Below are 71,926 nucleotides of genomic sequence, written 5' to 3' on the forward strand. Positions count from 1 at the left end.
AAGTGCGGCTTGTACTCCGTGCGGCTTGTATTCATGAAATTACTTATATAACCAAAAAATTGTCTGCATACAATCCTACAGAAGAATGATGGCTAGAACCCTTATATGCACATAGTGCTGCTGCCTCACTTAAGGTTGATGGGGTAAAGTACAAAGAAAAAAAATGCAGGAAGCACAAGATCCTTTTTTGGTGATTTGTACCAGTTCAATCAAACTTCAGTAGGAATTATTACATTTGTTATTCTTGCCTGTTGTATTAGCAGAATGCAAATAAACGAGTAAACTATGAAGTAATATTTCTCAACCTAGATAGATTTGGTGAAGCTTCTACAGACACGATTAAACAGAACCAAGGTGGAAGATCTGTTATATAAAACTCTTGAAAACCATCAAACTGAATATGACATCTATTAACAGTAGGTCACTAAAAACACCAGGTCATTTAAAATTTGAAATATAGTAAACATTTTCAGCTTCCTCAAAATAAAACTCTGAAGTAGCCGTACTGTGAGTTTTGGATCAATAACTTACCTAGACAGTCTTTTTGTCTCTTTTATTTAGCAGGAACTTAATTGAATTTTTTTCTCTTTTGGGGCTGTTTTGAGAACTACTGTGTTTTGGACTTTGCAGAGGTCAGATGTTTGAGTTTGGAGTTAATGATCTGAATGTTGAACAGGTGATGCAGATACTTATGAGTAGACTAGAATACAGTAGTTTCACGAATACAAGCCGCACGGATTATAAGCCGCACCCCCGGTGCCTCAACAATGTTGCTGTCTTTGTCAATAGATAAGCCGCACCCCGAATATTAGCCGCACTTTCGTTCGTCGCGAGAATCCGTGCGCAGCTTTCACAAATTGGCCAATTAGCAACAGGATCGCGGCATAGCGGGCTTTACTGGCTCGGGGCGGGGCCAGGCAGGCTCGGCCCGCTCATGGTTGCCGATAGGGGTGGATGGCCCGGCTCGGCGCTACGGCTTGGCTGGGCCGGCCGGGCGGTGTTGCTGCCGCCGCCGCCGCCAGGCTCCCTGCTCCCGTCTGCACTGCCACTGCTGCGTTTGCTTGCCCTGCGGGCGGTGCTGCTGCCGCCGCCGCTGCCAGACTCCCTGGCTCCCTGCTCCCGTCTGCACCGCCGCTGCCACGTTGGCTCGCCCTGGCCGGCACTGCTGGCCGCCGCACCGCCGGGCTCCCGCACGCTGCTAGCCCTGGTTCCCCTGGGCTCCCGTGCACTGCCAGCCCTGCTTCTAGGGGGCTTTTCCCTGCCGCCGGGCAGCCCCGCGCCGCCGGGCTTCCTGCTTCTACTATCCTATCCTATGCAATGTGGCTCCCGTGCACTGCCAGCCCTGCTTCTAGGGGGCTTTTCCCTGCCGCCGGGCAGCCCCGCGCCGCCGGGCTTCCTGCTTCTACTATCCTATCCTATGCAATGTGGCTCCCGTGCACTGCCAGCCCTGCTTCTAGGGGGCTTTTCCCTGCCGCCGGGCAGCCCCGCGCCGCCGGGCTTCCTGCTTCTACTATCCTATCCTATGCAATGTGGCTCCCGTGCACTGCCAGCCCTGCTTCTAGGGGGCTTTTCCCTGCCGCCGGGCAGCCCCGCCCCGCTGGGCTTCCTGCTTCTACTATCCTATCCTATGCAATGTGGCTCCCGTGCACTGCCAGCCCTGCTTCTAGGGGGCTTTTCCCTGCCGCCGGGCAGCCCCGCGCTGCCGGGCTTCCTGCTTCTACTATCCTATCCTATGCAATGTGGCTCCCGTGCACTGCCAGCCCTGTTTCTAGGGGGCTTTTCCCCGCCGCCGGGCTTCCTGCTTCTGCTATCTTCCCCTATGCAGTCGGGCTCCCCTGCACTGCTAGCCCCAGTTCTCCCCGGCTTCCCCGCCCTGCTGGCCCGGGCTCTGCCGCCCTCCCTGCCCCGCCCTGCTGGCTCAGGCTCTGCCGCCCGCCCCCAACACTGCTGGCCCCGCCTCTGCCAGGCTTTCCCACCTCAGCCGGGGCCGCCCGGGCTCCAGCTTGGCTTGGGGCTGCCGTGGGCTCTCACTTCCGTGTTGGCAGCTTTTAGAATTTTGTTAATAGATTAGCCGCCCCGGAATATTGGCCGCACGTCCGGGTTTCCACCAAAATTTTGGTCAAATTGGTGCGGCTTGTATTCATGAAATTACTGTAACTGAAAAGGTCTCACTTGTATCTACTTTTTTTTTTTTTAATTGCTGAAGCTTCTGTTTTTGTAGGCACTTTTGTTAACCACTGGACTGAAATAAAGCTAGATGTGTGGTTGATACTTTGGAGAAATTGTAACAGTCTATAATTTTGTGTGTATATAAACAAGCTAAAATATCATTAATGATAGCATGTCAAAATATTTGCTGCTTAGTTGATTATTGGCAGAGATTGAAAGACAAGAGGCATGAGAAACAGTAGCCATTGCTAAAATCTTTTCTCATTAATCCTGTTTCAAATATACAAGAAGATCTTGGAGAACTCAGAAAAAAAGGCATCTGAAATAGTCTTTTTGAAACTTAGGGCAGGGCTAAATTGTTTTTTCTTATCTGATAGCTGGAACCTTAATCCCACTTCTCTGAGCTCAGGGACATCCTAATCTTCTGCCTCCGAAGGACCAAAATCACAAATAACAAATCATTTGCAGAGTATTTATCTAATACTACCACAGTATGCATGCCAGTCCTATGAAACAGGGTTTTTTGGTTTTTTTTGTTTCTTTTTAATGCTTCTTTTTCAATCTGACAGTTTACCTTTGAGCTTACACATTAATAAAATGCTTCCAAATAATGCATATTGTTATGGCTGATTTACTATACTGTATGCTGCAGGTATAATTCTAAAATGTTGACTGAAAACAACTGAAAATTAGGACACACATGTTTAAACAGTTACTAGGAAAAAAATAGTCTTTTGTGGAACAGTACTGTTCTAAACTTTCAGGTGAAAATCTCATTAAAAAAACATAGTTGCAATGTTTATAGAGCAAGAAGGTGGTATTTTCTGTACTTAGTGGATCTGGTCTGCATAAACACTGAAGGAGAACTTCAGCTGTGAAGAAAAGGTGTGTCCTGGGAAGCAGAAACTTACCTATATGTGCATGTAATACCAGATCTAGGAAAAACCCTTTAGTGTCATAACTGACCATAATAACTCTTAAATTTACATTTACCTTTCTTGCTTTAAAAAAGTCTCTTGTGGCTGGAGAATTGGGCAAATAATCTAGTAAAAAAACAATTTTTAGAAGGCTTCTTTCTTTACCTTGTGCTGACTTGACAATTCAGACCTTGAGAGTAATCATATAATTTTATTAGTTCAGTTAAATATACTACCAGAGAGAAAAGTCCTGTACTGCAACATCCAGTGTACTTCATCCTGAGGTGGCGTTCATACCACTGAGGTGTTTGATATAGCTAACTGTTGTAACCCTGTACCCAAGATGTATTAAGAATAGTATGTCCCTTAATTCCTGTTACCCCTGTAAAATCTATGGACTGACCCCTCTGTTATCCTATTGGTAGGAAGTCAAGTTTCCACTCCCCTTTCCTGACCCTAGAAAAGACCCCAGACTTTGGGAAACTTCCTCTTTGTCCCCTGGAAGCCATGAAGAAATAAACCAAAGAAAACCCTGGGAGAAAGAGCCTCTTTGTATCTTTTATCCTGTTGGTGGTTATCCATCCCAAGCTTGCCTTGCTACAGAATTGCCAGGAAGCAGGGAAACCTCAGAATGAGGTAACAGCTAACAAGTTAGAATTCATCTTAATCCTGTATCAATAGGGCCAGAAGGTTTTCCCTTGTTAATGATAAGCAACTAACAAACAACTCTGACACGTGTGAATCAAGCCGAAGTACGTATTTAGCACAATATCTTTTTCATATATGTGGGATAGCTGTTCAATGGTGGGAGGCTGGTGATTCAGTGTTGAGAGTATGCATCAAGAATACCTTCTGAATAATTCCAAACCTGGATGAAATGCTGTAATAATGTGCTCTGTAGCTGGAAGCAGAAATGAATGTTAGAATTATTTAGTATGTTGTATTCTGAAGTTAATTCTGCTGATATGATTTTCATAACAAAAGGGGTAGGTTATTATTACTGCTTATCTTACCCCATTTCCCATTACTTATATAAAAGTCCTATGTCCCTCAATTTTCTAATATAAATTTAGTTAATGGTTTTGTTACACTCTCTAGTACATTGTGGACAGCTTACTTTGTCTTTATTAATAGGTTCTTCTGTTATGAAGGAAAAAAGACGGCATCGATCTCACAAGTTTCTGTGTCTCAGGGTTGGAAAACCTATGAGAAAAACATTTGTTTCTCAAGCAAGTGCAACAATGCAACAGTATGCACAAAGGGACAAAAAACATGAGTACTGGTTTGCTGTTCCACAAGAAAGGTAAGAAATAGGTAAACTCTAAAAATCAGCAATTGACAGCTTTTTATTTTTTCTGCACCATTCAAAATTTTGCGGTGACTGTATCTCTCTAAACAATCACAAAAAAGGATCAGTGTTGAGAATGTTGTTGATTGGCTTGTATTGTATTTGCCATTGGAGTACCTAATTTCCTTACTGGCATTTTACTGTTTTACTTGAGTTACTTGTAAGTTTGGCAAGTAGTTTCTCATTATATTATTTAGGCTTTTGTTTGTAGCAAGTAAATAATGAAAGAGTCAAGTGCTATCTGGTGAAGTTAAGTTCTGCAGCAAAATTTTTGTCATTATCTGTGCTTCCCATGATTTGGAAACTTCCTAAAACTCCTCTCTGAGTTCAGAAGAGCTAACTGGAGTTCTTTTGTCTTGTCTTTGTGTATGGAACATAAAACCTTTCCATCAATCAACTTAAGCATGTCTGCTGGAAAAATACTTAAATTTGTTGTACTCATTTGAAGACATGAGATGTTCATGCTCACTCACTGGTACAACCTTGTATTCTGAAATTATCTTTGCTGCTAGAAAACTGATTTCTTTTCAACCCAAAAGTGGTTTTTAGGGGTGTTACATCCTTGTCAAAGAATTGGGGGAAAAGAAACAAACAAAAAACTATCACTTATCATCTGGTAAAAATACCTACCCACAATGCTCAAGTCACTTTTCCATCTTTTCTTTTGAGCTGAATGGCCTAGAATGTCCAGTTGGGGCACTGCAGTTGAGGACAGATATGGATCAATTGGAGAGAGTCCAGAGGAAAACAGCCAAGAGTATTTAATGCCTAGAAAGTGTAACATAGAAAGAAAATTAGAAGTAAGTGGGGTTCTTTAATTTAAAGGAGAAAAGGTTGATTACGGACATAAAATTATTTTATACCAAAGCTGGATGCAACAAGAAATAGTTTGTTGTGTTTTTTTTAATGTCCACTGTGGATGGAAATGTGTAATGGACTGAAATTGCATCAAAGTATTATACTTACCCAAGAGGTAGAATTGAGTCTATGGTAGTGCTTCACTAACCTACTTTTAAACATCACCCCTGCTACCTCTTAGGTGGTAGAGAGAACGCAAAGTTTTGAGTCAAAGGTCTGTCCCACTAATTCTGCTGCTGTTAATCATGTCTGGGCCAGGAGTTCTCTTGTGGTTACAGTCAACTCAAATCTGCTTGTTGAAGTAGTATTGTATTTAATTTGAAAACAGATAAATGTTTCATATATAGCAATGGTGTCTGGATTAGTTGATTAAAATTATTCCTGTCTCTGGTACATTTTCTAATGCAGCAAGCACTTTCCTTCAGCATAAAGCAGAATTGATCACCTCTTTTGAAATAAATGGTTCTTATTTTGCAGTCTGTACTGATCTCCTTGGAAATTATTTTGTCTGTGAAGGGTCTCTCTAACTGAATGGGGCAGTATACTGTCAATATCAGTTCTTTATTCATTCAATGTGTGTACTGTGTCTTTTGTAAAGAAACAGCTATGTCCTCATGGTGGGGTGTTCATTTTCTCGTTTTGGTGTTAGCCTTGCTGAGTGCTAGTCTGCACGAGTGAAAATACTTAGTGCCAGTATCCAGTGATATTTGTCACCTAATAGTAAGAAAGAGAGAAAAGTAGCTATCTGACAAACCAGCTTTATTTCAATGTTCTTAGTCTCAAAGGAGTGAAAAGGAGTGCCTTAGAGTTCCTTAAGCATCAAGTTTCATGTACTTCTTTTAACTGCTATAATTATACATGACTCGAAGTTCTTGAAAAGTTAAAATCAGGACTTAAAACAAACTTTCATACTTGTGTAAAAACTTAAAATTTGATGCCTCATTCAGTGCATGGTGAGTCTGCTACTTCTTTCTTGGACTTCTGTGATAGAATTTACCTAACCTTATACATCCAGAATGTTTTATTCTTTCCTATTGCCAGAGAGAGATTTGCCCCTCCATTTTTTCCCCCCTTTATGATTGTTATTCACAAACCTCAATCTTAACAAGGGTGACTTTAGATAACCAACCCTGTTCAGAGAATGTTACTACATACCTGTGTGCAGCATTCTTTTAGGTGGAGGCACATGAAAATATAACTACACTTTTGAGAGACTTTGCATAGTCTGTAGTTTATAGTTTTATGATTTATATATATATTTGCACATGCTTTCAGCTATATTTTCTCACATCTGTAGTACTTCCCACAGTTTGTATAATTCAGATTATGTCTTGGAGGTACTCAGCTGCTCTTTGGGAGTGGGGAAAACAGACATGCAGACATTTTTTAAATTCTTACTTTGTTTGGTTTTATGTAACTCTTTCTAAGTAAGATAAAGTCTTAGTATTTTATTTTGGGAGTTACTTCAATTTTAAACAGAGCTATCCAATGGGACAGAAGTGGTTGAAAGACTGTATTTGTATATGAAATCACAGCTAATCCACTGCCAAATTGTTTCCTTATTTTTTTCCATAGTCACCTTCATGTATTTAAAAATTTAAAAAAACCAAAAAGAAACCTAGCTAGTTTGTTTCAAATGTGTCTCTAATATCTAGTAAAATACTAAATTGTATTTTTATTTTAACCTTAAATACTTAATATTATTAAACATGACCATAAAGATCACAAACTTACCTTATTTTTCTTTTCTTTGTCATAACTTGACTTTTCTAGGACAGATCACTTGTATATCTTCTTTATCCAGTGGAGTCCAGAAATATATGCAGAAGATACTGGGGAGTCTCTTCGGGAACCTGGATTTATAGTGGTAAAAAAGAAAGAAGAGCCTGAAACTAGTGAAGAATCAAGTACTGAAGATGCTGCTAAAGAATGGGAGGTAAGGAAGAACAGTATCAAAGATTTTTTTTAATAATTCATAAGAATATATTAAAATGTTATTAAATATTTTCCAAGAGGAAAAACAAAGCACTTTATTAGTCTGATTATCATGATCATGGCTGTTCAATTTATGCCATCCTGATGCTTTGCTCTAACATCAGATCAGGGCAACATTTCACAATTTCAAATCATTTTTATGTGGAGCAAATTGTAACTTAAAACTCTTAGGGAAAGGAATGTGAGTGCAGCAACAAAGTTGGAATTTTGGTGAAGCAGACTTAAGTTTCAGTCTCATAAACTAACAGTTATCTTACATTTATTATTCCTGTATCTAGAGTATTCAGTATTAATTGGTAAGACTCTAAAAAAGGGATGGGACAACAAAAGCAGAAAAGAACAGCTATTAATGAAATGTCTTTTTCAATAATTTAGTAATTAATTTTTCAGTTGTAACTTATTCATGCATTAAAATGCTGTTGAGTGTATCTTAGAAATATATTGTAACTGGAACATCTCTTCTTTTTTAATAAGTGCCTCTCTCTCATGTGAATCTGTGTCCACTGTGTTTCTATGGACACATCTTTACACGTCTACGTGGTTTTGTTTTGTAGTGTACATGCAGTTAAAGCACTTCTAGTCTTGTACATTCAAGTGTTGGTCAAGTTTGATGATTCTTGTCATATATATATTGTAGAAGTATCCCATCAGCACTGTTTAAATTGAGTCTTTGGACAGCAATTGCAATCTGTGACTGTAAGATTTATTTTGTTTTTCTTCCCCCTACCCTGCAGTAGAACATGTTGAAATTAAGGAAGTCTACACTGTTTTATATAGAGCATAAAAGAAATTTTAAAGAACTGCAATAGTTGAACTACAGGTAGTTATCTGCTTAGCTCCAAAATGTAGAACCATAAACTCTGAATTCAGAGTTGAAATGTAGCTAGTTGATGTATTAGGCCATGGTTGCAAAACATTCCCTGCAACTGAGTGATATTGTATGAAGGATTTGTGCTTTGAGACATTGAAATTAGCATAATAAAAATATGTCTCTAACTTTTGTGTTTTCAGCATGTGTATTGCTTGAGTTTTTACCAGCAGTGTATTTTGGTGTTAACTCTTGCTCAAAGCCTTTATAAGTATTTGGAGTTTTAAAATTTGGCCTTTTGTAACATGGGGATCAGTGGATAGTGATCTATATTATGGTTTAAAGCACAGTATAGCTCTCTTTTAGTGAGGTCTTCAGTAATTAAGCGCCTTAATACAACCATGGAATAATTTCCACACAATATAATTATTGTTTTTTTCATGATGGAATGTGGTAGATTTTAGAAGCTATTTCTCAAAGTAGTTGAGGCAGTACATTTTTTGCAAGTATTAATATCTGTAAGTTATTTACCACAGAATGAGGCCACACCTTAAGCCTGTATTTAGGTCTTTTCTGGAAGCAGTTATAGGAAACATTTTGAAAATATTATTTCTTTGTGTTATGTGAAATTGTCAAACTTGGTTCTTTTAATATTATCAAATAATAATTTTCTGGATTTACATGTTAATGTGATTAGTGAGATGGATAAGGTTATTAAAAAATGTTATGCAAGTACAAGAAATATGCTAATATGGTCTTTTGTGCATTTTATTTGAGTAGTGTGACTTTCTATGACTGACTTTTAGCACAAATCTGAAAGCTCGTAAAAACTTTCTAATCAGAAATGTTTGACAGTACTGGATGGTTTGAGATGTCATTACACAAAACTGTATTCTAGTAGCTTTTAACATGTATGCTAGAAAATATGAGTAAATGCCAGGAATTGTAGCCCTTGTTACGCTGTTGTACTCATTATTTCCACTGAATTTCAGTCATTATTTTCAAGCAATATACTTCCTTCAATGCAACAAGCTTTTCTTCTGTCAGTTTTTGCTCCAGGTGCAGTCAAAAATAGCAGGTGAACAGTGTAATTGAAGAATTTTTCTTGGTATTTGGCTGAAAAACAGGCTACCTTTTTCAGATCACAAAGGTGGGAGAACTCTGGGTGGAAGGGAAGTGGAAATGCATGACAGGGTACTATTGATCTACCAAAGGATGAAGGTAGTGGAGTACCTTTCTTTTCCAAAACATGTTCTTCCTGCTGTCATTGTACAGTATCTTAAAGCTAGAAGAACAGGGAAGAAGATTCATGGGTAACTCAGGTGTGGTGCTCTGAAACAGCTTTTGTTTCTTTGCTAGTTCTGTTAATACATTCAGGTGTAGCTTTTCATCAATAGACATCAATAGAGAAACCCTAAGTTTGTTTAGTGGGAAAGAAAGGATGGGAAGAAGTAATATGCAAAGGCAAAGATCAGTAACATGAAACAAGTAGTAGGTGTTGGCTTATTAAGTTTGAGTGAATAGGGCCAAACTCTTACTCAATCTTCAGATTTTGTTTGCTTGCTTCTGCCTTGATGAAATACTGCATTGTACATAGTGTCAGAAAAAAGTCCAGCAAATCCTTTAGCTTTCTCTTTTTATGTGTTGAACCTTTGATAGATAACTGACTTACTAGAAATAACTGTGAATCTACTGCTGCCTAACCATACTGTCAGTAAAGGTGACTGATTCACAGGGTTTGAAACAATGAGGCACCTTGTAGCTGCTGTTGCTGATGTTGTTGCTTAGTATCAGTCTTCAGAGAGGCCCCTGCCTGTGTCACTTGCAAAGTTTTTCTAAAAAGGATACTTTTTCACTTGAGATCATGCTAAAGACTTGTCTCTGGTATCTGCCAGAAATGAATAGGCAATAACTTTATTTAATATGCTATCTAAGAAATGAAACTGTGATGCTAAATTCTCAGTTGTTATCCCCACCCTTTTTTCTCAAGTATTTCTTTTATATTGTACTTTAGTGAATGGGTTGACACCAAGGAAGAGGGTGTTTTGAATTGTGTGGGTTTGTTGGGATTTTTTGTTGGTTTGCTTTTGGTTTGCTTTGGCTGTGTTTTGGGGTTGTTTTGGTGCTGTTTTTTTTTTTTTTTACCGTCTGTACTGAGCTACAAGATATATTTATCAAGGTATTTTTTACTTGATCTATCTAAGTTCAAGTGCTAATGGTTTTCTGTATCTGTTAGCACAAATGATGTATACTGTTGTGTTAATAAACAAATTTGTTCTCCAAAGCATAGTCTATACTTGCATCTAAACATGGCAACTTGACAGCAAGCCTTCTGTTGTGCAGTGTCTCAGAAGCAATTTCCATTGGTACTTATGGTCTAATCTTGTTTCCTTTTTAAGTTCAAGTGTGTATAGTAGGTTCCTATTTAAACCTGAAATCTGTTAAGTAAACACATGAATTGCTCAGCATTAGAGTAATTCTTGTTTAAAGCCTTGATTCTTTCTTTTCCTTCCCTGACATTTGATCTCATTGCCATTATTCAAGATTGAGTCATACTTAATGTCCATATAAATCTAAACACTCATTCGCAAGATATTTGAAAACAGGAAATTTCTTGTCTTAGGACCCACAAACTGGTCTTAAAGTAGTTGGAAGCTTATCAGTTTCATTTTTTTTCATTAACTTGTCCATTGTAGAGGAAATATAAAAAATTAGTTTGATTTAAAACTGTTTAGAAGTTAATTTCCAAAATTAAGCTTGTGTTGATAGATAATTGCAGATATTTTTTCCTAGACATGGTAGGTCATGTTTTGGACTTGCATTTCATAGTAATTACCTTTGGTTTTGCATGTTGAATATCTATAGAAAACATGGATACAATGCTTCTGAAAAGCAGTAACTCATTTGTCCAACTGAATTTCAGTTAGAACTTAAACTGTGGTTTGAAAATGCCTACTAAATAAAACCATTAATTGCAGTTGAAGTTCTGTCTTCTTGAAATGTTATTTGACTTGGACACTCAGCAATCCAACATTCTCTGGAAGCTGTAACTTCTGGAGTGTCTCAGAATTCTGTGTATTTATGGAAATGTAGAAGTCTCAAACAGTTATTGTCTCCTGGTTAGATAAGCACCTATGTCAAATATCCCAATCTTGAAACCTTTTTCAGTCGTTAATTTCTTTATTGGATCTGGACTGGAACCTACATTTCTATATTAAAGTGAATATTGCAGTTTTAGAATGCACTGCTGTCTTAAGTTTTTGTATTCTTAATCATGTTGCTTCTATAAATTTACTTCCATTCTCTACTTCAGTGCTTGGATGCTGGTGCAACATCTGCTTGTTGTGTCTTACATTTTAAAATGTGATATGAACATAATGCAGTATGACAAGCTGGATAATACTGGATCAGCAGAGAGAGGAGGAAGCCTGAAACTTGTGGGCTTCTTGAATGAAACATTGCACAGGATGTGTAGAGATGTACCATGCTAACAGTCTTCAGAATGAGTATTTTTTCCAGTATGTTTCTGGAAAGGCTGTCTCTATGATAATGAATTGGATATACAAACTAGATGGTTATTTGGTTTTCACATTGTGTATTGTCAGCTAAGAGATTGGATGTGTCACTATGCGTGTGTTGCTGTGGATTACCACAGAATGTTTAATAGGCTTTGCTCTTGTACTGGAGGATGAGTGTCTTCAGCTCTAGCAGTCGTGCTGTAGTAGAAATGTTTATGTTAATTTGTTGTGGTTGGAGAAAAAGACTTGGATGTCTATTTACATAATCCAGTGCTCTTTGCAGAGATTGTAACTTTCATTCTAGCTTTTCCAATTAACTTGAGAGTTATTGTACTCTCTCAACTTCATGCATTAGGGTATTTCTTGTTTTGCTGTACTACTTAATCTATTTTGAATCTATTATCACTGCTTAATCTATTTCAAATGTATTTATAACTTGTAAGTGGAAATTCAGAGGTTTTGATGACTTGGATCTGTCCTGTAGTGGGAATCATGAATGTGAATCATGCAATTGTAATTGATGGCTATTACATGTATCTAATAGAGGAAACTGGGATTGCCCCTCTGCTAAGAGTTAAAGCACAGCCATTCAGCTAAAAAGCTTGTGCTTTTGAGATTCTTAATGGCTTTCAGCATACCTTTGGAAATCCTCAGGAAAACTTTGTGATGGAAAAATACTTCTTTTTTTTCCCCCCTCCCTTTCCCTGAGTTGTTGACAGGAAACAAAGGATGATTTCTCAAATTAGACTTCCTTTCTTATGGAAACTTTCTCAGCCAACTAGGAAGTTGTGCCAGTCCATGTTGTATTGTCACTACAGGAGATAGCTTTTTGCAGTGTTGGAGTGTTTTGTGTACCTGTAAAGGGAAAAGGGATCAAACCTTATTTAGCTATAATCCCATGTTAGCTTTACCTGCAACAATTTTTACTAAGACACACTTGTTCTAGAAGACAGAATAGTAATTTTGTTGAGAAGCTAGTACCTGATTTTTATTTTTTTTTTATTTTAACTTCATTTTAACTTCATTACTCCTGAACTTGACATTTATTCATGTGGAATCAACAGCAAGTTGTAAATAAACTGAGTAATTATGCCCCGCTGCCTGTCCTGTTATCCCTCTAGGCTAACCTCTGTCTCTTAAGAGGGATGGAGCACAGGAAATATGTTGTCTACTGATGTAACCTCAGTCAAAAAGCAGGAATATTAAATGTAGGGATTGTAGAATTCAGTGTCACGACTTTTCTGTTGCTGTGGTTGTATCAGGACATTGTTAGTGACTATGTGAAATGAAATAGTTCCGTCGTATCCAGCTGCAAAAACCTTTTCCCACACTGGTGTCCAGTCTTTCTACTGAAGGTGAGGGTTACTGTGCTAACTGCCTTGTTTCAGTGTTATGTAGTCTTGTTATGTGATAGCTTGAAATCTGGTATGGCAAAAGGTGTAAACCAGGTAATTGATTTGGAGTGGAAATAAGACATTCTGTAAGTTGTACCTTTATTTGTTGTCGCTCTCCTTTTTCTCTGCTGCTACTACAGTATTTTTTGAGGTGATTAATTTATTAGAAGAAACAACATTGTGAGGCAAAATTACTGAAAGGATTATGCACGTCGATTGTGTAGAGATCTGTATCTTGGTTGTAAATGGACAGTGACAATAACAGTATTATCATTCAGTGTAATTAGATACATTTTCTGTTGCTCCATTGTCTATTTCAGAAATAGGTGGATGCTCTTAAGTGTTTGCTGCTGCTCTGCACAGATGTCCTGTGTGAGCTGATGCTCCTCACTAGAACCTTTTATTAAGAACGCTGATGGCAATGCCTACATTAATGGCAACAAGATAAGAGATTCTGATCCCAGTTAACAGATCAGTGCTGTAATCCCCAGATGCATGAAAAAATAAAAGGGTAATTTATTAATCTTTAACTAAGTGTTGCTACTGGGGTCACATTTCTCGTGTGGGCTTCTTTCTGTGGCTGGGGTGGAGGTGTGTCATGAGTGACAAGTTTTGCAACTTTCCTGAGTGTGCTGTGTGTTGGTGCTGCTCAGATTCTCCCTCTCTCCCTTTGCAGCAGATGCTCCCAGCTGAAGGCAGCTGCCAGCTCATAGAGGCTGCTGCTGCTGCAGGACTGAGCAGCAAAACACGGTCAGGGCATCTCATAATGTTACTTGTGCATTCATTCCCATTAAACTGTGCAGCTGTAATTAAGTGAGGAAAGTGAGTTGTCAGATCGAACAGAATTTTATATTGCTCTGTTTTCTTTTGAGCAAATATTCAAAATCCTTTTGAGAAGCTCTGTGAGAAGTAATTTTTATTCAGAGAGAAACTTGAAACTTCTAAGTGAATTGTTAGACTTGTTTGAGATTAAATGTTGCGGGACAAAAAAGGATTCATCAGATCCTTTTCTTCCTTCCTAGCTTTGGAGAAACAACATATTGGTTTTTGTTAGTGACGAATTTTTTTTTTTTTTCCTGAAGAGCAGGGAAAGGATAAGGAGGCTGATAAAGTAGGCTGTGATCACTAGCTTTTGCTTTCTGCCTTAAAGGTTTTGTTTCCAGAGAAAGTTTGAAATACTTTTGCTGCATATTCTCCATTCCTGTAAGATTCCCCAGACTTGGCAGAGAAGGGAGTGATGTCTATAGCTTGTATTATATTTTTATATTGATAGTAATTGTCATTTTGAAACAGTTTTAAGGGTGTCTTGTTTTTGTTCTTGTTTTAACCCTCAGTGTTAGTTATCTTATTATTTGAAAATAAAACCCAACAAAAAAACTTAAGCACATAGATAGACATATGAGTTATTATTGTAATTATACACCATTTGACTATAGATTTAGTCAAATCATTGTTACATATTTGAATTAAATCCCAGCTTCAATATTCCAATGATAAAAATGTTTTTACTTGCTGCCTTAATAGTTCTGATAAGTTAGAAGATTTTTACTTTCAGAGATACCAGCTCCCAAAAAGGTTTTACTGAAAAGAAAAAATATTTTATCCATCAGAATGTTAGACACTAGTGGAAGGTGAAGTGTTCTAATGCATAGTTTGCAGTAAAATACATGTTTTGATCCTGGTGTTCTCTGCTTGGTTGTCTTGGCTTTTAGATCATCACACGAGAGCCTGAGTGAATGATGATTTCATGTTCTGGTGCTGCCCTTTACACTTTCATTAAACTGTGTGGGAGTTTACTGCTTTCAGACAGAACTTGGAGCATGGGTGGTGTGGAGATTTTTTTGGTGGTTGTTTGTTTTAGGGGATGTTGAGGGCAGAAAGGGAGGTATTTCATTTTGGGTATGTGTTAGAAGGACAGACTGTAAGTGCTACTACAAGAAGATTCTTACAGGGTTGTCATGCTTTTTTCTATTGCACATTCCTGTTTAAATAAACATCTTTCCTTAAAGGAAAAATAATCATGATTCCAAAAATGCTTTCTTACTGGGACTAGCATTTAACCCATACAGCAAGTTTAGCTTATGGACAAAAGGATTAATTTTCTTCTCATAGCTTACAAACAGAAAAGGCTGCACTGCTAACAGTTTCCAAATGCTTTAAACCACCACCCCCCCGCCCCCACTCCCCCTTTGTTTTAAATAATATTTTAAATCTTCACTGAGCACTCTTCTGTTTCTCGACTCTAAAAAATGACTGACAGGGTTTATGTAAGGTTGGGAGCATAAGGAAAGCAAATTATTAGTTCAATATTGATGCAAACATTTTACCATTAGAAATTGTTTATGAACAATTACCTTGTAACAGAATACTGAAAGCAGTTCTTGGAGATTATTTTTGTGTTCTTCAACATTGTGCATGAACAATTAAGTTCTGTATCTTTAAATATTTTCGCTTTTTAACAAAGTAGTGCTCTGCAGCCGCCCTTGAGCACAGGAAGCCTTCCTCCTTTGTATCGTCATCATTTGCGATACATCCCCCTGGTGAACACTCGCTCATTTGCTCCCTGCCTTGTCAGTCAAATGTGAGCGTCCAGCAAACTATCCTGTCACGGCATTGTGGGGCTCTGCCTGTGCCTGGAACTGCCAGCAGGTACAGAGAATGCTTTCAAACAGCCTTCAACCCTGGTTTTTGTTTCATTTCTTTTTTTAGTCTCATTTTATTTTTAGAAGGGAAATGTCTCGTCTCTGGTATGGGAAGAAGGGAAGAAAGCACCAGCCAGTTAATCGTAAATGCACTCTGGTAATTGTCAGTGTAGTATGTTCATGTTTGTTATTGCGGTCTTTAAATGTTGTGGTGCAGAGACAGTTTCTGGAAGTTTAAATTTTGAATGTGTAAACAGAATGCTAAGTCACAAATTTTCATTATATTTGGAACATAACCTAATTACTGGTATTCCATTGGTATTAGATAAGAGAAACTACTTTGAGCATTAAGGGGTTCAGCAGTTTTAAAGTGGATTGTTTTCCTTTCTTTTTCTTTGGAGTAATGCATTTTTTTAACAAAATTATGTTTTATAGCAAAGTACCAAGAACACGAATTTGCATTGGGCATACAATTAGAGAAGTGTAAATTTCCTGACCTACCATTACATTCTCAGAAGTCAGTCAGCTGTATAAAGGTTGAAAATACTTCTAAATTTGTGGACATGAGTTTACTGTAGTCCCCATTCTCATGTTTATAGTGAAGGGGAGAAAGCAAAAGCACTGGCTTTGCAGTTTATTAGATTTATGAAAGGAACTGGGGTTTTTTTCAGTGATGTTTTCCCCAAACAGGCTTTTTGTTGTACTATTTAATATGCAGTAGTATCTTAAGGAAAAAGTTTTCAGTGGGACTTGCAAAACATCTTGGGGATAGGGGAGAAATGATCTTGACAATATACTGTATTTTTACCCACTGGTAAATTTGGAAGGTAGTTTTCATTTAGACTCTCCTTATGACAGGATAGTCTAATTCTTAATTACATCTTACTGGGTTTTCAAGCAGACCTCTTTCAAGATGCTGTTGAGTTGGTGTTTTATTTTTTGTTTATTAGCAGGTTTTTATTCTTTATCTTTTTTATATTGTGGACTTTTTTTATTTTTAGCCAGGATACTTGCAAAATATGAAATTGACTTGTTGCAACAAATGGTTCTATAAAATATGTGATCCTAAATAGTGACACATTTTTGAAGTAATAGGGTCTTAACTTTCCTCTGTGGTAGTGGAGTAGAATGGAGACATAATACCTGAATGAACTGAGAAGTTATTCTAGCATACCCTGTAGCAGTGTAAAAACTATCTGAAGTTCAGTTTACAAAGAATGTATTTTTTAACATGTATTTAGATAGATAAATAGGTATAACTTGCACAGATATTTAAAAAAGTAGCAGTATCCTTTGTTATAATATTTTCCCTTAAGACCAATACTGAGCTTTAGCTGGAGTCTAACTATGTTATAAAAACAATACTTACTTAGCTTTTAAGGACAGTTTGAACTAAAGAAGACTCCGTGAGAATAAGGATCAACTTTGCTGTGAGAAAGGCAGAGAACAGATTATTTTAACATGTAAAAAGTCAAATTAGAAAAAGAAGGTACAGGAGTATCTACGGATAGGGATATTTTTTAAATGTTGCTATGTCGGTAAGACAAGCTCTATTCTTGAAGTTGGATTTTTTTTTTCTTCAATGAGTGTTCATAAACCTAATATGCAAGTGTAATCTTTTTACAGAAAGGAAGGAGTATTGGTATAATTATTTCTATTATGCAAGAGCAGTGGAAAGAACATTAAGGAAACTGCCAGCGTATAAAGTGTACAGGTTTCTGACTGAATCTTATTAATGTTTGTTCTCAATATGAAGGAAGACTCATGTGACATGAAATAACAATTGCTGGGCTAAATTAAGTGATACAATAAAACAAAAATGCTAGATTGAAGCAACTAAGTAGTCCTAGATTATTTACATGAAAGGCCTTTGTTACTTTCCTGGTGATGCTGTTAATTTGAAAGGGTTTGATACTTTCCTAGGGTAAGAAATCAAAACTTTAGTGACTAATTGGTGTGTTATGCTCTCCCTTTAAAAGGCCAGGAATGTCAGCCTCCCACGTTTTAGTAAATGTTTGGTATTTACTGTCTCTATTTTATGGCAATACAAGAGATGCCAGTAAGTTTCTAGAATGTCAAAAATGCAGGCAGTGGTTCTTCCTATTAAAGCATTTAAGACAAAAGACATCAGACAATGCAAGGGAACAAAAGGTGGATTGCCCTCTTTGGGAATGCCTGTCTGTGCTTTGCAGAGCTTGGATAGGCAGCATAGCCAAAGGGCACAAAACCAATGAAAACTGATCTTGATTTTTATATTCTCAAGTTATTAGCATGCAAAGAGAATTAAAATGTTTGTTTTAATAGTTTGAATTGTTTGAGACTTGCACAGCTTCTGACATTTTGAGTTACTGGTTAACTTTGTGATAAGCTAATGATAGGGACTTGCATGTGATAGATGAAAATTTAGTACTTCTCTGTGGATATCAGAATTGCAAGGTTGCATCAATTCAGTAATACTACTGAAATATTTTTAAAATCAGTTTTCCATATTAAATTTTTAGATTAATAAAGTGAACTAATTATACATTTTCAGTAATAAAAAAGCAGAGTGAAATCCAGTACTTTCTTATACAGATAACTTAGCTTAGAACCTTTCAGTGATGACAGATATTTGCCATACTGGTTGTCCCAGGTAATTTGTGAGTTTACACATCCTGTTTGTGCTTTTACCATGACCAGAACAAGTCCAGAGGAGGGCCAGTAAATTGATGTTTTGGTATCAGCTGGACACCTCTGCTATAAGAGAATTGGGACTGTTCATCCTGGAGGAGAGAAGGCTCTGGGCCGATCTTAAGAGCCTACAGGGGCTCAGCTCTCAGAGCCTACAGCTCTCATGTAAGAGAGCTGGAGGGGCACTTTTCACAAGGGCATGTTGTGATAGGACAAAGGGGAATGGCCTTAATCTGTAGGAGAAAAGGTCTAGATTAGATACTATGAAGAAATTCTTCACTATGAGGGTGGTGAGGCACTGGAGTAGATTTCTCAGAGAATTTGTGGAATTTCCATTCCTGGAAGTGTTCAAGGCCAGGCTGGATGAGGCTTTGAGTAACTTGGTATACTGGAAGGTTCCCTGCCCGTGATTGAGGGGGGTGGGAGGAGGAGTTGGAGCTGTAAGGTCTGCTCCAGCCTGAACTATTCAAAGATTATAGTTCTTCCATTTAATTACTTGGTGTTATATTGTTTGCATTTTTAATAGTTATGAAATGTTAATCTACTTCAACAAAGTCAGAGTAGCAGAGGAGTTTGCAAAAATGTTGATTATAAGTTAAAAAAGCAAATTAGTAGTAAATGCTTATATTTTTTCCTGTATGTTTTTAATGATCTGTGGAATCTGAAGTTGATCCTTAATTGGCTTCTTTTTCTGCTTAAAGCAAGAGACAAACATTTTCATACTAGGTTGTTACTCATTTACTTCTAAGCCTGCTTAATGCTTTCTTGTCATACACCTGAGAGGATCTTTTCAGGGCGGTATCAGAGCCGAGATGTAACCTTGCTTAGTCTGCCTTCTCCTGTAATGGTAGCTTGAGTTCAAGCACCAGGTGCTGTGGTTTCAGCTGAACCTCTGTTTTTTCTGCTTGCTGAAACTTCCTTAAATAGTTTTGCAAGGGAACTGGGTTTTATTGGTCATGTTGCTACAGATCTTTTTTATTTGGACAAAAGGAGTAAAGTTGTCTGGCCTGCCTCTTTAAGAAAGTGATTTTCTTAAATCTAATTCTTAATTCTTTGCACGAACATCCTAAACTGTTTAATATTTTGCATGTTAAGTTTAGTTATCTTGCTGGCATTATCATATCTCTCATATGAGTGTTTTCTCATAGCTTGAAAAAAATAGCTTGTTGTTAAGGTCTACAGACTGTAACACTTCGTGTGCTTCAGGCTTTGATTGCATTCTTTTCAAGTTCATTTATTCTGGCTGTTGCAGATACTTCAGTTTATCTTCAGTTTATGTTAATTACAGCTTGGTACAGTTGCTATGGGCTTAGAGCACTTTGAGGCAGACATTTAACAGCTCATTCTGCAAAGCTGTGGGGACAATATTGGTCACAGGGAGAATGCTGCTGTCATGTGGCCTACTCAACGTTTCTGTCCCTGGTGTGCACAACAGTTTGGAGAAGGACAGCTTTAAAAATACTGAGAGAAAGAACCATGGTGACAGCCAAACCAGGGGTCTGCTGTCATTCTGTGGTCCTTCTCTGCATAAAATGACCAGCTGTCATCCCTTCCCATTCTTGTCAACAGTAGAGTGACAGGGAGCAGAATTGACTGAAAACCACACAAAACAGAAAATTAATGGCTTTGCAGCCACATCCTTTGAAAATGAATCAAATTAAATTATTCTTAAGGTTTGAGGTTTTTTAAAACGATACCTTACAACTGTTTATCTGGTGTGATTCACCCCATGAATTAAAGCATTTTTGTGATTTAATCAATATGTCCCAAATAATCATATTTGATGTGATGGAGCAGGCTGCTTCTTCAATATAGTCTTCTCTCCAACAGTCTAATATTTCCGGGAGGAAACTAAAAATAAAGTTAGTATTTTCTCTGAAAGTATTTATAGTAGCATTCAGTTTGCATAGGTATCTTTTTATTAGAAGATATTCTAAAATAACTTTGTAAGTGGCCTAATAAAACTGCATTGGGTTTTTTTCTTCAATTAAATATCCTGAAATATTTTTGAATCTCAAGAATTAACGTTCATGAAGTTTGAAGTTCTTCTGAGTTTTCACCTATGTATTAAGATTCAAAATAAAACTGTTCAGTTTGTGTTCTTTCTTAATACTTGTTTTTTCTTTCATATTCTGTGTTGGTAATGAGGTTATAGATAACTTATGTTTGAAAGCCGTTTCTGCCGTTAAATTTTATCTGTTGTTAACTTCCAGAAGCACTGTTCAGCTCTGATAAGACCGTCCCATTCTCAAAGGAGACAGTTTCAGCTGCTTGTTAGCTCTGAACGTTTAGCTGTGTTTGTTTTGAAGGCAGCAGTGAAAGCTCCTCCCTGTTAGCAAACAGGCATGGGGGGGCAGTGCAGGGAGGGAGGAGAAGCGGGGAGAATGACACTTGTGGCTTTGTTTAACTGAGCAATCCCTCACTGGTGTAAAAACCTCTTTTTGCATCTGCCTATAGCAGGATGATATGACCAGTGGCTGAAAGGGCTGATCAAACATTAAAAAAATTTAACTACATTTTCATGTGTGTTGTTGAAGGACAAGAAATGTTCCATATTTGGAATTTTGTCTTCAGTTTCATTCATTACAAGTGGCCATCATAGCTTAAAAAAGTTAGGTACTTTTGGCATATCTTTAAAAAAACTGAGTTTAGAAGCATGAGTTTCTCCAAAAGGAGAATGCCTGGCTTCTCAATTGTTTGAATCATTAGTATGCAAACTCTCAACTTATTAAATACTCAAACTGTTGGGTGTTTTGCTAAGTGGTTAACTCACATATACATGGTGTGAAGAGTCAAAGGTTAAAGAGTCATGCCATGAGTCATACAATTCATCCCATATTTTTTCACCAATGCTGCCAATGTGAGTAGAGTGGGTAGTATTAGATCTCTAAGGATGTATTCTGTGTCTTTTCAAACTTAGAATCACAGAATAAGCAGAGTTGGAAAGGACCCATGAGGATCATTGAGTCCAGCTCCCAGCCCTGCATAGCATCATCCCTAAAAGTCACACCATGTGCCTGAGAACATTGTCCAAACACTTCTTGAACTCTGTCAGGCTTGGTCCTGTGACCACTTCCTTGGGGAGCTTGTTGCAGTGTCCAAACACCTTCTCATATCACCTTTTTCCAATATCCAACCTAAACCTCTCCTGACACAGCTTCAGGCCATTCCTTTGGGTTATGTCACTGCTCACCACCGAGCAGGGATCAGTGCCTGCCCCTCCTCTTCCCCTCATGTGGAAGCTGTAACTGCAGTGATGTCTCTCCTCAATGTCCTTTTCTCCAGGCTGAACAGACCAAGTGACCTCAGCCTCTCCTCACTTTGCTTCCCCTCAAGACCCTTCAGCATCTTTGTTGCTCTCCCTTGGACACTCTCTAATAGTTTTCTCTCTGTCTTTTCTTGTGGCACCCAAAGCTGCGCCCAGCACTGGAGATGAGTCCACCCCAGCTCAGCGCAGAGCAGGACAATCCCTGCCTTGCCTGACTGTGCCTGATGCCCCCAGGACAGGGCTGGCCCTCCTGGCTGCCAGGGCACTACTGACTTGTATCCAGCTTTCCATGGACCAGGATCCCCAGGGCTCTTTCCATGGCACTGCTCTCCAGCATCTCATTCCCTAGTCTGTACCTACATCCTGGGTTGTTGCATCCCAGGAGCAGAATCCAGCTCTGTCCTTTGTTGAACTGAATGTGGTTGGTGATTGCCCAGTCCTTTGATTTGCTGAGGTCACTCTGCTGGACCTCCCTGCCTTCAAGAGATTCAGCAGCTTCTCCCAGTGCTATACCATCTGCAGTAGACAGTTTCAAGTCCCTAAGCAGAACCCTTTTTGCCCTGAAGTACACTAACAATCCAGGCTACGTTACTTGTTTTGCTCTATTCCAACCAGTGCCCAGATTAACCTTAAGAGGTTTAGCTGTTTTTATCTTTTCTTACATTCTTTTTAAAGCAGAAAACAACTAGAGAGAACAGTGTCATTCAGGAACATTTCCTGATCCTCAAAAAATTAGCTTTGGTTATCCAGGAAACTGGATGCTAATATGGCATAGTGAAGAGAGCATAGTAAATAAAGCACATAGCAAACCTCATATTGGTAGACCTTCACCTAATTACTTTAATGGAAGAATTTTATTACAAAAAAGCATTTTGTACTGAAAACTACAGTCCAGTATCATGAATAGGAGTCTGCATCTACTTTTTATTAATGAAATGTCTTGATTTCTAGGTATTTCTCATACTCTATGGAAGGCTATGTTCTATGTTTGAGAATCAAAGCTCAATGTAGAATGTGGTAGAAGTAGGTCCTGGAATGATCGAAAAACAGCTGATGGGGGAAGGGGGTAGGGCAGGAGATGGAAGAAAACACTGGTTTATTTTACTTGGTGAAGTAGACTAGAAGATTAATAGGGCTGCAAGGAAGGAACATGAGGAAATCTTGATGGAAGAGGAAACAACATAAGCAAACTATGAATTGAACCAACCTATAACAAAGAATTAACTTCTAATGTTACTACTAACATTTCAAAATAGTGCTTTTGAGCCTAGCAGTGACAAAATGCTGTTTGTTTGCAAGTTGTATCTCAATTCCTGAATGAAGTTGAAGGTAGTTGCTAATAAGCTTAGACATATCTGACTTCAAGATTGTATAGCTCATTTAATCGAGGAGTACATAGTCTTGTCCACTGCAAAGCAAGAATAAAGCATGTTGACCTAAGCCACGGACGTTATGTAGAGGGCCAGGTGCAGCATCTGGAAGGCTGAAGTATCTTAACATAATCATTTGAAGTCTAGTTCAGTGATGAGTGGATAAACTTGAGACCATGTCTCATGGTTTACTCACAGAGCTTAGTACAAACTGTATATTTAGTATGGACTGTGTACTTAAAATAAACTCTGGGTTTGAGAGTGTGGGTTCTTTTCATTTTCCTGTGGCTAGTTTGACATTCTATGACATGCTATTTATGATGTTAGTCATTGCATACCAATGGTCTGCCATTATGCAGGCTTTTGTTCTCAAAAGAAATGGAATGCGACAGTGTGCAACAGGTTCAGCATGCCAAGAAGCTATTACATTGTATACACTTGGGTAGGTATTCATGTCTCTCTCAAGCAAGAAAAATAAGGCTTTGCCATGGCCTACGAAAAGGTTGATCTCTGAGTTAAAAAGCTGATAAGCAATTCACAGATGCAAGATGATAAGTATGCATTTGAGAGGTTGAAGACAAAATTGCAGTGCCCATAAAGCTGTCTACATTTCCACTATGTGAAACAACTATATAATGGTGTCAGGGATTTTGAGATTTTTTTTCTCTAGAATCTCCTTGAGTTACACATTTACGGCCTATTGTAGTTTACCTACTGCCTCACATGTGGTAGGGTGTATCTTAAAGAAGCAATAAGGCTAGGGGTCACATTACTACTTTTCAGGATCATGTTCATAAGTTGCTGTTGTGAACAGTGTAAATTTGCAATTGAAGTGTCATAGCAAATAGAAGGGTAAAACTGCGCTATCACATGTTTGAGTGGAATACTGTTAAAGCTTTATATATAGCTATTTGGCACAAGCCAGTAATACAATTTACAACAATATTTGTGATCTGTTTTAAGAGAACAGTAGAAAAATAATGGCAATAAATCGAGTGCTAGTAATTACAGATTATTCAGTAATAAAGCTGGATGTCACAAGTATTCCTTTTTCCTTGCCTTGCAGTTGCATGGGGTAGAGTGAACCATCGCTGCTCAAGAGCCAGTCATGCATGACTGTGGGCTCTGTACTCAGGACAGTGGCGAGTATCTGGCCAAACTCCTTGTAGTAGGGACAGGTAGATGGGGAGCTGCTGGACTTGTGGTTGTCTTCCTTTGCACTGTGGTAGGCTCTAGAAGTTTTTAATATGCTCTTACTACATGGGACATCCATTTAATCTCTCCACCAGCTGTTTTAAGATGCTTTCATACCAATGATGATTTTGAGTTGTTCTCAAAATCACATTATTTGCTCTAGTTACATCAAAATGACTGTTGTAGTCCTTTAGCCAGCTTGTTGCACCAGAGCAGCATGTTCTAGAGCTTTCTGACTAAAGACTTTCTGGCTGTACACCTCCTGCCAAAGTGGAGATGCCATTTGAAGTGAATGTGTTGACAGATGAGCAACTCCAGAAACTTTGGAGGGGAATAGAAAGTCCAGGATAAAGAAATTGTTGGGTGGTATTGGGATGTTATTAAACTGTAGTCCTGCTTAGATTGTCTTTATCTTCACTGCCAGACACAAGAGTTAGAGCTTACTGAGAAGCCTGAGATTTGCTTCTAGTCTTCATCTAGGAAAGCAAACCAGGTTCACAGGATTCATTAATCTGAGTGTAAAGAATGTTTGAGAGGACCTTGGGCTGAAGAGTTTGGGTTAAGGCATGTAACTCAGATTGACTTTTCATTTAGCATCCTGATACTGGAAACTTCATGCACTCCTATATCAGTTCTTTATTCATCCTAGATCAGTGAGATATCTGACTGCTAGTGCCCGTAGTGTTTATTTTGTAATCTTGCTGTGTTTACTCATATGTCTAAAATCACCTACATGTGCACTGTCCTTTGCAGAAACAAAAACATCTTTTGGCCCTTCTTGTTTGTCATTGCGCATTTTCCCTTCATCACTCTCTCCAGTTTTTTCTTTCATACCTTTTTTACTTTTCTTCAACTGTCAGTGGAATTATTGTCTTCCTGTCTCCATATTCAGGTAGTGTCAGTGGCTGAGTATCACCGCAGGATCGATGCTCTAAATAGCGAAGAACTGCGCACACTCTGCAGACGTCTCCAGGTGCCCTCTTCAGTAGTTTAAACCCCATCTCCAGATACTAAAACATCTTTCTTTGTAGTGTCTTGGATCAGGGCAAGTCCTGCACTCAGTGGGTTTGTCTTGTCTACAGCACTACAAGGATCCAGCAGAAAATTCCTTTGTTCTGGATGTATTTAATTGTGCGATTCTATGATGGAATCAGTAATTTTATGATGGAATTACTACTTCCACCTTTTTCACATGGGAATTTTCTGTTAGAATTTGAAAATTTGTTCTCAGTACTGCTTGACTTGCAGTGTTGTGTTTTAACTTCTACTTTAGACTGGTGTGTTGTGTTAGAAGCTTCCCTAAAAAGAATGCAAAACAGGTGAAGAATCCAAAACCTTGTTGCATGGGTGTTTAATTTTATATAGGAATCTTTCATCGAGAATCTCACAGTACCTGGCAAGTATGATGCTTCACAACTTCTTTGAAATAGGTAAGTATTTTTGCCATTATAAAAGCAGGTAACTGAGGCAGTTCAACATGGCAAAGGTCATACACATACACACAAAACAGTGCATTGAGATCAGTTTGGATTTTTGAAGGTCTATGGATATGGATTGAAACTGATATTTGCATTCTCTTTAGGTGTGTTCCATAGTTTTGTGAGAGTTATTATATTGTTAGCTGCTGTGTACATAATACACGCCTTACTGGTGGAAAAAATAGCTTGGATTTCCTTAGAAGCATTGAGTATTTTGTTTTTCTCTAGTACTTGGCTGCTGAAAATTAAAATTTTTTTTCTGGATTTTTTTTTTTGTATTTGATCTTGCTTTTTTAAATACATTACTTAATTACTTAAGCAAACATTTTCTTAGCTCTGATACTTCTGTTTGTTTAATAATCAGTAATTAATCACTTTAAAATGTTTTGTAAGTAGTACAATTACATAGATCAATAATGAGCATGAACCTTGAACTCAAAAGCTGCACTGTTACAGGAAGGTCAGAAATCTTGCTCAAAAAACCAAAAAAATTATTCCTGCTTGAGAACAGAACTATTCTGTTTTTGGCAAGTGGTGGTGGAGAATCCATGTATTAATATTCTGGAAGTGTAGGAGCTCTTTCCAAATACCTTTAACCTGGTATGCTCAAACTCAAGGTTTAGGCTGACTATAAGAATCTGATGTGATAGGCTGCAGCCTGTAAACTCTGCTCTGAGACCGCTTGAGAGTTGGGCTCTCAAATGTGGTGTAGACTGTGTGACATTTACCAATCATGGAAGTCCCTGGAATCTGATTTATCAATCAGTCTGCACTCTCCAACTTTGGTGGGAAATAAATATGAACATTTTGAAGCTAGACTGCTTTCTCTCAGATTCCTTTGAACAGATACTGTTTGACTGCTTCTACAAAGCAGTTTTCTTCCTAGAAGAAAACTGCTTTACATTAATAATAATAAGAAAGAAAAAATCCATCCAAAAAAATACCCCAATCCCCAAAACCTCTGAACCAAGAAACTCAATTCCCCCACACCACTTGAATCCAAATTATTCAGACCATATATATATCAATATATCAAGACCATCATGTTTTGCATGGTGGTCTTTAATCAGAATTAAAGAATAACAAGGGAAAAAACTTTCTGCTCTACAGTTGAACAATGCTGAACTTCTTTGGATCTGAAGCAGTAATATGATGGAAGAAAAGCATTTAAGGCAGAAAATACTTGGACTATGAAATAACACTTTAGAGATAGCACTCTGTAAAGTAACATGAAGGCCATCTCTTTTGTACATGAAAAAGATATTTATGTGGAAAATTGCATTTTTTGTTGTGATACGGAAATTAGTGCTTAGTCTACGTTGGAAGTTCTTGTTACCTTCCATCGAAAAAAGAAAAGCTTCAGCTTTTTTCTTGCTTGATATTCAGTTTAAGCACATCTTTTCTTGGGTTTAGAATTAATTCTGTGATTGAGTTGCTGTATGAATATACTTTGATATGTTGACTTTTAAAACCTATTTTTAAATAACAAGAGTTTGTGATAAGAACTTTTTTTGTAGTTCTTGAGGGAGATGAAAGAGATATCCTTTTTTTTGCTCAGGTGGCTGTATTTTTTTAAATAGTCCTGTCTGTATTTCAGAATTTTCTTTGATTTGGCTTTTTTTTTAATTAACTAAGGAAGTTCACAAAAGCTTAGTGAAGTTTATTATGGTGATGTTGTGAAATATTGCAGTTGTATCCTGTATGTTTAGAGTGTGACGGTTGTGGCAAACTGGATTTGGTGGGTATTTTCTTGAAATTTTCAGGATTCGGATTTTCATTTGGACAGTCTGACTTTTAGTGAAACTTGGTTTAGGCTGATAAATTTTTCAGGTGCACTTAATCTTGTTAAGATTTCCTTTTTCTCTCAACACTTTAGTAAGTCTTGTTGCAGTGGCTTATCTTACTAACTTCCTCACTTTGTCCTGCTGCTCTGTCAGATTTTACTGTTCCTAGTGAGTTTTAAATATCCCTGCATCTGGATTTATAGATGGAAATCTGTTTGGATCACAGCTATTCTAGTTATCAAGACATGGCACTTTAACTTGGAAGTGCCAGTGAGTGTTGACTGGGGTAAGAAGCTGTTGTGAGTTACATCTGATGAGGAATTTTGTGGCTTCTGCCATCTCCACTCAATAGGGTAGATATGTAGGTCAGGTATTTTAAATTACTACAGGACCCTTCTGCATAGAGCACCTTTGCCAGACCTCAGTGCTCACTGTGCAAATTAAGTGTTATTGCTGCTTTCCCACCCTACCCTCTCAATTCTTTCTTCTTTGATTCCTGTGAGTACTCCAACAGATCAGCTTATGGAGAAGCACTATTCCTAAGGCTCCATTCAAATGGCTTGTTCAAAATATATGGCAGCAGTCTTCTCAGATGTCTACCGTATATCTAAAAAATTTCTTAAGTACTTTAAAAGAGTATTGATTCAGAAGCTATTGAGAAATGTTAGTTTTGAAATTTTAATTCCTTTTCTTTTTAATTTTTTTAAATTACACTTAGAATTCTGTCACTATTAAAATGCAAGAACTTCTAAAGGTATCTTCTGAAAAGCATTTGAAGCCCTGCAGCTGTGTATGAGAACTGCATACACAGTTGTTTTTTTAGCATAAAACCATAGCTTTCTTCTGAGTAGGTGTCTCTGTAAGTTACTGTTACATAGTTGTGCATCAGTTTGCTATCAGAAGTCTCGGTCAGATCAAATCTGTTGGATTTCTAAACTTCCAGAGGATTTGCTTAATTGATAACTGCATGATTTTAAACCTGTGAATTTTTATCTTGTTTGCTAATAGGATGGCATATACTTATTTTCTTGCTATTCTTTTTGTAGATAACAACAAGAGAAGATACCAATTCAAAACAGGCAACAAATATCAAAACAGACCTGGAGCCTGAAGCATTCCGGCCAAATCTTAGTGATCCAAGTGAATTACTACAACCAGAACAAATTGAAAAGGTATGGACTCAGATATAGCATTTTTCATAATTGCACATTAGTTTACCACAAATGCTATGACTGTAGTGTAAACCACACTAGTAAGAAGACTTTTCGTGATACTAAATAGAAGAAAATAAACTGCATATATTAGAAAAGATTAAGACCACAGAGTCCAGCTGTTACCTCAGCACTGCCAAGTCCACACTAAACCCTTTCCCTAAGTGCCACATCTTATGCCTCCTTTAACTATTTCAACAAGGATGGTAACTCAGCCACTTCCCTGGGTACCCTGTTCCAATGCTAGACAGCTCTTTCACTGAAGAAATTGTTCCTAAGATCCAATCCAGACCTCCAGTGGCTCAACTTGAGGAGACATTTTCTCTTGTCCTGTTTTGGGATAAAAGACTGACTGTTACAACCTACTTTCAGGTAGTTGTCGAGTGATGAGTTCCCTCAGAGCCTCATTTTCCCCAGGCTTAACCCCAGCTCCCTCAGTCCTCTCCAGACCCTTCATGAGCTTCACTGCCCTTCTTTGGACACACACCAGCATCTCAATGTTTTTCTTTTAGAGAGGGGTCCAGAACAGCACACAGAACTCAAGGTGTGGCCTCATCAGTGCTGAGTACAGGGGAACAAGTCATGATTCCATTCTTGGCCACCTGGGCATGCGCTATGTCATGTGCAGCTGTCAAGCAGCGCCCTTAGGTCCTTTTCCTCTTTCCAGCTGCTGTTCTCCCTGTAGTGCTACAGGGGCTTTTTGTGACACAAGTGCAGGACCTGGCACTTAGCCTTATTGAACCTTGTACTGTTGGCCGTGGCCCATCAATCCAGCCTGTCCAGATCCCTCTGCAGAGCCTACATACCCTGCAGCAGATCAACACTTTTGCCCAGCTTGTTGTAATCTGCAAACAGACTGAGAATGCACTGCATGCCCTCATCCAGTTCATTAGTAAAGAAATTAAACAGGACTGGCCCTAGTACTGAGCCCTGGGGAAGACCACAAGTGACTGGCCACAAAGTGGATTTAACTCCATTCACCACCACTCTCTGGGCCTGATCATCCTGCCAGTTTTTTACCCAGGAAGCAGTGCACCTGTCCAAGCCATGAGCAGCCAGTTTCTCCAGGAGAGTGCCGTGGAAAATGGTGTCAAAGGCTTTACTGAAGTCCAGGTGGACAATATTCACAGCCTATCCCTCATCCACTGAGCAGGTCACCTTGTCATAGAGAAAATCAAGTTTGCCAGTCAGGACCTGCCTCTCATGAGCCCACCCTGGATGGGCCTGATGCCCTGGTTTTCTTGCACATTCTATGAGGTGGCACTCAAGGTCATCTGTGTCATGATTTTCCCAGGCACTGAGGTCTGACAGGTCTGTAGTTCCTGGGATTCTTCCTACAGCCCATCTTGTAAATGGACATGACATTTGCTAACCAGGTTGTCCTCGGTTGCCATGGAATACTGGTAAACAATGGGAAGTGGCTCAGTGAGCATATCTGCCAGCTCTGTCTATTTCTTTGGGTGGATCCCATCTAACACCATATACATGTGTGTCTCAGTGTTGAAGCAGAGCGCGATTCGTAGATAAAATACTGCTTTTTTAAAATTCTAATTTTGAATAGAATACACTATGTATTCAGGCAGACTCTTGTCTGTCTTAGCCCTGCTTTCATTCTTTCTTGAAAACATTAGTGAAAACACTGCAGTTCTTGCTGTCCAGTCCAAAGTGATTTCATTACAAATGTGTTAATTGAAGTTTTGAATTAAAAAGCACAAGAATAGGGCTACAAGCAGCATTTACCCTTCAGCTTGTTACCTGCTGACTTGTGTGATCTACTTACTCAATACTAAGACATTGATGGGACATGAAATATTGTTATGCAAGAATAATTATATGGATAAACCTTTTAGAGACCTTTACAAACCCATGTTCTTTATTTGAGAAATCATTCTTCTGTAGGTCAGTAGAGGAAGGAAAAGAAATCTGCTTGAGTGACCAAAAGTAGAAAATATATGTGTGAAACTTCAGGTTTAGTTCTTAAGTTTTAAGGCCACATAAAAATGGTTGAGCAGAACATAATCTGCTTTCATTTACATGCAATGCATTCTTAAATGTAAAACATATATTGAATAAAGGGTTGTAATTTTCTTGTTAATAGCTCACAAAGTCTCTTCCACCACGGACTATTGGCTATCCATGGACTCTTGTCTACAGTACTGCAAAGCATGGCATGAGCTTGAAGACCTTGTATCGGACAATGATGGGATTAGACACACCTGTGCTCTTGGTTATCAAAGACAGTGATGGACAGGTAGGAAAATATTTCTGTGACAATAGGGGACCCATAAAAAAGTGTTTGAGGAGTATAAAGGAATAGCTGATGCTTCAATCTATCATGGAGATAAAATTGTATGTATCAAGCAAATTAAAATTTTCTATATCAAGCAAATTTTCTCCTTAGAAATGTGTTTCATTCTTAAGCAGTTGTCCAACATACTACATGTCTAGCAAATATTTTAATGATATAAGTTAGCTGTTGTACTGCAAGAGTCTGCTAATACCCAATTAATTTAATTTAAATTTTTTTATACACTTAAGGCATGAGAAATACAGTCTCTTATTTATACTGGAAGGTCTTGTTGAGTTGGAATGTTGTTAGCTATGGCTAGTGCTTCTTGGTATATTCTGTGGCTGCAGCCAACATCTTTCAAGAACTGTACTACCTTTGTTGCATTATTAACTTGTTCTTTGAGCCTCTGTAGTTGTGCTTGGTTTTTCTTTGACTGGGTTATGAATTTCAGGAAGTGGCTCACATCTCACCATTTGAATAGCAAACATCCTCTCTTGAATAATCTAGTAACAGGTGAATGCTGCAGGCAGTGTGAAACTTCTTGATTCTTGATTTTTCTGCAACTTCTGTGTTTGCTTGTGGAAGAATGTTACTGCTGTCATGAAAAATTGCCAGAACCACCATACAAAAAACACCACTGTAGCATTCGGGTCACTTCCTCTCCCAGTTTGGTAACCACAGTTTTTGTTTTCAGGAAGTGTGGTCTCATTCAGGGGGTCTGAAAACAATAAATGAAGGGTGTCTTTTCTTATTCATGTCACAACATGATTTTTTCATTATTTCCTACCCCAGGGGTCCCTTAAAAAGAAAAATTCTCTCTAAGTCTCCACTAGTAGTACACTCTTTCCCAGAAGTTCTTTAAAAATATTTTTTCTTTATTTACCTTTTCATATTGAAGACAAAAACTATTGAAAAGACTTGAGATGTCTCAGCATAGTTCTCAGTCTCATAAATGTACTTAGGTGACTTCTCTAATTCGCTTATTAGCTTCTCAAGATAAATTAGTAAGATATACCTGATTTCTAGTACCTGATTATCTGTCCCAGAAAAAAGTGTTCTTTTCCTCATGGGACTGTCTTGCTATCACTATGAAGTACTGACTGTTGCTGAAGGAATTAATTCATATACTTTCTGTGTATGAGCATCTTGGCTTGAATGTTCAAAAAGTGTCATGGTTACCATGTCAAAACATGGAGTTCATAGATCTTATTTTATTTTTTTGTGAAACAAACCTCGGTCAATCTCGGCTTACAGCCTTATACCTGGAAATATGTATGAAAGCGTGCCTTGGAATTCTGGGTCAAATAGTCACTGAACTGAGTTTTGAGGCATATGCCAAATCTTACCTAGGTTCCATACAAGAGTGGGGGAAGTCTATTCAGTGAGCAACGTATGTGGAAGGAGTTGTTCAGATGAGTTTCATATGCTCAGTCTTTCACCAGTGTAGTGGGAGTGGTGTGTTCAGTAGCTCTGTCACATGTTATTGATGAAAAATGTCTGCATTTGACAGCAGAAAATTAATTTGCTCTCTCTGTTCAAAAACACATGGAAATTCAGGAGAGTCTTTCTCCTCTTCATGCAAGGATCTACAATCATGAAAAATAAGACAATGGTAACCAACTATGCTCTTTGATAATTAGTATGGGTAATTCATTTATTTGTGAAGCTACTAATTTTTTTTTAAGAGATTAATTTTTTTTAATGTCTTGTATCTACTTGGCAGATAGTCCTTTAAAACTGCTTTCCATGACTGAAAAAGACTCTAAGTACTTTATAGGATGATGTGTCCAGGAATAGTTCACTAGCAGTATGCTGAGATAAATATTGTATATGCCCTCCAAAAATGTGTTTTAAGAGACCAGGTGGTTATTCATACATTACATTCAAAGATCACTGCTTGTTTTCTAAGATTCTAATTCAGTGAAGATCCTAAATGGGGTTCAGCCATTTTGAAAAATGACAGAATTATGACCAGGTAGTTTCTTGATTTTTGCTGAGCATACCTTCTCAGTCCTCTTTGGTATTCATTGTTCTGCTCACTTTGTATCTTCAATGTTTATGAAATATACTGGAATTGTCATACCCTTGGTTGAGGCTTTTCTTTTAAACTAAAAATAATTTCTTTCTTGGACTGCTTCCCCTGAGATATGTTTCTTTGTTGTCCATGTTTATGAAGACTGCTTTTTTATTACATTGATAATAGGATGAGTAAGGAGCAAGTGTGCTTGTAATGTTTCATAATGTTCCATGAAAGGCTGCTAAGCCTCACCCTACTGAATTTTTGTTCAAAAACATTTTCCAATCTCACTTTCTTTTTCAGATCAATTAATAATTTTATTTAAATGGCTGTTGAAAAAAAAACACCTAAAAACAAAATAAACAAAAAAAACCAAGCAAAATCACTGAACTTTTGCAAACTTTAATTTTGTAAAAGCTGAGCATTGCCTAGTTGGAATCTGAAATCTAAAACCACCTAAATTGCCTACTCCAGTCAATTCTAGGAGATCCTTTAATAAAGGTGTCCATGAAATCTATAGGTGCCTCATTACATTTGTTACGAATTGTCTAGCTACTGGTATGTGCTTCTGTTAGTGAACCCTGACAACCGTTTAAAAAGAAATTGGTACTTGTTTCCTGAACATGAGTCACTAAATAAGTGGTGGTCTAGAAATGTGATTAATGCACTTAACCGCCTCAAGGACTGTCTAGTTTTATAAAAAGTGATTCTTCAAATTGCATGCACTGCAGAAGTGTGAGACATGGAACCTAGGACACAGGAATTTTAGTTATTCACCTTAACAACTAGCCACAAAAGTCAGATCTCATGGAAAAATCCTAGGGATATTGCTTCTCGAGAACTAAAATAGCTGTTGGGAAGCAGATTGCACTTTTTTTCAAAAGCTTGACTGGACAAAACTGAGTCAACCTAATAGCTTCAGAATCAGTCCTCCATTGAGTAGGGAATTACATGGGAGATTGTCTGAGGTTCTCAATACCTTAATTTATTCCATGATTAGAAATAAAGCTTCAAAGACTCTAAGGTAAAACATGTAAGGTTTTCTACATTGTTGGAATGTGCTAGTTTTGTGTTTTACTGGATATACAGATAACATCCCTGAGAGGATCCAAGACAAACACTGGAGTAAGTGTTGTGTGAAAAGTTTACACCTGTGTAGAGGCTGAGCTGATATAGTTAAAGTTTGACAAAACTGTTTGTTACTTTAACTGAAGGTTAATTCCTCTCAAGGAATGTCTGTTGTTAATGGAATCTTACATTTACTTTTATCTTTTTTTACTTGTATTTATTTACTAGAGGTAGTGTCAGCCCTAAGGATATTTATCTGAAAGCATGTCATGGATACCTAAATGTAGCTTAGCCACCAGAACTGCTGCAGAGTTATTCAAAGAATGACTTGAGCCCTTAAAAGAAGTTAGGATACAATGACTCAAGTAGTTAGAGGACTAAGGAATAATTACAAGGGTTCCCATTGCTTGAAAATATACATATAATTATTTATATATGGAATATTTTGTATTTCATCAGCCCATTTTGTTATATTAATTGATGAAACTGAATTTGAATTAAGTATGAATTTTTATGCTAAAAAATGCTTTTTTTAAGTTCACTTACCTGCGTATGCTAAGTACAGTCTAAGGTCACAAAATGTTTGACAGAGAAAAGTTAACAGCCAGTTTGCTGAAGTCTAGTCTACAGACCCAGATGCTTGAAATAACAAAAAGGAAAAAGTGTCTTATTTATCCTTTTAGAGTTTACATGTGCAAAGACAGTATAAAATAGGCATAAATTACTGCAGCAATTATAAATTCTTTCTGATTCACCTTTAAATTCTAACCTTAACCGTAACATGTAGTGGAACTACAGGAAGTAAAGATCAGCTGAACATTAAATATTGTGTTAAAGTTCAAATTCATGAGTCAGTCTAATGAGTGATGGGCTAAAAAAAGAAAAATGTAAAAACCTGTTGGTATTGGTAACATTAGGGACTCATCTCAAGCCTTGAATTAAAAATATAGAGAGAGGAAAAAAAGCATCTTCTGGAAACACGCAGGAGAACACAATTGATTTATTTTCACCTGATTTCCCCAATAGCAAATATATAGTAGTTTCTTTCTGTCTTAAGATTGAGACTGTGGAATAATAAAGAAATATCTTCCTGGTGTTGGATCCTAGATGTTGATTGAAATAAATACCTCTGCAAAAAAAGTTTGGGTCAGTTTTCCTGTGAACTCGCATTAAAACAAGGGTACACAAACATGCATCTGAGTTCATGGATTTTCAAGTCTTCAGAATGAATTTTCTCTCTAACAGTTTGTCTGAAACTGATACAGGTATCAGAAAAGTGAGCACCTTTAGCTGACTCAGAAACTTCATTTCAACCCCTTGTCAAGTGAGTTTAAAATTTGTTCCAGAGAATCAGAATTTTAGATTATAAGCATTGGTCACGTATATGTTTAAAGGTAATTTCCACTGTTGCAGAGGAACCATTTTGCATGAGTAAGGTAACTTGTCAGTATAGTGACATTCTGTTCTTAAGAAAGGTAATATAAAGAAATAAAGTAGTAGTAACATGAGGAAGTTTCTGTAAGTACTATGACTAAAGAAAGTTTGGTATATAAGTCCAATTTCTTGTCTGCTCTCTACAGTGGAGTCAAAGCAATGACTTCTCAAACGTACAGTACTCCCTGCATCAAATTGTCTGCTGTTGTCCATACTTTTAAAAAATTTATAAGAATTTATTGCAAGAGAATAATTCTTGAATTCAACAAAATGTGAGCACATGCTGGCTCATGTCCAGCTTTTCATTCATAAGAAACCCTAAGCTGTTCTCTTCAGGGCTGCTCTCATTGAGTTCATCTCAAAGTCTGTACTTAAGTTGGAGATTTCCCTGACCCAGGTGCAGGACCTTGCACTTGTGTTTGCTGAACTTCATGAGGTTAACACATGCCAAGTTTGTCCTGTGGCCTGGATGGTGTCCTGTCCTTCTGTTAAAACCTGTTTCTTTTGTAAGACAATGTAACCAGTGCTTACCTGGTATCTGGACTGGAATTAATACATCGCATGGAAGATTTCTCAGCTTCAGCTAGGAACTTGCTGAAAATAGCCTAGTGAAGTGGAATAGGAACTATACATTGTTTTTGAGAATTTTCTGAGTTTAGTTTTTATCCATTAGGTTTTTTTTTTATTCTTACGGTGCTCACTTATTATTGAGGAAGAGTGCTCTTACTTTCTATTGTACCACAAAGCACAATACCATATCTCAGTGCACTCAGAACCGTGGTAAGTGAAATTCAAATTGAAAGTATTTACAACCTGATTTATTGGTTACTGTCATTACAGATCCTTGAATTCTCTGTAGTTTCTCTGAAGTTTTTCTTGCTCTGATGTATTTTTGCTACAGGTTTTTGGTGCACTAGCATCTGAACCATTTAAAGTAAGCGATGGCTTCTATGGCACTGGGGAGACCTTTATGTTCACTTTTTCTCCAGATTTTGAGGTAAGTAGTAATGACTTTGTATGCTTTTGCTCCCTTCCCCACCACCACCCCAAGTGCATGATCTTAAAATACTTAAGGAATAAACTTGACTGTAAATCTGAAAAATGTTACAAGTTGGCCCAAAGAAAGTAATCACATTAATTTTTAAGTGCATGGTGAATCAGTAGTGTTTGCATGCTGAACAACACATTCAATCTGACTCTTTAACTGTACTGAAGATTTTTTATGAGTGTCTGTCTGAAAATACACAAATTACATCCTTTTTAGGGACATATCATCTAATCTAAGCGTATTTTCTTGGTATTTTTCATTGTGTAGGCGTTTTGGTGCTCAAAGATGACCTGGTTTGAATGGTCTTACTTTAATTAGTGTAAAACCTCAGAGAATTTTTGTCTGCAGCTATCTGTTTCCTGAATTTTCTGTGTCAACTTCATTAAACTGGCCTCTAGCCACCCACAGACTGTCTTTACTGATGGTTGGTTTCCCTCCTGCCCAAATGAAAAGTTCAGATATTTTTACTTGCTAGTCTACTTTGTTTGTTTGTTTTTCTTAGGTTTTTAAATGGACAGGAGACAACATGTTCTTCATTAAAGGAGACATGGACTCTCTTGCTTTTGGTGGAGGAGGGTAAGTCACGATTAGAATTGTTAAAAATATTTGTCTGGATACCTTTGAAAATAAAAATTGGAGTTGACTTCAGTTTGGTAGTTCAGGACTCAGCAGTTACCAGCCAAAAAACTTAAGTATGTCTGGTGTTTAGCTTCCAATGCTGACAAAACTTAGACAGGAGGTTTGTCTTCCCCATAGTGTGACAAAAGGTTTCAACCCTGCAAGTTTATGATGCCTTCCATGTTTGACTTGCATGTGTGTCTTCCTGTATTCAAAAGATATGATTGTGGAAAGATGGAAATTAAGTATATTTGGAAGAGATCTGAATTGAAAGTGAATCATCCCAAAAAATGCCAAGGTCTCAAGAAATCATGTATCATCTTTTTTAGGTTTTTTATACAGGTTCATATGCTTCTGGAATGTTTTCCTTATTTCTTATCAGCATTCTCTTTAGTTATATATATTTGTTGTCTCTTTAATAAAAATGGAAGAGACTGAAAACCGAGGAATTCTAGTTAGCTTATTTCAGAATATCTGCAAAAGGGATATTCCCAAATCAATAATAAATAGTAATAAAAAAAAATACTTGTAGCGTAAATTTATTAGCAGCAATGAGGTACCTGTGTTAAAAAGTAGTTCTTTGATTCCTTTTCAATGCTTACTCCCTCAGTCTTTTTCTTTAATACGTTGTCTGTCTTGCAGAGGAGAGTTTGCTCTTTGGCTTGATGGTGATCTCTACCATGGAAGAAGTCATTCATGTAAAACATTTGGGAATCACACACTTTCTAAGCGAGAAGACTTCACTATTCAAGACATAGAAATATGGGCTTTTGAATAAGTATTTCACTATTTCTACAGGTTATTGTCCCAAACCTGACATGAATCAGTGCAGCTTAAAAATCCCTAGGAGCAATATAATGTATTTTACTTATCTGGGTTTTTTTGGGGTTTTTTTCTAATTTTTCAGTGTGGCCATTAGTTATTATTTTTAAATAGAAGTTTTTTCATGCTCTTGCATCTGTAATATACTGTCATACTTTTTCTAAGCTATAGACTCTTTTACAAAATATTGACCTTGTGGACTAAAAATTAACATTAGTTACTTTGCGCCTTGTGGCCTGCAAAATTTTCTTATCCGTATTATGATTGCCTCCCAGGTTTCCCACACACACCTTTCCTGCAATCCTGCTAGGGGGCTGCTTCATTGAATATAGCTTCTTATTTTTGTATTCAAATTATGTCTATGAATGAAGTTGCCCTCTGTGAACCTCTAAGAAAGCTGCGTGTGGGTATTTGGCAGCAGCACTGCAGAGATCCAGACCAATGATGGGTTATTCCAGTGGTGCCACAAATGGGTGAGAAACTGAGCATTCCTTCTTAACACATCCCAGTACACACATGGTGAAGTTAGAAGATATTCAAAGTCAACAGTGCCACTTGTCTTGTTTCTTGTTCATGTGTAGAAAAAAGTCAGTTAATATGTGTTGTAGCTGCATGCTGATTGTATTTAAAGAGTGTTTTTGCACATGCTGTTAATGATCCGCAGGTTTGGGACAAATACTGACAATATTGAGCTAAGTGGCAAAGACTACAAAATAGCAAGTGAATGTAAGAATATGATAGTTCCAAAAACTTAAAAGGCTAAAGCAAGCAAAACTCAGTGAACAATTTGTAGCTATAGTAGGGCATTAAAAGTACAGAAACAGATGCATCTTTCTTCAACATAAAGTGTCAGATATATACTGTTATACTGTTGTAGCCGTGTAGCACATCAGCTCCAAGAATATAGCTTATTCCTGTCCAAAGAAAAGAATTATTTGTGATGTTTTTGAGTGGGTCTATGTTGTAAATTTACAATTAGCACCAGCTCTGATTAAAATGACATCATGTATCATAGGTAGACAATATTGTAATTCAGTAGAGTTGTGGAATATGCAAACTTACTGTCATGTGACCTCAAAAAATAAATGACAGGCTAGAATACAGTTCCAGTAGCTCTTGTCCACTTTTGTAGAAAACTTGATAAGCCATTGTGGCAATAACAGCTCAACAAAACTGTTTGTTTCAAAGCTTTTATTCTATGTTCTGCAAAAAAAACAAAGCAAAACAAAAAAAGAACAAAAAAATTGCTGTTAAGTGTGACAGTGACTGACTTTGTGCTGAAATTTCAGCTATTTCAGACAAACATTGTATATTTTCTTGTAAATTAATGTTTAAAGTAGTTTTGTTATTATAGAAAAGTGTTGATTGACGGGTTGCTTATAGCACTTTAAATTATTCTAGAAATGGAATAAAAGCCAAAAGGGTTGGCTTACATAGATGTAGTTGTATATTTCAAAATATTTACATTTCTGGAAAGTTAAAAAAAAAAAAAAAACTTATTTGAAGACAGCTTACTGCTATGGTAACAAGAAAGGGCAGATGTTTCATCTATAATATGCTAATGCTCAATATGAATAGAAAAACAGGGCTTTGTTTCCTGTCTCTATGTATATCTCTTTATCCTTATTAGAACTTAGTACAATGTGTAGAGTAAATGTTTACAAAATAAGGAACTGTAAATAAATTGAAATGGCTTTTCTCCCCTTTGGTCTTCCACAGCAGTATTATTGTCTTTGTGGAGTTACAACTGATTATTACAACAACAACAAAAAAATCCTGTAATGGATTTCAAGTACTATAAGCTCACAGTGATGTATAGCAAATAAATCTAAATATATGTAAAAATAACCTTGAGTTGGAATTTATTTAGAAGGTGGAATTCATGTAGAAGCACAAATATTTTTTGCTGTTCATTTAACAACTGAATATAGGATGCATTTTCTCGTCTTTTTTGGCATTTCTGAGTCTTTTTAAAGCCCAGTAGGAAGCAATGGGTATGAAATATGTTGCCTTCAACCACTTTGAAGAGGGAGAGGGTAAAGGTCTCAGATCATCCTTGCTGACAAAACCATTAATTCAACTGCATAGTCCCTATCCTAAGCTCATGTTGCAAATAAATCACATTTTGGTTTTTTTAGAGGGTGGTGTGAAGAATTTTGCAAAGCATTATAGTTTGAAGAATTACAGTAGTTTCACGAATACAAGCCGCACGGATTATAAGACGCACCCCCGGTGCCTCGACAATGTTGCTGTCTTTGTCAATAGATAAGCCGCACCCCGAATATTAGCCGCACTTTCGTTCGTCGCGAGAATCCGTGCGCAGCTTTCACAAATTGGCCAATTAGTAACAGGATCGCGGCATAGCGGGCTTTACTGGCTCGGGGCGGGGCCAGGCAGGCTCGGCCCGCTCATGGTTGCCGACGGGGCCGGGTGGCCCAGCTCAGCGCCACGGCTCGGCGGGGCTGGCCGGGTGGTGCTGCCGCCGCCGCCGGGCTCGCTGGCCCCCCTCTCCCGTCAGCACCGCCCCGCTGCCGCGTTCGCTCGCCCGGCTGGCAGGGCTGCCGCCGCCGGGCTCGCCGTCCGCCCCGCTGCCGCTTTCGCTCGCCCCGCGCCGCGCCTCGCGAGCGCCGCGCCCGCCCCGCGCCGCGCCCGCCCGGCGGCGCTTTCGCGGCTCGCGGTTCGCGGCTCGCGGTTCGCGGCTCGCGGTTCGCGGCTCGCGGTTCGCGGCTCGCGGCTCGCGGCTCGCGGCTCGCGGTTCGCGGCTCGCGGCTCGCGGCTCGCGGCTCGCGGTTCGCGGCTCGCGGCTCGCGGTTCGCGGCTCGCGGCTCGCGGCTCGCGGTTCGCGGCTCGCGGCTCGCGGCTCGCGGCTCGCGGTTCGCGGCTCGCGGCTCGCGGTTCGCGGCTCGCGGTTCGCGGCGGCGCTTTCGCGGCTCGCGGCTCGCGGTTCGCGGCTCGCGGTTCGCGGCGGCGCTTTCGCGGCTCGCGGCTCGCGGCTCGCGGCTCGCGGCTCGCGGTTCGCGGCTCGCGGCTCGCGGCTCGCGGTTCGCGGCTCGCGGTTCGCGGCGGCGCTTTCGCGGCTCGCGGTTCGCGGTTCGCGGCTCGCGGCTCGCGGCGGCGCTTTCGCGGCTCGCGGCTCGCGGTTCGCGGCTCGCGGTTCGCGGTTCGCGGCGGCGCTTTCGCGGCTCGCGGCTCGCGATTCGCGGTTCGCGGCTCGCGGTTCGCGGTTCGCGGCGGCGCTTTCGCGGTTCGCGGCTCGCGGCTCGCGGTTCGCGGCTCGCGGCGGCGCTTTCGCGGCTCGCGGCGGCGCTTTCGCGAGCGCCGCTTTCGCTCGCCCCGCCGGCAGGGCTGCCGCCGCCGCCGCCCGGCTCGCCGGCCGCCCCCTCCCGTCTGCACCGCCGCCGCGTTTCCTCGCCCTGGCCGGCACTGCAGGCCCCCGCACCGCCGGGCTCCCCCACGCTGCTGGCCCCGATTATGCTGGGCTTCCCCCGCTGCCAGGCAGCCCCACCCGCCGGCCTTCCTGCTTCTGCCATGCTCCCCTGCGCTGCTAGCCCCAGTTCTCCCGGGCTCCCCCGCCCTGCTGGCTCAGGCTCTGCCGCCCGCCCCCGACACTGCTGGCCCCGCCTCTGCCAGGCTTTCCCACCTCTGCCAGGCTTTCCCACCTCTGCCGGGGCCGGCCGGGCTCCAGCTTGGCTTGGGGCTGCCGCGGGCTCTCACTTCCGTGTTGGCAGCTTTTAGAATTTTGTTAATAGATTAGCCGCCCCGGAATATTAGCCGCACTTCCGGGTTTCCACCAAAATTTTGGTCAAATTGGTGCGGCTTGTATTCGTGAAATTACTGTAAATGAAAGTGCACAAAAATCTTCAGTAGGTGAATGTTTCCAAGTATTGGACCAGTCTTGGAATCAAAAACTGGAAATCAAGGATACTGTTTAGTAAGCAGTACAGTAGCAATCATGCTTGTAAAATACTAAATTAGTTAAGGAATAGAAGGACATTTGATTTAAAGCATAAGTGACTGTGGCCACACTTGGTGAAACAACTGGCGGTATAAGGGAACTATAGAAAGTAGTGCATGTCTATTTGAGTGAGACCATGAATTTTATTACCAGAGGTGTAGTTAATTTCTGTATGACACACATAAAAGGCACTGTCTTGATGTCTCTTCTGCCTTCAATTCATTATCCTTTTTCTGCAGTAGAATTCCTTTCTATCTTCCCAGCAAGGTCTGTTTCTGTGATTGTAAAGCGTTGGGGTTTGACATTTGCTGAGGGCTTAGGAAACCCATTATCTGGAGTTTGCTGCCACAAGACTATGTCTCAGCACACAATACCTGGATGGATTCACTGAGTAACTTGATGTTTTATTTGGGTATCTGGGCCCCGAACATGGGAGGGATTCTTCAAGTATGGTCTTTTGACTCTAAATCCTGTCTCTGTTAGTTACTGCTCTTGTGTAATCTGCAAAAAGGTCATGATTCATGACATACTGCTTGTCCTGGCATCTTCCTGCTCACCTGTTTATATTGCATTAGAGTTATTTTTTGGTACAGAAATTAGAATGTTGGCATAAAATTAGCTCTTGAAAGATCAGTAAGAATATTGACTATTCCTTCAGCTTCAAATAAAAAAAAATAATAATCTTGTATACTTCATTCAGTATTTGAATCTTAAATATAATTTTATGTTCTCCCTTCATAAAAGAACAGATGTCATCACAGTATTTTACTGGTCATTGCAGTTTGGAGCTCAATTAAGGCAACAAACCTCCTCTTTCTCCTCTTAAGAGTGCTACATTGCTACTGCAATGATAGAGAGCTACACTGTGCTTCTGGAGAAGAGAGAGGAATTGTCCAGCTGAGGGAGTGGTGTACACTTTTTGTTGTATATGCAAAGCAAGTGCAAGCCAGTCCTGCTGGCTCTCTCACTGCAGAAGTTCCAGTGCCAGCTTTGCTTTCTGCTGTCCTGCTTACCTTACAAGTTTTGTAATCATACTTTGTTTTCTCTTGTGGTGATTGCACTGCTGATAGTACATGGGTACGTGTGCTGCTGAGGTGTCAGCAGTGGCTTTAGTTGAGATGTTAGAGCATAGCAGCTGAAATGGCTGAGAGGAGGGCCTGCCAGTACCTCTTCTGTGATTGAACATTTCACCATGAATAGTATCCTCTTCACTACAGCTAATTTTATTTCAATTGCCTTCCCCTGTTTTAAAAATTATCTGTATTACTGAACCTTGGCTGTACAGAAATATTTGTAAAGAAGGAATTATTGCTGTGGAAGAGGGAGCTGATTTCTACTGAGTGGGATATGTGTCCAGTGAACCTTCCACTCACTTCAAGCCACTGCAGCAACTCTGGTAAGACTTGGAAAAATACAAAGTTGTATCAGAAGAAATACATTTCACTTATACAAGTTCCATGCTGTCACTTAAGCTTGATAGCTGAATATGAAAGACGTATGTAAGTTCCTACAGAAGAAGATACAATTTTTTCACTACCAAGGATGTGCAAAAGCAACACTAGCTTCAGACAGGAGAGTTCAGGAGCTCTGTTTCAAGTAAAACAATGAAACATTAAAACAATAAAAAAATATTTGGGAGTGAACACAATATTAAAAAAAATAATGTGCAACTATAAGCTATCATGAGAATAGCTGAGATTTGCTTATTGTCTCAAAGGTGAAGGGTTTTCTTTTCAAAGCAAGTCAGAACTAGGAAAACAGGTCTTTTATAAAAATTTACAGAGACTGCTTTAATCAAGCAGGTTTTGACCTTTATTGTTTTTCTGCTTAGAATATTTAAATTTGGCAGAAGTTATGCTAGTTTCAGAGGAATGTAACACAGTATGAAAGTTCGGGTGGGTAATTCAAGCAGTACTTTGGTTGTTTTTTTAATGAATCATATTTATTATCTCCCACACCGTGGATAAATTTGTCACACAACTTAATGTAAAAAAATGTTATAAAACATATAACTTACATGAAATACTTCCATACATCATAACTTATATCAATATTTAATATTTCTTTTTGACAAAAATGGTAAATTCTTTTCAGAAATTAGAAGGTGTTTGCATGATACTGCCTACTCAAAGATAAATAGTGGAGGGTAGTAGGAGCAAAAATACTCAATACTTAGTTATGTCATGTGGTTTTCTCATCCAATTGGAAATAAAATAGTTGGAGGGGAAGAATGGGGAAAAGTTGGGGTTTTGACTTATTTTGCATAGATTTTAACACCAGGATGACTGAATGGGAGGCTTGAAGTTGCCTGCAGTGAGCTGTCAGTCAGTGAGGTTGATGCTATATAGTAGGGATTACATTGTTACAGCTGCTGTGTTTTCCTGGGGCAGGATGAGAATTTGCAGGAGCAGCAATATGTAATTCACTTAACACTAACATGCTTTTAGTATGTATTCTTTGTACAGGTGATTTGTATAAGGTCTGTTGCCTTGTGCTCTGAAATCTTTTTCTGGTGCTTTGGATGGAGAAACTTTCACAGGAAATACTTTAACAGCCATGAAAAGGAGAATGTGCTTATATTTTGAAGCAACTTGCTGATATTTTACTTCACTGAATATGCCACATATTTGTTTTCTAGTGTGTGGGAGATTAACCCAAGAAGTAATTAAGTGGTTTATTTATAGTTCATATATTCCTTTGACAGCAAAATTTTGTCAAGATAATTTAGACAGCTATAAAAGGTCATTATATAAAGATGTAAAGAAATAAGAATATGCAGGTAAAAATTATTGTACATAAGTATAGCACTAAGACATCATTTTTGTAGGTCAGCTTCAGTAGTCTGAGATCCCAAGAAAACATTTAATAAGCTCAAGTGATTCCATCTTACAATTAATTTTTTCTTCCATAGAGTCACATAATTTAACCATGCCTAAAGTATAAATTATTTACATGGATTTAGAATAGATGTACTAGTCAGTTCTCATATAATGAAGTTATAAAATATTTGGTTTATTTGTACCTTAAAGCTTCAAACTGGAATACCTGTACTCATAATAAGACAACAATATTTGTTTTATCAGAGACAAGATGTTAATACACCTCTACTTCTGTAAGAAGATACTTGTTCTTTCATTTGAAAGAATCCTAAGGGGGAAAAAAACCAAAAACAAACCACTTATTTTTCATTACTTGCCCAGGCATCTGCTCTGAAACAAATGCTTTTCATGTGAAGCACACTCATTTTAACAGGACAGCTATTTTTACAGTAGTAGAGAAACTGATCTCTCAAATCCAGTAAGTAGCAGAGACCTTACAGAGATCTCAGATTCAGGAAAATCCAATTTTACATCTTAGAAGCATTAGTTCATTAGCATTTAGTCCTCTTTGGCATCACCTGGACTGAAGTGCTTTATTTCAGTGACATTAGAATGGCAAATGCTATGAAATTAGGTCAGTATTTCTGTTTAATGTGGGACAACATTTTCCTCAAAGTTATGAATGCCATTTCTCTCTTTTCTCACAGAGCTACATTTCAAGGGAAGATGATGATGTCAGTCACTTTTTTGCTGTATGCAAAAGTACAAGTACCCGGCTAGTTTTTATGTGTTACATATTATTTTTCCCTGTATTTATAAGAACAGTATCTACATAGATAATCAGATGTGAGACATTGAGACATTGCACAATGTTGCATAGAAGGTATTTTTTAGGTAGCTATCTAATCAAAACTTTTTTATTCATTACATTCTAACCTCCGTAAGTTTAAATAAGAAACAATCTAAAAAATTAGTTATAGAAATACAATAAATATATAAAACCCCATTTATAAAAAGAAGGATATTTTATGTGATATGTAAGAGAAAGCTGTGTCAACAGTTGTATCAACAAGATAATGCTGCAGTAATAGTTACATACTATGCTTGTAAAGAAAACAAATGTATCTTTTATCTGTATTAAAATAAGGTAATTCTAGTTGTATTTAAATCAATTTATTAGGAAGTGCATGCACAAGACCGTTTTTCAGATCAAAAACTTTGTCTTAAAACTTTTATATTGTCATTCAGCTTCTCATCTGGCATGTTTCATATTCCTGATATTCCAGTTTAAACAGGTTAGGAATATCTTAATGTAACAAGAAGTAGAAATTGGAATTAGTTTGTAGTTATTTATGTTGCCATGGGCTTTTACCATCAACTGCTTACATTCCGTATAGATTTTTCTCCTTATTTTTTTCGTAGTAATTAACTTAATTGTCCTGCAAGCACTTCCGGTACAAAATGAAGTCCATTTGGATGTTTGGGTTATCGTGCACTAGTTAAAAAATACATATTTCAAAAAATACTCTTTTGTATGTTGTGAACAGGGGAATCTTGTATTCAAAATGTGCAAATGCTAATGGCAAAGGAGGAGAAAAGGTTTCTAAAAGCTGTTCTGGTTATAGCCTAACTTATTTTAATAAAGTAATTATGACATTATCATCTCTTCCTTGCCATAACATTTCTCCTTCAAAGTCCACCAGCCCGTGTTTCCTGGCTCTCATCAGAATGCCAACAACTTTATCTGAAATACGAACGTATCTGTCAAAGAGTTCCCCAAAAGTGACTTGGATCTTGCCGTCGGGCCGTGGCTTGGCCATGGATTCAATGATGAAGCACATGTCCCTGATCTCCCGGTGGATGTGGGCCTCAGCTCTCTTGGCTCTCTCAGCAGTTTTGGTTCCTTCCTTTGGGTGGCCGTATCCTTCATCTCCTTTGTGCAGGCGCGTGGACATGGCCAGCTCGTGGTCAAACTCGTCGCTGAAGGGGTTCAGCTTCTGCGTTATGATGTGCTGGTCGGCCCATTCCTGCCACCTGTCCTTGAGGCTGTGCACGGCGCTGCATTTCCTGCGCGCCTTGCTCCGCGCCTCCTCGCTCAGCCGGCTGGCGCTGGAAGACACAAACACACCTGAGCCTTGCATCTCCATTCCTGATGCTGTTCTGCTGTTCATTGGTCTCTGCTGTAACTGGGTTACTGTGGTTTTGGGACGAGCTGGAATCCACCAGGTGGCATGAGTTCACCACTTCTAAATTAGTTCTCTGGGGGCTGTTCATCCACGATCAGTTTGCACACAAAGGCAACTTCTGTGGTGACAGTGTTATCCTGTCAAAGCTACCACCTTCCAGCCCCACTCTGAGCCTGTTTTGACAAACTTTACCCCAGAATGACTTAATTCTGTAAGGGAGCAAAACAGTATGTTCTGATTACCTGCACTTTCTGTACCTTTGCTCAGTCACGCAGTTCCCCATTCCTGCCTGCTTGGTCATGCCTGAAGTGTGTATGCCCTGAGGTTAGAGATGCTGATTGCTGTAGGTGTATGACCTGGCTGAAAAATAGAGGGTAGTGCCTGGAAAAATCTGTCCTCTGTAACCGGTATCAATCATTATAGCAACAGCAAAAAGCTAATCGAGTGCAGTAGCTCTGTCTATGCTTCTGTATTTGGAGTGTGGTTCTGAACAAATATTGAAGTTCAAAATTCACATTCCCATGGGTAGGGTTAGAAGCCTGAAAGTTTCAAGGACAAAGGATAAGGAAAGGCCTCCAGAAACTTTTTTTTTTCTATTTTTATGTGTGTAATAGTTCTGAATGACTGCAGGCAGACGCTCTATCCTCTCGTGGCCAATCTCGCATGTTGTGGGGGAGCTATAGATAGTCTGAGCTAGTCTTTGTGCTGTCCACGTCCTGTCAATGTGTAGGTACAGAACTCAGTTGGGACTATGCTGTGCTGTGGCTCTGCCAAAGTAATTTGTTTTCTAATATTTTTACTCCCCAAAAGACTGCTCTGAAACCTCCTCCATAATGTCAGCTGAATATTAACACTGGAGAATCAAAATGCACTTAGCAAACAATATATAGGGCTGTAAAGTTGCAGAAAATTCTGTTGCCCCACTGTTTGGACGTTCCTTTGTTTTCTACTAAGGTGGTTGAAATAGAGAATAGGAATCACACAGATGTCCATCCCAGTTCAGATTGGTGCCCCAGAAAGATGCTGAGCAGGGCTGTGCTAGGGTAAGAATTTCAAATACCTAGTGCCAGGGGTAGAAAAAGACCTAGGAGAGCTGCACTGCTTTATTAGCTGTGGAGTTGCCCTAAGATTGGCTTAGCTGTATTGAGGAACTGTGTTTAAAAAGCCCCCAAATACTCTTCCTTATCAATCTGATGAAAAACCATCAGAAGAACTGAGCATCTGAGTTGCCAAGTAAGTGCACCTTTCTTCTGTGGTGTAAGTACAGAGCATCCTGAGAGTAGGCAGTGTGTCTGTACCTGTAATTTTGTGTGACTAACAGGTAGGTGTTGGCAGGAAACCATTAAAATATACTATTGGAGTAAATCTAGACAATTTGGTTTCCTGACAATAAACCAAATGCTCCCCTATATGAGCTATTGTCATACAGAGAAATGGAAAGCTGTGATCCTTTGTTCCTTCGCCTGAACTGTGCCTTCGTTGTCCACAGGAACTGTGGGCACAGGGTTTGGCTATGCAAAGGAATTTGTCTCCTGAAGCCTATGACTATGCAAAGGTCACAGAAACCTTTGCTAGTACAGTCTGAATTCCAACTGAGGCTCAGATTGCTTCAGTAGCTCTTCATGTGGGAAGCTAGCAGATAAGGCAGGGCAAAAAAAATCCTAAGTGAATCAAAATTGACTTGAAGAAGTGATGCCATCGGGGATGCAGTCTCAGGGGAGTTTATGAGTAGATATCATCATGGAAGGCTTACTCCTCAGCCACAGCTAGCTGCTTCCCCTTCTCTCCAGGGACTGTGACCTCTTAGAGCTTCAGTTCACCAGGTTGAGTGGAGAGAAGAGAGGGAATGAGACAGCAGGAGGCTGTGCAGTCTTTGTTACTTGCTTTAACATTCTAGGATCTATTCCCTCATTTTTCTACTGAAACTAGTTTTCCTTTCTAGCAGAATATTACTAATGCCTTCCTCATCCAAATCATCTTCTCAGTGGTTAAGAAAACCATCTTATCTATCCTTTTGCTTTTATCATGCCTCATGTGGACTTGGAAAAAACTTTACTTTTTAAATGCAGCTTGTAATTTAACCATTTCTAGTTGCTGAAGTGCTATTTTTGCTATTATTTAGCTTAATGACAAGTTTAATGAATTAATGAATTGTGTACACATGGAAGCATTTTTTCATGTTTCTGCTGCACCTATACAAAGGATTGTGCATACAAAGTGAAGGTTTTGAGCTTTTTCCCACTCTGAGAAACAATCAACTAAGTTAACCTGATAACCAGAATGATCATTCTAAATGCATTCTGACCTTCTGGGCAAATAACGCCCATGTTGCATATTTGCCCTGGTTCTGTCTGTAGGGGGAAGGTATGAATCCTGTTTTAATGTTTTCGGTTTCATATCCCTTTTGTTGCATCCCTTTTGCTCCTAATCAGGAGCAGAATAGTGTTTCTTAAGCCAACAGGAGTCTTCTACTAAGGAAACAACTTTATTCCATAAGTAGTGAAGCTGGAAATAATGAAGGTGCTGATGAGAGGAAAACAAAATACTTGCACTGATGCTTTTTTCCTGCAATGTGGAGGAAAATGGGAGCTATGCTTTAACAAATGCATGCTTATGGCTTTTTTGGAGAAGATTGAACCACATTGAAATGTTCATAAAGATAGTACAGTACTGGTAGCAGCACTGTAAGTGCAGATAATTATTTTTGTGTCAAATTTCAGTGGAAGTAAGAGCTGTAAGTAACATTTGAGGGTGTTACTTCAATCATTTGGACCACAGTAAATATGGCTAATCAATCTTTTTTCAAGGTAGCAGTACTAAAATGAGACATAAAAGGAAAATGTAAGAAAAGTTTCACAGAAGCTTCATAGTTGGTCTGTTTCTACTATAACATTTGAAACTGAGAAAATTGTTTTAATTTGTTTACAAATGCTGTCAATGTATCCTTTTCCACTGTGTATTTGGAATCTTTGGTTTGAGGTCCTAACTTCTGTGAAAGGATGGTGCACAGTCCCTGCCAAAAGCAGGTACCATGACCTTTCAAGCCCTAGGTTACTGGGGAGCTTTTTTCACTGGGGCTGTTAACCATTTTCTTCTTACAGGATCTGAATGCTCAGCTGTACAGCAAAGCATCATTCTAATCCCATCTGAGTAGCTAAAATCACTCTGGGGGTGTGTGCTCAGATACCTGTGGTTAAATGTATGTATGGCTGAAATCCATAGCTGTGTTAGTCACAGTCTAACACTTACGATAATGTTAATCAGTAGTGAGGTGTAAAACCAAAATGGTGACCATGATAGAGCCTGCCTGCCTGTCTGCACAGGGATCACAAAGTCTGTTTTGACATTTTCATCTGCTTTGACATTATCATCAGTTTTTCATCATCAGTGATGATCCAGTTTCTAATTTACGAAAATGCAGTTGAGATATCGTATGAATTGGGGTCCAAGATACTATGGAATTTTCCTTTCTTTGAATTGGTGAATTCAAATTCGTGGAAAACTTCCAAAGAGAAGCAGTGAACCCAACTTTTGGTAAGAAGTATGGGGAAGTAATTTCTGCAATATTAATTTGGGATATTCTTTTCAAACTGCTCCTGAGAATATTTACAATTTATATTAAGCAAAATAATTAATAAGTATTTAGAAATATTATTTGTCAAATATATTAATTTAGACAACATTTGCTGAAATAAATTAATATTTGAAGGCTCTTAATGAGGTAAAAGTAGTGATTCTGAAGTATGACCTGAAGTATTAAGAAGTAAGTAGCTACTTTGATGAACCGTAAATCCAGTGTGAAAAGTAAATATAATTAGCATCTCCTAAATATAACTTCCTGATTTTTTGTAGCAGGTACATAGTCCAATGTTGTTGAGTAACTACTTAAACACAGAGTGATATATGAAAGGTCTCCTGAATTTTGATCAATTTCTTCTAAGTCAGGAGTAATAGTTTATCTTTGACCACTTCCTAATCTCCCCCCATATTCCTCATGGAAAGCTGTACCCCTGTGCCATTTGTGTAGATGTGATGAAGATGCTTTACTTACAGAGATGGGACAGGCCGTTTGATCCTCGCAGCCGTCACCTCCCGGTCACTGTCTTCCTGCTCGAGCTTGTCCTCTGCTTCCCCGTAGCCACTGTCCTGGGCATCCAGGCTATCATCACGGCACTTCAGCAGCAGCTCTCCCTTGGCCCCGTCTTTGTCCTCTTCTTCCATCTTCTCCCAGCCCTTGGTCAGCTCTGATACCACATTTGAACACTTCCTCCTTATGGATGAAGGTAATTTATTACTCAGAAGTTTGTCAATAGCACTTGATTCTTCTTTGAGTTTGGTCATCTCGGAGCTGCTGTTGTTGTTCTCATATCTTTCACTAAGGAGGCTGACATCGCCCCCTCGTTCATAGGCTTTGCTGACAACTGTTTTGGTCACCTCTTTGCTTCTAATGCTGAACACTTTGGGGTCTTCATCTGATTCCCTTGATTGTTTTTCAGCATCTCTTATCGTCACCGATCCCTTTGCTAAGGATTTTTCATCATCTTTTTCTTGGTCCCTCTTGACACATGGAATTTGCCATTTCTCGAAGGAACTTTCCTGCACAGGCTGACCTGATGAGCTTTCTGCAGTGGGGACCCATCCAGAGGGCTCTTGCTCTTGCTTTACGTGGTGGTCAGATGCCCACTGCTGCCAGCCTCGTGCCAAGCTGAAGACCTGGCTGGCCATTCGGATCTTGTGGACAGCCCTTTTCACAGGAGCAGTGCTCGGCTTTTCTTCAGGAGCCATGTCTGCTGCCATCCTGGCTTCTCCCCTTCTTATGCTCAGCACCTTCTGAATGGACTTCCTGAAGTGAATAATGCCCTCTGAAGAGGGCCACACAGATTTAAATAGAAGCAGGAGCAGTTGATGCCCATGGAAAATATGTGAAACGCTTCTCACAAAGATATAGTATCCTCACTGCTGCAGAGGTCTTTTTTTAAAACACGGGGTTACATTTCATCACAGCAGATGAATGATGCATGATGTGAACAGTGTGACACAGACCTGTGCTGGAAATAGTGGGAAAGTAACAGCTCCTTTAGTCCCCCCTCCATGGAACTGCTGAATTCCCAGTTGGCTGGCAAGGGTCTTGTTCTTTTGGAAATGCAGCCCTTGGGTTGAGATCCCAATCAGAGTGATTGAAAATGCTAAATGTGAAGGGCTGTGTCAGTAGCTAGGAACTTTGGCCAGAGTGGACACTCCTCATCATCACAAGAAAACAGTGGCCTTTGTCATGGAGTGTGAAGCCAGACACAAGTTATGACTGAGAAATTTTTAGAGGTATTTCCTGAAAAGATACTGGGTGACTTTTTCGTATTGCTCATGTGTCCAAGGAAATCGAGGTTTGTTAATTTTTTAAAAGGTATTTATGTGTACTCTTCTCAATCATTATCTATTAATGTCTCTCTCTTTAGAATGTACCTTCAGGGGGGCCTGGGAACACTATCATGTTTGGTATCAGCACTAGGGAAGAGGTAATCACTATGTCTGGGGGATCAGTATAGTAAGTCTGACTTGATCAGATGGATGAATGATCTCCAAGTTTCAGGGTTTTGAGAAAATATAACCTATTTAACTTCTCACTGCTTTTCAATAGAATTATATGCAACATAATTATGTTTACTGTGTCCAACACAGAACAAATCCATTTTTCTAGGAAACCTTGTGATTTGTTCACTCCAGAGAACTTCCTAGAATGTATTCATATTCAAATTTGGGGCATTGTTTAGTGAATTGATACATCCATTTTTGCATGGTAATAAATATTTTTTTATATTAGAATATATTAGAATATATTTTTCTGAGATGCAGTCCTTGTGATCTCTTATTTCTTAGAGTAATGTTTCCTAAATAGGAACGGAAAATGTCATTGCTTTTTCAATCCATCATACCTTGCAGATTACAGGATGACCCGTGGCACTTGCCATATGGTGCTCTGAGGCACACTGAACTTCAAGGAATTCTGTTGGCTTTGTTGGTGTTACATCAGAGATAAATATGGACTCTCATACTCTGCCTTTTTATCATCTCTCTGTTAAAGGCTGGGCTGTTGGAAGTGGGTCAGATCATATTTAGCTCTTGATTAATGCTTTAAGACTACATACCTTTGACTTCTATGTAGAATTCCTCATTAATCTGTGTGGTAATTTCCTCTTCAAAACTGATGACATAAATTAAGTTAGTGTTGCTATTAGATATTTACTCATGCTTTTATTTTGGAAAGAAATGTGTCACATCTGTGTACTGTACAGTCTCAGCTATTGCCCACTGCGTCATAGCTGTGAGATGACATTGTGAGATTTACCCATACAACTTGATTAAGGAGCATGTGTCACCAGACATTTATTTTGGGGTCATTTTAAGGCTAATCAGGAATGGGGCCTTCTTGTGCTTAGAATTCACACATGCCTGTGCATCCATGCATGCCTGCAGGGGAGTGTATGCTTCCTAAAATACAAGGAAGAGGCAAGTGAAAGAAAATAATGCACATGCAGAATAGGAGTATTACACCAGTTCATTATGTCATTCTGTGTGGTTTCTGGAGAGTAAAGGTGGCTGAGGGTTTTAGAATGAGCTGAAAGCTAAATACAGATAAGGGGCAAGGCCAAGGATGGACTGCAGTGAAGCAAGTGAATGTGGAAGAACAATCCTGGAGTGTAAGGCCAATAGAGATCCCTGTTAGAAGGCAGGGTCAGCCCCACCTCCATGTGTCTTGCATCCTGTTTTACCTGTCCTTAAAGACTACCAGCAGTAGTGCTTCCCACTGTCTAGTCAATCTATTCCACTGGTTAACTGGCTGTATTTTGCAATCAAAGGCCTCTTTTCAGTTTATTACTGTGAATACTCTTGAAATTCTTGAACACTTTTGCTCTCATACAGTATTTGCAAGTAGTTGTATTGAAATTCATGGCACTGAAAAATAGTTGCATTCCTGAGGAGTGTTTAGAAATTACAGCACATTTCAAAGAAGTTGTTAATAAAGAAACTTCTGGGTTTTTTTCCTAACAGACTTGACCTTGGTATACTGGTTGTAGTCCTACAGACTTATGCTTGCATAGCTTAGATAAATGACAATGAAAGGTTAAAGACTAATGAAAAACACCAAGATTACATATCTAAACTACTATTAAATCCATATTGCACAACACTATGTTAAACAAATGTTTAGTTAAAATTCATCACTATTATATTAAGCTGAAGTGTTATTACAGACTTGGCCAAAGTACCAGTGAAACTTTGATATAATTATTCTGAGGATAAGTATTTTATAATGCTTAATTTTAGGGTGTACAATGATGTTGCCTTGAATGTGTTGAATGTTATATCATTTTATATGGCAGTGCTGCCAGCAAGAAGTTAATTATAAATTATGTCCAAATCATCCAGTGATATTTATATTTTGTGTATTGTTTACTTTGCAAATATTTTATTGCAGTAAGACTAGAATTTATTACTTCATGGTTTTAAATTTTTATTATTAATGAGATAATCAGCCAAGGTTACATTTCTGCTTGTAATTTCCCTGCTGTGACTTCCACAAGCTGATAGCCAGCACTAAAGGCACAGGTATGTTTTAGGCAGGCTGGACCTGAACCACACTTTCTACGTGTCTTCCATACATCACAAGGTCACAAAATGCACTCTAAATGTTCAACAAGGCTGGGTGAGGGTGACTGTCACAGGCTTTCTCAAGTTCAGAAACTATCCTTGAGGCCAGAGTGAAGGGACCATTTCTTGCAGGAGATCTATAGGAGAAAAGGTAATTGGAGAAAGCATTAACTTTGCCGAGCAAGCTTCACACATGCTGAAGTTGTAAACTCCCTTTGTCCTTGACTCTGGCTGCCTACACTTCTGGGATTTATTCTCTTTGACACCTTTAGACAAGTCTCCACATGTCCCTAAGACCTTGTTGCTGCTTGTGGATTGCTACATTTCAAATAGTACCTCTGACTTCCTGAATCCAAAGTTCAGAAGGACCAGCTGAGGGGTTGCCAGTTTCAGTTGGGATGTTTTTGCTGTGTGATAGTTTTGGTTTGTTTCCCCCAGATGGATTTTCTCTATATAGTTATTAACTATTTTAAAATCCTTTCATTTTCTCTTTGCTGTCAAACACTACCAGTCTCTGGGAGACCAGTATGCCATGAATTTTATTTCTTTTTTAATTTTAAGGAAATTTAAAGGTAGAACTGACCCTTCGTACATTATTTTACCTTGTCAGACATTGACATAAGCTATTCAATGTTTTTGATTCCAAGGAATTTAATTTTGTAAGGAAGGAATTTAGCAATTTTAAGTGTATGAAAGATGCTGTCTTCCTCCCCAAAGTTAGTGGTGAATAATGAGAACAAGATGTGGTTTTTTCTTAAGTATAACCAGCTGCCATTATCAGGAATCTCAAGAATTCTTTTCACCATGACAAGTGTCTTAACATCATACATTGCCAGATATCACAGGAAACCTGTAAAAAGAGTTAGAGTTTGGGATTGCCTTATTTTTAGAGTTCGCGTGAGCAACTGTGTCTCATTCAGTGTGCAGTTTCATGGACAATCCATTTCCATGAGATGGACAAGACTGAGCTGCAAGAAATGGATGCTCCTGAACCTTGGAACTGGGTTGTGTCCAGCCATTAATTGAAAGCAGTTTATACATTCATTCGTGCAGTTTCTTATACTTGCATCCTCTATCTGTCCACAGCCTTTTTTGTTTAGCTGAAATTGTCTTGTACTGAGAAATTATTCCTGTGTAATTACAGTAATTTCACGATTATAAGCCACACGTTACAATACAGAGTGTGATAAAAGGTATCTATTCTATCACCATCTGTTGAGGGTGGGGACAGTGATCCTTATCTCTGTGGGAGATGTTCTGCTAATGGGCCATCCATTGAAACCAGGTAGGGCATTGTTCTTTATCTCTTCACAACCCATCCTTCCTCCGGGGAATCATTTTCTGCTAATGGCCCATTGAGTCCCACTGTGGGACTGATAAAATTACTGCATCCCATTGGAAGTTGCTCCAGCCAGGGGGAAGAGCCCAACATTTCTTACCAAGATAAAAACAGAGGTTTTGGGACACTAAGGGAGCCCCTTTCTCCACTGGACTCCAGAGGAAAACTGGATTTCTCCACATCACCACTGGACCTTTAGAGGGAAACTGCACCTTCTGCAGGAGCACTGCTCCAACTGAATCACATCTGTCACTGCAGGAGGATGCAACCACCATTTAATGGGACTGCTACCAACACCCTGCCTGACGGGGTGTCAGGTTGTACTCTGACTTTGTCAGGGCTTGGGGTCTGTTTCTTTCTATTTTCATTTCCCTAGAAAAGAACTGTTATTCCTAATTCCCATATTTTTGCCTGAAAGCCCCTTGATTTCAAAATTATAATAATTTGGAGGGAGGGGGTTTACATTCTCCATTTCAAAGAGAAGCTCCTGCCTTTCTCAGCAGACACCTGTCCTCCAAACTAAACCAGCAACTTTTTGTTCTTTGTCCATATATAAGCTGCACCCGATTATAAGCCACACTTTGGGTTTGGACCAAAATTTTAGTCAAAATGGTGCAGCTTATAATTGTGAAATTACTGTACATGGAATTTTGAGTCTGCGTTTGATTATGTGTCATCAGGATTCAAATATATGAGAGAGCAGGGCTTATCCATGACCTATCATGGCAGCACTGCTCTGTGAAGAAAATAAATCCAGCAAACTGTCAAGAAAACCCTGGTCAGAACCAAGGCTGAAAGACTCTTAGTTGTGGGAGGGGAACGGGGAGAGGGAAGATGCACTATCCAGTAGCAGCAGCTGCAGTGAGTGAGTTGTGGAGTACAGCCCCAAAGCTCCTCTCCCTCCAGGTGGGACAGATTTAAATGCAAGCCACCCAAGTAATAGAAAACAGCCCTGTAGATTCTCAACTGGCTGAGATGAGAATTCAGCATAATTTTTCACTGCAGTCTGGTAGAGAGATCTGGCTGTTAGGGCTGACAGAAACCCAATTCAGGACGAGTTTACATGCATCCATGTATCTTCCAGTTCCTGTCCAAGCCCTGCTACTCAAGTGACAAAACTCTTCGCTGTCTTGAATATTTTATTCCTCTAAAGTTGTCTTCACATTTCAAAGATGAAAACTAAGACTGGGATGTGGAGCCTTGAAGCACTTTGGCACCCTTCTCCTACTTCTGCATATAGTGCCCAAGGCTTTCTTGGAGTCTGATGCCTACAAAAAATCCATACTAGTTTAATCAAATTTATACAGGAAATGAAAGTAGGGGTAAGACCACATGCTTTTAGTCCCATTTTACCTTCGAGCATAAATACATCTCTTATTTGAATATCTCTATTAAATGAAGAGGAACAAGTAACAAGCATTAATGAAGCAATTTTGTTTAAAAGTGTAAGCAAACACTTGCATTAAATCATTTGCATCAGGCATTTAGTTCTACTTGCATTATGAAGGAATTTCTGAAGATTCCTTAAACAAGATTGCCTTTGAAATAAATCCAAAAATATGTTGCCATTCAAATTTATATTGATCATATCTATTTGTCAGTGAATGGTTATCCTTTTCTGATAAGAAAATTATATAATATTATAAGTTATTTAATTTTGTGGTTCCAACTTGATTATGTATCTTAGTTTAAAGTTTACCTGGAAATAGTCTTATGGCTTTGAGAATATGGCTTTTTTTGCTGCTATTGAAATCTGAGAAGAACACTGGATACAAGGAATTTAAAGTCTTCACATAACTTTGCAATACAAGACCGACAGGAGGCATACCAGAATAGGAGAACTTGAAATCAGACACCTGGATGTAATGTGAGAAATGATAAATGTATTTTACACATCTACAAGAAAGAAATCACAGGTAAAAAAAGTAAACAAAAGCACAGTTCCATATAGTCAAAATATGTTACAAACAAGGGATAAGAGGCATAGCCAAATCAATGTATCAGTGTCCTCCAGGTATTGACAAGGCAGTGCTTCCATGCATTGTGGCTTTTAGTTTTCAGGGTAATATTAACTGCATGTTTCTGCTAATGAGTGTTTCTCAGATTTCAAGGTGACAAATGTGAGAAGAAAATGGAATTTTCACAATTTAAAAAAAAAAATCCTGTCAGGGACCATGTCCGGTTAATTAGAGCAGTACAAATCAGACCTGAATAAACAACTTTTTAAGTGCTTGCTTTATCACTAGTCTGTTTAAAGTGCATCTTCTTCCAGGTATCAATGTATGTGTATCACCTGCTTCTCCTGTATTGCCTTCACAGTCTACAAAATTTATTAGTATATTAAATTCAATAAAAAGCATAAAACATAAACAGTTGTGCCTTTGATGTGTATAGTGGACCTACCAGGGGTTTTTGGAAGGATCATTGAAAATTTACATTTAGCTTCTAAGAGAGTTGCTGGTTATTGTCTTTACATTATAAGTACTGCAACTTAAAAAAAACCCCAATAAATCTTAGTTTTGGAAATTATCTTTTGAGAATGGAGTAGAAAACAGACCTCAAATTTTAGGAAATATGTTTGAATGCAAAAAACTCTACACAAAAAAAACCCCAAAAAAGACAGAAATATTGAGTCTGCATATGATATAAACACTATATTTCATTATTTGCTTTGAAGTGTAATTCAGAACCAGTCTCAGAGCTCAGGAAACAAACCTCAAGTGTAATTTTGGTATTTTATTGTGGGTTTTTTTAATATTCATTGAGGGAAATACCTTGAATTAGGTAAATAATATGTTTTTGTTTTAATATATCAACTGGCTAAACAATTAGCATAGTTTCAATACTTCAGTCAAAATCATGCTCAACTCTTTTGTTATTCCATATCCTGACACAAAGCATTGTTTGAAATGATGTTACAGCTCAGATTTGGAGGTGTCTCTGTCAAAAAGCAGAAATCCTCTTGACCAGTTCGCTGTGGTGTTTCTTGCAGTGTGGGGGATCCCATTGTGGAGGTGGCAGCAGCGTGCTGGAGCTGTAACCTGTGGCTGTGATTCTTGACCTTTGGTAACGTGGATGAATCCCAGGGGAACCCTTGGCTCTGCCTGCTCCCCCCGCTACCACATTCCACTGCCACAGACCCTTATTTATGAGCTCTCACTTAGCCACCAGCTGCTCTAACAGCATGCAGCTGTGCTGTTAGCACTGCAGACCCTGCCTTTGCCTGTCTCTAGCTGGGTGGAAGTCTGGTGGCCAGCCTGGAGAGGAGCACTGCTCTCTGGAGCTGCTTCCCTCAACACCCTTGACTTTAGGTGTCAAGAAGTGAGTGATGGGAATGGCTGGAAGATCATGTGATATTTACAGTACCACATGCATGTTTCCGTGGCTCATGACTAAGCTTCAATTGCCAAGGAAGCTGGCAATGAAGAGCTGAGAAGCCCAGTGATGGCCTAGTTTTCATCAGAAACGTCTAAACCACGTTAGACTAAATTCCACACCTATCTCGTTTTAAAACTATGCTTCAAACATCTGCCTTACTTCTTACATGATGTGACAGTAATTGATGGGCCATGATTATGGGGGAAAATTCTTTACAAAAAGAAGATGAAGGTAGAGGAGTGGGACCTTGAGATTATTATTTAAAACTGCCCATCATTTGATTTGCAGTATGGGAGCAAGCTATGCATTCCTCTTGGATACAAGGACACCTAATTGCAAGTAGCAGCACCCAAACTGGAATGAACTGTTCTGGGAAGCAGTGACAAGTATCTACTTGTTTTTGTCATCAGCTTGGTCTTCTAATTGTTTGTGTACTTCATGCTTCAGCACAGAGACAGCTATGCCTGCTAATCCAGTGAATGACTTAGTGACCCAAAATACAGATCAGTGTACTAACAGTGATTTTGAGGGAAAATCAACTTCCTCATCCCCTTTGCTTGACTGAACCAAGTCAATATCCCTCACAATGGTGCCGGCTATTTCAGCACAGAAAATTTAAGGAGATGGTGAATTTTCAAGAGTGGTTTTTGATATTTGAAAATATGTGATGGGTCAGCTTGAAGTGTTTTGTTTCTCAGACATGTAAACTGATTATAGCTGTCACCTGGACCTTCCTACCTCCTTGCCTACTATCAGTAGTCACTGCTGTATTAATCCAGTCTTGTATATACCTGGAGAGCTGTAGGCTTGGAATTTCAGTGAACACTAACAACAGTGAACACTAACTAACAGTATTATCACAGAGCTCCAGAGTGCTTCCTCAACTTTTCCAGCCCTTTTCTCAAAAAAAAAGGAGAAACACATGTTTACATTTGAAGATATTATGGTACTCACATTACTTGACTGGATATAGTAATTTATGGCCAATTGCATTTTTCTTTTTGTCAAGCCTGTTAAGGTTTGTGACAGAGGTCAATGGATCTGTCCCTGAGGGCTTAACAGGTTTCCCAGTATAATAACAATATCAGAATTTTAAATCAGTTGAAAGTAATCTATTTTTTTCTCTTTTCTTAGCCATATAATTGCCAATAATTTTTTTGTTGTTGAAATTACTGCAGTGTATCAACATTGTTCTTTATTTCCCTCTTGGTATTTCTCTTCAGACAGTGATTTATGAAGTTGCAGGTTTACTCAGGAAAGAAGGAGAAAGTGATTGGGAGGTTTTGAATGGTAGGAGACATGTAATAAAGATAAAATCTTTTTGTCATGCCTTTGAAACCCATGGGAATCACATGAGAAGCATTTCAGTGAGTGGAATCCACAGGCAAAGGCTGGTACGAGGCAAAGCACTGAGCAGGGGTATGTACTTCTTTTATGTACCTCTCATTTTGTGAGTTGAATAATTAAAAGAATACAGTTTACTCAAGCCCCAGTATTCCTCACAATTTGCAACTTAGGAAGAATCCTTCTCAGGAAGTGTGTCTGCTGCATTTACACTGAAAGTACAATTAAAAGAGTTGGGTGTAGGAAGAACATTTGTCATTGTCATTGTTTAGGAGCTTGTTGTGAGGTACTTCAAGGGTCCTTTCTCCCGAGATTCCGTGGGGGAAACCGTGGACTTGTGAACCCTTGGGGCAGCTCCTGCTCATCCACCACTCACATGGGGTGTGCAGTGCTCTTACTGAGTGTACAGTATTCCCATGGAGTGTGCAGTGTTCCCATGGAGTGTACAGTGTTCCCATGGGATGTGCAGTGCTCCTATGGAGTGTACAGTATTCCCATGGAGTGTACAGTGTTCCCATGGAGTGTGCAGTGTTCCCATAGGGTGTGCAGTGTTCCCATGGAGTGTGCAGTGCTCCCATGGAGTGTGCAATATTCCCATGGAGTGTACAGTGCTCTATGGACTGTGCAGTGCTCCCATGGAGTGTGCAGTGTTCCCATGGGGTGTGCAGTGCTCCCGTGGAGTGTGCAGTGTTCCCATGGAGTGCGCAGTGTTCCCATGGGGTGTGCACTGTTCCCATGGCGCGTACAGTGCTCCTATGGACTGTGCAGTGTTCCCATAGAGTGTACAGTGCTCCCATGGAGTGTGCAGTGCTCCCATGGAGTGTGCACTGTTCCCATGGCGTGTACAGTGCTCCTATGGACTGTGCAGTGTTCCCATGGAGTGTGCAGTGCTCCCATGGAATGTACAGTGCTCCCATGGGGTGTGCAGTGCTCCCATGGAGTGTACAGTATTCCCATGGAGGGTACAGTGTTCCCATGGAGTGCACAGTGCTCCCATGGAGTGTACAGTGGTCTTGCTCCCTGAAGAGTTCCTCCCACTGGTGCTGGTCACGAGTCCTGCCTGTGCTGTGCTGTGCCAGTGAGATTGGATCCATGGAGAGGCCAGGAGGCTGAGCACTGCTGCAGGAGACTGCCTGCACCCAGCACCCAGAGCAGAGTCTGGGGTGCCAGGCAATGAGGGTCTTTAAAGAGTTCCATGAGAAGAGTCAGACACCAGAGAAGGGCTCCACAAAAACTGGCCAGCTGTGGAGGTCAAAGGGAGGAAGACCTTCTCTTGTTATTTATTAGGGAGAATTTGTGGTCCTGGGATGTTTATTGAACAATTCTTGGCAGTAAATAAAGGAGGTTAACAATGCAGAAGAATGTCTAAGGGAAGATTTGATTTCTATGAGTGAATGTAATTTTATCTAACTTTATCTAATCTTCAGTAAATCACTGTATTGAGCCGTTCCATCATCCATATTTGTGCATTTGCCTCTAGATCAGGATGGTTCCTTGACATTTATTGAAAACAGACCAGAGACTATAGTCCATCTATGGAATGGTACTTTTTGGAAGTTGCAGTGCAGTATTAGACACAGATCAAAGTGCTGTAGTTCTCTTATTTGTTTTTTGTTCTACATGAAAACCACACTGGATATCTTACTTTAAGCATTTTTAATGTTTTAGTAAAGAAAGCAGTTCAAATCTAGGGAAATCTGCAAGAATCAGATTCTGACGTCTACTGCTGCTGATTAAAGTTTATTACACAGGGACTTGCAATGAATTTAGTGGGTACACTGGCAAGATAAGTGATTTTCATCTGATCCAGTGAAGGGTGGTGGTCCATCAGACGACAAAAAAACCTTCTGTTTTAATTGAGCTACGGAGAAGCCCTTGTTATTGGGACAGGAAGGCATGCACAAGTGTGGACAAACCAGATGATGAAGGGCATGGGATGGAATTCAAGGTTCCTGGCTGCCCAGGCTAAAGTGCAGAGTTAAATGATGGCAGTGATGAATGCACATATCACATACTAACACACAGCTACATAGTCACTGTGTAATCACCCACATAAATCTGAATACATCATCAACGTTTCTTTGAATGTTGGATGGATTTTCATTGTGGAACACATGATACATCTTACTATATAAATTTTAGGAAAGTGTTCCTCCTGCTCATTTGGCAACTGCGAACTTTAATGTGTATGAGAATAACAATGGCAGCAGTTTTAAAAGTACCTCAGTGACCCTGAAAATCAGAGACCCATCAATATATCACAAGTTAATTCACAATAACCTACGAAGATATTTCTAAAACTAACTCCTACCCACCCCATGCTAACAAAAAATTGTCTGTCTTTACTGTCATGATTAATCCTGAGCATTTGCCTATATAAACAGGACATTTACATGCATGCCTAACTCTAGAAGGACTTTAATCACAGAATCAGAATCACAGAATAACAAAATGTGTCAGGGAAGGGACCACAGTGGGTCATCTGGTCCAACATCCCTGCTCAAGCAAAGTCATCCTGGAGTACATGGCACAGGATTGCATCCAGAATATTTCCAAGGAGGGAGTCTCCACAACCTCTCTGGGCAAAATCTTTCATCAAAACAAGGCTCTTGATCCAAGGTTGCTCATGTACTTATATAAATGAAAATAGTAGCAGTAGCTACTACTGGAGAGAATTTGTAAGCACGTGAAGCTCTGAAGGAGTGGCCAGCAAACTTCTCTGCCAAACTGATGTTGACTTTGTGTTGAAAGTTTTGTATCCTGTGTGAGTCTAGGACAGAACAAGAAGTAAATGTCCTTGTGACTGTTTTAACTTTGAACATGACACCAAGGGTTGCAGAAGAAATAATAACAGGATTAAGATACCAGCATTGATCCAGAGCCTTCTTACTGAATCAGACAGAAATGTTCTCCTGTTAATGAGTAGTGTGGGTAACTTCTGTGTAAGCACAGTACTGTCACCTCCCTCTGTTTGCACACTGGTGTCATCTATCTATGCTCATTTTTGATGTCTTCCTACAGCTTAACTATTTTCTATATTTCAGCTGCTTTCTGAACAAAGGAATTTTCATTGCTTAGGCAAGACTAGTTAATATAATTGCATGATGGCAATAAATCTCAAGAGTCACTTCAAAAACATACTTTTTAGTTGTCTTGCTGAAATTTTGGATGGTTAATGAATTCTCAGGTTAAATTCTACAATACTTCTGTCCCACATCTGTATTGTTAGACCATCAAGGCATCTCAAAAACATAGACAATGTCTTCTAAGTGTGACTGTCTTTAAAAAACGTTGCTGACCTCCAAGCCAATGTAAATAGATAATTTATGGAAATAAATAAATTAGTGTTGGAGCCAGACTTGTCCCGAATTCTTCTGTGAGTGGAGACTTGGACATAATTGAGAGATCAGGAGTCATGGGGTTAATGAGGTCATGCTGCCAGGGCTTGGTCTGGGTTTAGCACAACATGAGAGACTCAGCTCTGATCCTGGCACCGTCACTTAGCAGCAATGCCTTCCTGCCACCAATCTGTTGGGAAACCTGAACCCACCCTTGGCCAGGTGTCTCCTTCTGCGTGACACCCCCAGCAGGCACACGTTCCTCTGCACGTGAAACCCCCGCACCACCTCCCCCACGGCTTCTGTACCTGTGCTTGTCAAGAACAGAGTGATTAACAGTGCTCCTCATTTTTAAATATGAGTGGACTGTTTAACCTACCTTAAAAGATTGCTAAAATAGTAGCAAATAGTGTTTGATAACTCTTACTAACTATCCATTAAGTTGTCAGTGAGCTCTATTTAAACTATATTAAAAGCCATGTTTTATGTTGCAAATTAAGAAGAGCTCTTATAATCAACAACTGTTATCTGAAAGGTGGGAATGGTGCATCTCCTGCTATTGAAGGCTTTATGACAGCTGACCAGTATCAGTACAGACAGCTGCTATCTACATTTTTTTATTGTTGATGTTCTTGGGGTAATGTGTGATAGCAAACCTCAGATAAAAAGAGTAATGGCTTGTTGCAAAACATTTTTGTCCCTGTGCACTGAACGAGGAGAAGTTTCTGTGACAAAGTTCCTGGGTGGAGAGAGGGACCTGGGGCAGGTCTCCAGAAGCACAACTTTTTAAAATTTTTGTACAGTAGTACCCCTAACACTGTAGTTCAACAAAAGCAGTTTTTTGCATGCCACAAACAATATTACAGTATACTAGAAAATTTTCTACAGGCCATCTTCTTTATTGGAATATAAAGTTACAGAAAGTCCAAAAGTTTATTGAAGAATTCAGGCTCAACAAAGTTCTGACAAAATGTCAGGAATTAAAAAAATTTCGTCTTTTGTTGCCACATAAAACCTTTCACCTGCACCCTCTGAAACTCAAGGAATTTGCAAGGAATACAGAAAACAATTTTTAAAAATTCAAAACTTTTCCCTTTCAAAGTTTGAAAATCGAAAATATTACAGTTCATTTTTCAGCGTGTAATATTAAATGTAACCTCACCCTGTAAGCCTTAGTTCTGTAATGAAAGAAAACAAAACAGTTTTTTGTTGGGTTTCTTAGTTAATTAAACACTTCTGATTCCTTCACTGATTTTTCATTTGGAAAGAAAGCATCTAAAAAAGAAATTTACTTATTTTCTCACACATGTGCTTTGTGAGCACTGCCAGCTGCTGAACTAAGCTATTGCAGTCCTTGTCAGACCTATCCTCATATTGGCTGTCATTACCACCCTGACCAGACTTTGTCTTCCCAAAATAAAACTGATGAAATTTGCAACACCTTCAGTCAGCAGTTTCCAGGGTCTGAGACTTCAGCAGTTCTGTAGTTTCCCAGAAATTCTGGAAATAACCTATTTATGTGTTTCTATAATGATGTGTAGGACAACTTCATTTCCACACAATTCTCTTGACTTTTTCATCTCGACTTGGTCTAGACTTCTGTGAACTCAAGTATTTGTTACACTGAAATTAGGCTGCTCGATAATTCTGTGGACTATGATTTCTTTGGAATTTTTTTTTTCTCACTGCCTGCACAGGTTGATTTTTCACCAAACACAAATAAGTTTCAGAGTAATTTAAACTTAATAACATTCTATGTGTGTATGTTGTAATTGTGAATTTAGATTTTTACAAAGTGCTATGGTCACACTTTATCTTGATTTTTGTTTTATTGCACCTCACTGGCTCCATCTTTGCTCATGGTATTTCCATTTGATGCAGTGGCTGTTCTGCAATATTCCTTTGAATAGAGCTGAGAGCATAAAAATGTGATAAACAGAGTCAGCATCAAAGATGAGGGGATTTTGGTTTTGCTTTTGCTTTTTTTTAAATAGAGCCTTGGGCTTAAAATTTTCAATCAAACACTTTAAACTTAATTGCAAATGTTAAACATCAACACATTTATTAACTGCATTTTACTATAAAAAGAAACTCTTTTAAAGTCTTCCAAATGCACAGAACATTAAAAAAAAGAATGACTGTGAGTGATGTGACATGTTGAAAGACTATCTTAATGGCATCTTGACCCAAACCTTGTCATGCTGTTCCATGATCTTTTAACTAATGTGAGAATCATGGAAAACTGCTGCCAGATTTGATTAAAATAAGCACCACATCACTCAGGGACAACTTTCTTGTTCCTACAGCTAAGGTATCATGGCATGGCCAGTACTGAAGAAATGCCACCTAGCACTGCCATGGGCTGTCAAACCTCTCATTTCCAGCAATCACAAACAAAATGCTAAGGTTTTTGCAAGTTTCTCTAATTGAAGGTAACACTGGATCATTCACAACATGGATTCAGGTCATGACTAGGAATGGAAATAATTTTAGAGTCAGTGATGGATGGTCCCCTGTTGGTAATAGATGCTGGGCAGGAACTGCTCCTCAGTCCTTAGACCTCTCTGCAGACCACAAAAAAACAGTAAAGCCTTGAGAAGTGTACTAAAATCTGATAGATTCTTCTTGGGGGTCCCCAAAAGGTTAAGAAAGGAATGTCTGCCACTAGACCTTGTCTTCTTCCTACAGCCATATTCTGCATTTCTCTTTTTTTCTCCACAATTCTATCGAAACTCATGTGAAGCTGTGTGGGAAATGGAGGCTCTGTGGATGTCAGCTGCTGCAGGCTGTGAAAGCCATGGCTAGTGTCAGCTCTCTGTTATCATTCCCTCTCTTTCCATGGCTCTTTCTCACTGTTTGCATCCAAGGGCAACACACAAAGGCTCCTTAAACAATCCAAGTGTTCTTTCCCAGCCTTACTAACACCTTGTCTTCCAGCCTAATGGATACAAAATCATCCTCAGTTAAGCTTATATGCTTATTTAAGAGTCAGATGACATCAATGAACACACAGGAAAGTGAATTTAGCAAGGTTCAGCCAGGACAAAGCAGTACTACTCATCTTGCCAACAACAGATGTTTTCACAAGCACCTCAAATCTCTGCTTTTCTCCATAATGATTTTCCACAGAAAAGATGTCCAATTGGAGACCTTGTTCTTATTGTGGAAAGAGTAAATTTGTTTGTTTGTTTGTTGGTTGGTTGTTTTTTTTTTTAATGATTGCATAAAGCTCTAGTATGAAGATGGTCACTGATAAAAATGATTTCCTGGGTACAAGGAAGCCCCCAATTTTAATCATGGTATATGGGAGCCAGGAGTCTTTACTGGGGCCATTCTCTGAAATAAAGTTCCACAAGGGCAAGAATAAGCCCTGTCACCTTCCTCAGCCAAGGACTGGTTCCCCACACAGCATCTGCTTACCTAAACTGCTTCTCTAAGCAACTCAGAGCAGCCTTTAAAGTTTAAAAGTCACATCTCCAGGAAGCATGATCAGTTTGGCAGAACAGTCTCAGGCAATATTGGTTTGCAGCTGAGGGCAGAACTTTGCCAACAAGGAATCACCCAGGGCTGGTACAAAAATGGAAAGCTGCTTCTTCATAGGAAAGGCACTTGATGTTTATTTTGCTGGAGGCAGAGGATGGCTTCAGACCATGTTCCTGAAACTGGAGCCTGGGCAGACGTGAGCACAGACCTGACACCTTAATGATAATTTGTTGCTGCTCTGCCTCTGTCAATGGCTCGTATCTCAGCACGGAGAATGCCAGCTACAGCCTTTCTACTCCTCATGTCTTGAAATCATACTGAGACTACAGGATTGTAGGGAATTTCACATCCAACAGCATTTTCAAATCCTAGCTGGTATTACCTGAATAGCTTCTTAACCATGAACTGAATCTTAAACTGCTCTTTTTATTTCTTTAAAGGATTTTTTCCCAATAGCTTCATTTCTCTCCCATAACTAAGACTGATCTTTCTTTGCTGTGATCAGATTTGCTCTCCTTCCTCTAATTTGCACAGAGGAAGGGCAAATGTACAGAAACAGGAACTTTTCTTGAAATAAGGTTCACACTATGATCAATGAGGATCTTGCACCTTGTGCAGCACACATTTCTTCCTACTGGCTCCTGCTAAACATAATCAAAAAGAGCATGACAGTGAAGTGTCACAGCCATACACTATTGCATAGGAGGTATTAGCTGCCCCCTCGAGCATCATCGATAACACTGGACCATTCATACGAAAATAGAGCCACTTGTTCCTTTGCTAGGGCAGTTTTCATTATGCTTTCCTGAATTTGATCATCTGGCAGTGGCTAGCAGTTACAGAGGGGATATTTCACCTGAAATCTGACAACTGATGTTGTTAGCCCTCAACCAGCCTACTGGAGGATGCCCTATGGAAAGGGAGAGACTCCTGTGGCTGAGGGGAATGGTGTAATATAGTTCACATTAAGTACATCCACAGGAATGTGCTGAGGAAAGGGGCAGAAAATGTGCCAAATCACTTTAAAATCATTCTTAATGTGAAATGAGGCTAGAAAACAAGTTTATTTACAAAACATGGAGAGGAGCTCTTAAATCAATCTAGAGACAAACAGGCTGGAAACACAATAAGTGGCTCAATAAATACCTGGTACTTCATTGCAATTTCAGGCTTTTGTTTATTTTTTTTCAGTTAGCAGAGCTGAGCACTGAAGCACACAGACATAAATCATTTTGGATGACACAGCTGTCTGATTCTTAAACAAGTCACATTCTCCCAGTGCTGTCTTTCCAGGTAAACATTATTGGCATATGGAGGACATGTAGGGATAGTACCACTGTTCTGTTGTAGTATTCTCTTGGTGTGGGTCCAATAGGCCAGGAGATCTCGTGATTTATTCAATACAGAGAATGTGATTCTGTGCAGAAAGAACTCTCTCCTATAATTTGAACAGGAGATAGGAGAGGGGTCTGCTCATTTTCTTCTGAGTTCCTTCACTTTTGGGAAGTACAGAAGCATTTCTGAATGCTCTGACTCAGCTATTGCTCTGTGAATCTCCAGAAACATTTCAGCTAGCAAACTTTGCCAGTCTGCTGATTAGAACTCAGGTAAAGGGAAAGATAATTCATTTGTGGTTTATATTTAATATAAATGAAAACCTCAGAAATGCCACACTGCAAGCAGTGCCACTCTCTCCAAATAATGCTGCCAAGCTTTTCACCCACTCTGGTGGGCTCAGCAGTGGCTTTGTTGGGATGTTGCCTGTCAGGAGCTCTGTGTTTGCAGGGAGCCATGGTCAGGTGCCAGAGCTGGTGCTGCAGGCTGGGCATGATTCACCTTCCCGGCTCTGTGACACACAGGCTGGGCAGGACAAGAGAGCTGTGCAGAGCTGTGCTGGGCACCGTGTGGGACCCTCACTGTGTCCTCTGATCACTGGCTTTCCTGTCTCACCAAGGGCTGCCCATCCTCCCTGCAGACAGACAGAAGTGTCTCCTTTTAACAAGAGGTGCCAGTGCTCACTTCTGCAGATGGCAACTTAGCCCAGCTTGTGCAAGGCTGCCTTGCCCAGCCGTGCTGCAGGAGAAAAGTGTGCAGTCCTGTGCCTGCTTTGTCTCTTAGAAGCAGTCAAAATAGTTTTTGTTACATATTGCTAACTTCAGCAATCAAATCAAATGGATGATAAAAGCAACAGCAGCAACTACCAGCTTCAGTCTTTTATTTCCTGCAAAAGTTAGAAAGATGAAATATTTGATCTTTGAGGTTATTGATGTGTGACTGTTTGCCCATTCTTGTTTTTCCTTCTGTCTGCATATCCTTTTAACTAACTTTTGGGAGTGATTTTCCATTCCCCTTTATTTTCTTTCCTAAATGCATTGCAGTTTAATGTCTTCAGATGTTGTCAGGGAAACTGAATTTTGAACCCGGCTTGTCAAACAAATCAAGGAGCAATTATTTTCGAACTATTTCTATAAACTTGGATCAAAGATGATCGCATACTTTTTAAGGGAGTATTGCTAACGCATTTTTGTACAATTACTCAACATTTCCCGGGCAACTTCCTGTATTGTAACTCCTGCTGTTCAGCAGGATGTTTCCTCTAGGTGCTTTACTTGGGAAGTCCCAGGAAACCTGGCCCAGCTGTTTCCAAGCAGAGAGAGCAAAACATGTTTTAGACATACTGAGCTAAGTCTTGCAGCTGCTTCCTCTGTTTGCAGGGCAGTCACTCTGAAAGGTGGAATTTTCCAGGAAAGGCAAGCTCTGTCAGTAGGGGTTTACAGGGAGGAAAAGGACATTTTTCTCTCCTGGAATTTGGGCCCACATTTGGGCTAGCACCTTTCCCAGGTGAAGTTGCAGCTATCCCTGTATCACACAGCTTCTCTCTGCTTAGTGGAGTGACAAGCCACATTGTCTTAGCATTCCTGGAAACTCAAATGCAGGGGATGCAGGAGGGCTCTGCTGGGGTGAACATGGTAAACTGCCACTGGAGTTGGCTGCAGCCCGTGTGGTGTCTCAGGGTTGCTCCCAAGACTCTTCTGGAATGTGCAACTCCCCCTGAGGTCAGTGGATATTTTCAGTTTGTGGTCAGGCACCTGCACTTTGCCATTCTGGCTGCACAATGTTGTCCAGAAGTATCAGGCTGTTTCCAGTTTGTAATGTTGCTATCTATAGAGCCTTAACTCCTCTAACACTAAAAAGAAATTTTAAATCAGTGTTACCTTACACTTCAAATAGCTATGTCAGGAAAAGGGTCCTAACACACCCTGACACATAACTTTAAATAAAAAAAGGTGAACTGTTTTCTCAAGAACCTTTTTATACTTTATGTCATTTATGTTATCTCCACAAGGAATTATTTTACATCAAGACACTGTCTGTCAATGAAAGTCATTATGCACTCAGAACTTCATTCAGTGATTGGAGCCACTAGATTCTATAGGTATTATATTTTTACTATTTGGTAATGAAAAATGGTTCTGTAAACCTGGGAATGAGGGCAAAAAATATGCATGCACTGACAGTCAATAACTTATGGGTTGGTGTAAGGCAGCACTTTCCCACTGCAGTGATACAAGCTGTGGTACAGCTTTCACTGTCCTGATTACAGGATACACACAAACCCTGATTGGCTCATCAACACCCTGGAAAATCTAAAGAACAGTGATGTGACACAACGTGTACTCTAGTCCTTCTTCTTGAAGAGCTGCTGGAAGACCTTATTATACCACCCTCTTCTAAACCAAAAAATGTATCTGAAAAATGACAGATCAAATTATTTTTAAAACCCCTAACATTTTTATTTGTGTTTGCAACTCAAGACTTTGTTACCAAAATGGTTTTCTTGTTCTTTTTTTTCCCCACGTGTTTTCAAGATGTATCACTAGCTTTATATATCTTCATAAAGTAACATGTTTCAAGTGCTGGACATCCAACTTAATAGTAAATTTCCATTTTTTTTTTAAGTGGCAATACTCCTGCATTGCCAAACTTCTCTATGGAAGAAAGAAAATTTAAAAAAAAAAAAGGAATAAAAGAAGGCAAATAAAAACTCAGTAAGGATTGTATCCTGGGCTGTATCACAAGAGGCATGACCAGAAGGTCAAGGGAAGTGATTTTCTCCTTGTCTGCCCTTGTTAAATCCCACCTGGAGTATTGTGTCCAACTGGGCTCCCTTGCACAAGAAAGACATTAACTTGTTGGAATTAGTCCAGAGGAGGGTGATGAAGATGATCCAAAGGCTGGAACACCTCTCCTGTGAAGACAGGCTGGAAGAGATGGAACTGTCCAGCTGGAGAAGAGAAGGCTCTGGGGAGACCTTAGAGCACCTTCCAGTGCCTAAAGAGGGCTACAGGAAAGCCAGAGAGGGATTTTTGCAGGGATATTTAATGATATGTCAAGAGGAAATGGCCTTAAACTGAAGGAGGATAGATTTATATTGGATACTAAGAAGGAATTTTTTTATTATATGGGTGGTGAGACAGTTTGTCCAGAGACGTTGTGGAATGCCCATCCCCGGAGG

General features: G+C 39.3%; 2 protein-coding genes across 6 annotated transcripts; one reads left to right on the forward strand and one right to left on the reverse strand.

Moving 5' to 3' along the window:
- Nucleotides 1-4,147: 4,147 nt before the first annotated feature.
- On the forward strand, nucleotides 4,148-39,769 carry LOC116997522 (oxidation resistance protein 1-like). 5 transcript variants are annotated; one of them, XM_033062379.1, is made up of 8 exons: nucleotides 4,148-4,389; nucleotides 7,066-7,228; nucleotides 25,044-25,124; nucleotides 28,460-28,585; nucleotides 30,723-30,875; nucleotides 36,335-36,430; nucleotides 36,984-37,057; nucleotides 37,742-39,769. In XM_033062379.1, exons 1-8 carry the CDS (start codon nucleotides 4,163-4,165, stop codon nucleotides 37,875-37,877), a joined length of 1,056 nt encoding a protein of 351 aa, XP_032918270.1. In that variant the 5' UTR covers nucleotides 4,148-4,162; the 3' UTR covers nucleotides 37,878-39,769. The 5 variants fall into 5 exon arrangements, with proteins under 5 accessions (XP_032918270.1, XP_032918280.1, XP_032918288.1 ...); XM_033062397.2 differs by lacking the exons at nucleotides 4,148-4,389; nucleotides 7,066-7,228 and adding exons at nucleotides 15,564-15,656; nucleotides 24,024-24,182; XM_033062389.1 differs by lacking the exon at nucleotides 25,044-25,124 and having other exon boundaries at nucleotides 4,200-4,389.
- A 6,426-nt stretch (nucleotides 39,770-46,195) lies between these two features.
- On the reverse strand, nucleotides 46,196-52,461 carry LOC117002894 (actin-binding Rho-activating protein-like). The gene is made up of 2 exons (XM_033072468.1): nucleotides 50,933-52,461; nucleotides 46,196-46,804 (listed from the first exon to the last, which is right to left on the reverse strand). The coding sequence occupies exons 1-2, from the start codon at nucleotides 51,676-51,678 to the stop codon at nucleotides 46,327-46,329; spliced, it is 1,224 nt and encodes a 407-aa protein (XP_032928359.1). The 5' UTR covers nucleotides 51,679-52,461; the 3' UTR covers nucleotides 46,196-46,326.
- Between the last annotated feature and the right edge of the window lie 19,465 nt (nucleotides 52,462-71,926).

This window comes from Catharus ustulatus, chromosome 1 (assembly GCF_009819885.2).
Source record: "Catharus ustulatus isolate bCatUst1 chromosome 1, bCatUst1.pri.v2, whole genome shotgun sequence".
Lineage (NCBI taxonomy): Eukaryota > Metazoa > Chordata > Aves > Passeriformes > Turdidae > Catharus > Catharus ustulatus.

Bases quoted from the DNA above. Each gene is read 5' to 3' on its own strand.
- LOC117002894 (XM_033072468.1), bottom strand. From the start codon at position 51,678: ATGGCAGCAGACATGGCTCCTGAAGAAAAGCCGAGCACTGCTCCTGTG. The intron at 46,805-50,932 runs GTAAGTAAAGCA...TGTGTCTTCCAG, and splicing joins AAACGGCCTGTCCCATCTCT to CGCCAGCCGGCTGAGCGAGG.
- LOC116997522 (XM_033062379.1), top strand. From the start codon at position 4,163: ATGGTTTTGTTACACTCTCTAGTACATTGTGGACAGCTTACTTTGTCT. The intron at 28,586-30,722 runs GTATGGACTCAG...TCTTGTTAATAG, and splicing joins AACCAGAACAAATTGAAAAG to CTCACAAAGTCTCTTCCACC. The intron at 30,876-36,334 runs GTAGGAAAATAT...TTTTTGCTACAG, and splicing joins TCAAAGACAGTGATGGACAG to GTTTTTGGTGCACTAGCATC.